The sequence below is a fragment of the Nannobrachium achirus genome, assembly GCF_963921795.1.
Source record: "Nannobrachium achirus genome assembly, chromosome: 13".
Lineage (NCBI taxonomy): Eukaryota > Metazoa > Chordata > Actinopteri > Myctophiformes > Myctophidae > Nannobrachium > Nannobrachium achirus.
The window spans coordinates 52,318,533-52,390,621 of record NC_137833.1 but is presented as its reverse complement, the minus strand read 5'-3'; the positions used below and the strand labels follow the sequence as shown (position 1 = coordinate 52,390,621).

At 42.5% G+C, this 72,089-nt stretch overlaps 2 protein-coding genes across 2 annotated transcripts; both read right to left on the bottom strand.

The window, feature by feature from the left end:
- Window positions 1-20,464: 20,464 nt before the first annotated feature.
- LOC308297422 (cystatin-like) lies at window positions 20,465-25,352 on the bottom strand (the record flags this gene model as incomplete). The annotated part of the gene is made up of 4 exons (XM_080740830.1): window positions 20,465-20,545; window positions 21,312-21,419; window positions 23,135-23,298; window positions 25,349-25,352. The coding sequence occupies 4 exons, from the start codon at window positions 25,350-25,352 to the stop codon at window positions 20,465-20,467; spliced, it is 357 nt and encodes a 118-aa protein (XP_080596956.1).
- Window positions 25,353-28,441: 3,089 nt separating this feature from the next.
- Window positions 28,442-58,047, bottom strand: xpo5 (exportin 5; the record flags this gene model as incomplete). The annotated part of the gene is made up of 33 exons (XM_080740128.1): window positions 57,900-58,047; window positions 55,193-55,314; window positions 53,932-54,004; window positions 53,223-53,360; window positions 52,054-52,236; window positions 51,258-51,284; window positions 50,807-50,992; window positions 49,588-49,664; window positions 48,835-48,879; window positions 47,459-47,543; window positions 46,912-46,995; window positions 46,103-46,228; window positions 45,522-45,612; window positions 44,728-44,856; window positions 44,169-44,284; window positions 43,420-43,575; window positions 42,281-42,322; window positions 42,095-42,184; window positions 40,815-41,014; window positions 39,343-39,442; window positions 37,927-38,108; window positions 37,466-37,566; window positions 36,518-36,614; window positions 36,081-36,234; window positions 35,698-35,778; window positions 35,536-35,582; window positions 34,238-34,344; window positions 32,857-32,919; window positions 32,106-32,197; window positions 31,061-31,168; window positions 30,549-30,686; window positions 29,366-29,530; window positions 28,442-28,582 (listed from the first exon to the last, which is right to left on the bottom strand). The coding sequence occupies exons 1-33, from the start codon at window positions 57,999-58,001 to the stop codon at window positions 28,442-28,444; spliced, it is 3,648 nt and encodes a 1,215-aa protein (XP_080596254.1). The 5' UTR covers window positions 58,002-58,047.
- Between the last annotated feature and the right edge of the window lie 14,042 nt (window positions 58,048-72,089).

Genomic DNA, 72,089 nt, shown 5'->3' with positions numbered 1-72,089 from the left:
GATTTTCATGATTTTTCAAAAATAGCAGATCTACAAGCTCGCAGCTCGGCACTCGGTGCCGCGCTGTGAGCTTGTATATCTGCTATTTTTCAATAGTTAAAGCACAGGGGCCCCGCAGTGAATCCTTGTACCAAGGGCCCAGAATTTGGTGTGACGCCCCTGTTCACACCTCTACTACACCTATGACGTGACAATAGACTGATCCTGTATGCCGTGCCTCCGTGTTTGAAGCACGAAGGCCGAAGATCAGTACATAGAACAAACTCCAGTGTGTACTAATCAGGGATGGGACGATACGCGATATTATCGTTTATCGTGATAAAAAAAACACTCACGATCATCGTATCGTGGAGATTTAATTGATGGTGATGTTGTGCTCCGTCATGCACTGGGATCAATTCACCTTTTATTTGCCGAGCTGCATATCTGGTACCACTTAAACCCTCTGTAATTGGTAAAAGGTACTCATAATATACATACTTCATGGTATTTTTTTCCATCTCTATCAAATGTCTTTGCCCAAAAATAGCCGATCTACAAGCTTGTAGATCTGCTATTGTTTGGCAAATGTTCCACCCCAGGATAATGGATTTGATTATCGCGATAATATCGTAAATCGCAATTTATTTTGTCACAATCATCGTGATATGAAATGTTCATATCGTCCCATCCCTAGTACTAATAGAACGGTTGCAGTTTTCATCATAGGCCTACTGCTATAACGGCTTAGTGGCCCTTGCTAGGTTACAGGTTAGATTGGGGGTCAGCAACCCGCGGCTCTAGAGCCGCATGTGGCCCTTTAGCGCCACCCTAGTGGCTCCCTGGAGCTTTTTCAAAAATGTATGAAAATGGAAAAAGATGGGGGGAAAAAAAGGATTTTTTGTTTTAACGATTTTTTTATCGTCACTGTCGGGCAGAAACCTTGTATCTCCAAGTTTCAAATTTGTATGTTTTTTTTTTTCGCAAAGTAAATCCCTGCTTCATCATACAAGACTGAGGCACAAAAGTAGTGAAAACAGCAGATCTACAAGCACACAACGCCTCGCGGTGCGAGGCGTTGTGTGCTTGTAGATCGGCTGTTTTCACTAGTTTAGTTCATTTTTTAAATGATAAATACAAAATGAAGTTTTGGACATACAAGGTTTCCACCCGACAATGACGATATAAGACTTTTATAGTTTTTTGCGGCTCCAGACACATTTTTTTTTTCTTTTTTGGTCCAATATGGCTCTTTCAACATTTTGGGTTGCCGATCCCTGGGTTAGATGAATGCGTATGTTATTATCAGGAGAGAATTAGATGACACTAATTAGAATGGCTCTCAGCCAATCACGTTGGCCCTTCTTCATCAATCCAATGCAGATCGAAGCACACAACGGTGTTGAATTAGTTGACTAAGACTATGACGAAACATTTTCGTCGACTACCTTTTTTAACTGACGAAAACGAAATAAGAACTAAATGAAAACTAAGATATGATGACTAAAACTAAGACTAAGTATAGTGACAATTTTTGTCAATAAAAACTAGACTAAAATGTTAGGGAGGGACTAATGGAGACGAGATCCAGTAGATCTAAGCCAAGTCATTTTATGTTTGGTTGCGCTCCGGTGTTGCTTTGAAAACAGCAGATCTGCAAGCAAAGTGTTGTGAGCTTGTAGATCAGCTATTTTCAGCATGAAAAATTAGCCATTACAATGCCATCAAGGCCCGCCAACATACATTTTAGTCGACAAAATCAACTGTAGATTTTTTGTACTTTTAGTCGACTAAAACTAAAACATTTCAGATAACTAAAATATGACCAAAACCAAATTAAATTTTATTCAAAAGATTGTCTAAAACTAAATGATAACGCTGCTGTCAAAATCAATACTAGCACACAACTCATGTTACAACTACAGGCCAGGGCTCAAGTAAAATGTATTACACATTTTTGTATCTCGCTGATCACAACGTTAAGAATGCCCATGTGACGGCTGAAAACAATCATCTAAAATTACAATCTGAGGCTTCTTTTGATGAATAAGATGTCATCTTAACCGGTCTGTAAGGTTTTTTTGATTGATTGAAAATGGTACTAGACAAAAACAGAGAACAGTACAGTAGTAAAGTCAATACAATAGAAATGTAGTACAGTACAAGTACAGTTAAACAGGTAGAGTATGTTAATGTTAATATAGTATAACAAGCATGTGTACAATTTTCCATTGAGAAATTTAGACCCTGTTGTTTGGTATTAGGACACCTATGACCATGTCAATAAAGTTATTTGAATCTGCCATCTTTATGTGGTTCGAACATTGTTGTTCCGATAAAAAAAGCGCTTTCCACCGGAAGCGAGAGACTATGGAAATAACGCTGATCTACCATCTCCAAATTCTAACTCCCCCCCATAAATGAATGCCATATACTTTGATCATACTACAGAGTCACACAAAATCATTCAAAGTAGTAGATCCACAAGCTCAAAAATGTGTCAGCACAGCATGGTTTGAGCTTGGAGATCTGCTTCTTTTGACTTTTTATTTTATTTGAAAAAGTAATAGTTTTGGACATGAAGTATGACGTGTCCACCCGATAGAGACGATTTAAAGCTTGGCTTTAAATATAATCCCCCTAGATATTGTGTTTGGAGAGTTTACAATATGGAGATGTGGGATACATCAACAAGATAAACTTCTCCTCTAAATACTAACGCTAATGTCACATGTCCAAAATTAGCCAATTAGTACTAATTAGCTGGTTCTCAACCTGGGGTCCGGGGACCACCAGCGGTCCAAACTGACCCTTATACGGGTCTATGTTTTCTCAAACTTTGTAAGGCTCTTCCTACTAAGTTCATTGAAAGGTTGCGGCTAATTGAGAACTTGTTTCTTTGCTAGGATGCTAAATAGGATGCTAACAGAGACAGAATGGATCACTACTAGGCTACCTGCTCTCTGTCAGTCGACAGTAGATCTTTTTTAAGATATTCTACTTGTTCACACAACAGTCGGGTTCTATCTTAACCCATTAAGACCATTATGTTATGCTTTAACTATTACAAATAGCAGATATACCGTACAAGCTCACAGTGCAAGCTGCGAGCTTGTAGATCTGCTGTACATCTTTTTTTAAAGCAACTCAAAATATTTGCTTCCAGGTGGTGTGGTCGGCAATAAATAATAGTTCTAGGGGTCCTTGACATGAAAAGGTTTGAGAACCCCTGACTTGTTAACACCTCTAAAATGATAAATTAAACATTGGCCAAATTGTCAAATATTAGAGGCAAAAATTGTGAAAATAGCAGATCTACATGCTCACAACGCCTCACACCGCGAGGCGTTGTGAGCATGTAGATCTGCTATTTTCACAATAGAACCGTGTTATACAAAATGTAATGCCTCACCTCTTAGTGCTCGTCAGGGTGGGGGGTCCCCAGTTAAAATACGATTATTTTGGGGGTTGCTGCCTGAAAAATGAACAATTACATCCCCCAGCCATGATGTACAAGTACACCCCCTGGACTTGACGCTAGTACAGCATGTCGCTGGGACTTCACCCCCCATTTCCAACCCTTGATGCAGAGTGCCAAGCAGGGAGGCATTGGTATGACACGGGCCAGGGGATTCAACCTCTGGCCTTGGCCACTAAGCTGGTATCCGGTTATATAGTTCATACGTGGTAATAGAATGCCAAAGTATAAAATATGGTTAAAGTGGTTAAGAGGATTGTGATGCTATATTAACTAATATTGCTGGGGAACCCCCTGGATTTAGAAGATGTCTTCTAAATCCTTCTTCTAAATCAGTGGTTCGCAAGCTTTCATGTCAAGGACCCCCAAAATTACATATATTTGGCCGCGGACCCCCCCCCCCCCCCATCTCAAAACATGCTGTTCCAGGGACCCCCAGAAGCAGAGATTCAAGCTACAAAAGACACCACTCGTGATCGCCGTGGGCGTTGTCGTAGCAAGTCATGCAAATGAGGCTGGCCTGGCGGAAAGGGAGTCGCGTGTCATCAATATGCACGGCAATAACCAGGAGTGCCACTGATTGATGATGCAAACCTTTTTCCCCCGGTAGGCCTCTCGCGTGACCTCTGACTCGTCACCCCTCGAGGGGGTTAAACTTATTACCCTTTGACCCCCGTGACCTCTGGCGTGAAAGGAGAGAGATTGAAGGATGACCACGGCTTTGGAGTCACATCGGCCCCCCACCCCCGGTCACTGACCAAACCAAACCGTGGCCGGAGGGAGGGAGGGGGCCGGGCTCTGACCATCCCAATCCCAGAGGGAGATGACCCTGGCCCCGCCACACGCTCGGTGGATAATACTATTAACGGGTCAATACAGACCCAGCGTAGGGGGGAAGAGAGATGCTGCTTTAACCTGGAGCAGTTTGAGGGGGTTGAGGGGGCCAGAGATTGTTGGACCAACAGCTTTGCGGGATGGATTTTTTGGTGGTTTATTAGTCAGGTGACCGTTTGAACGAATGGGCCTACCATATCGTCATTGTCGGGTGAAAACCTTGAATGTCCAACACCATTCGTTTAGCATTTTTGAAAATGATTTAAACTAGTGAAAACAGCCGATCTACAAGCACACAACGCCTCGCGGTGCGAGGCGTTGTGTACTTGTAGATCGGCTGTTTTCACTACTTTTGTGCGACGGCCTTGTGTGGTGAAGCAGGGCGTTACTTTGCAAAAAAAATTACAAATTTGAAACTTGGAGATGCAAGGTTTCTGCCCGACAGTGACGATATTGTGGTTTCCCCAAAGCAAGGCAGGAAATAAACCGATGAATGAACGCCGCAGACGCAAAAGGGAGAGTGCCTTGAAAAGAGGAAATATTACATGAACGTTATTTTTTTAACTGCTGTTGTTATTATATACTGTATAGACACTGCATCATGTGTGTGGTCAGCGGTTTTGTGTGACTACCACACTAACAAACGCTGAGAAACGTCAAAATTCATCATGGTTATAAATGCCGCGTTGGCCTGGGCCATTGATAGCCCCAAATCGCACCGAAGTAATACCGTTTTAGCTTAGTCATCCTAGCAAAAACTTCAGAGAGAGAAAGCACCCCAACAAACTAAATACACTGATATAAACAATGTTGTGCTTAGTTAGAGAGCTTTTTTACTATCCATGGTGAATACGTTTAGCAGTCTGTTTAAAGGCAATGGTCCAAAAACAGGGGTGTAGCATGTTATTCGCTAGGGCAGTGCACTACATGTGTATGTGCCCACATGCACATTGACACACACACACACACACACACACACACACACACACACACACACACACACACACACACACACACACACACACACACACACACACACACACACACACACACACACACACACACACACACACACACACACACACACACACACACTCTTTGATCTAACTGTACTCTGCGCTGAATTACAGCTCTCCAATACATAAAATACACTTGTAATGCAGCCTTGTGCTCTAGCATCAATCACCAGCCTTTTCTGAAACGTATGATGAATACACAGTATTATTTCCACAATACAACTGACAACATTCACTCATTCCTCTAGATTATCAGCTCTCAACTTTTGGTGAAAATAGCAGATCTACAAGCTCACAACGTGTCGCAATGCGACGCACTGTGAGGTTATAGATCAGCTATTTCAGCAAAAAGGATTTGGTGTAGAGACCCAAAAAAAAGGAGTGGGCCTAGTACAGAGCCCTGGGAAACCCCAGGGGTTAACTAAGTATGTATAGGGTTTAAGTGGTTAACTTGCTATTCAGTAGATTATGTTGTGACCCGCAATTAAAATAAAACCACACAACACTGTTATAGTATCTTCTAATACATATACGTAGATATATCGTCGTTGTCAGGTGGAAACCTTGTATGTCCAAAACCGTTTGTTTTGTATTGATCATTTTAAAAATGATTTAAACAAGTGAAAACAGCCGATCTACAAGCACACAACGCCTTGCGCCGCGAGGCGTTGTGTGCTTGTAGATCTGCTGTTTTCACTACTTTTGTGCCTTGTATGATGAAGCAGGGCTTTGCTTTGCGAAAAAATGTACAATTTGAAACTTGGAGATACGAGGTTTCTGCCCGACAGTGACGATATACTGTATATGGTTTGTCACGGCTGCTATCCTACTGCAACCAGACCACAAGATTTGATATGAACACACGTGTCAGGCCAGTTATTACAGATACAGTATGCATTACAAAGAATAATGTGCCTTGTCTCTCTCCAACGCAGTGTGACTCCATCACTTCAATAAAACAATTTATTTGATAAAGGCAACAAAATAAAACCACACAACACTGTTATAGTATCTTCTAATACATATATATTGTCGTTGTCGGGTGGAAACCTTGTATGTCCAAAACCGTTTGTTTTGTACTGATCATTTTAAAAATGATTTAAACAAGTGAAAACAGCCGATCTACAAGCACACAACTTTGATTAATAATAAAATAAAAAGTCAGACTGAGCCACATGCAGCTATAGTATCCTCCACTCAGCTGAAGTTGAAAGTAACTGTGGTTGCAGGGGATTCTCATCCTCTTGAATTTGAATGAGCCCCAGTTAAAAAATGTATATTGAATCCCTGATCCATACTGTAAACTCCTGTGTTAATTTAACTCTTGAGATTTTACGGGTTTACATTTGGTTCCGTTCGTACAAGCTCAATAGTTACAGTCCAGTTATAAGGGGTCCCATTTGGTCCCCTCAAGGACCCCCTGGCGATCCCCGGACCCCCACGTTGAGAACCAAGCGGCGTAAACAATAATAAACAGCACACAACATAATCTCTCACACACACACGCATGCATCCTCAGCAACAGCGGACTGACACAGGGGCTATAGTGGACACAGCATCCACGCACACACACACACACTCATGTGGAAATATAAGGAAGCTTTCTTACAAACACACTCTAGGAAGAGAGAGAGAGAGAGGAGTAGAAGGAAAACAAACAGTGAATAGAAAGAGACCAAAAAATGAACTAAAAAGACCAAAAACAGGAGTGAAATGAAAGGAACGAGTGAAGGAGGAGAAACGTGTCGTACCTTTCAAGGCGTTCATGTGAGAGCGCGTGGGACGGACGGACGGATGGACAGACAGACAGAGAGACAGACAGACAGAGGGAGGGACACCTGCAAGAACCTTGTGTGCTTCTCCACGGCTCTTCAGCGACTGCGCTGCTCTCTCAATCCCTCTCTCTCTCTCTCTCTGTCTCTCTCCCTCCCTCCCGGAGGTGTGTGTATGTGTGTGAGAGAGTGTGTGTGGGTGGGTGTGTGTGGTGGAGACTGAGGCAAGGGGGATCCACCCCGCGTCCCTCCCTCCCTTCTCCTGAGGACTGAGTGTGTGTGTGTGTGTGTGTGTGCTTCCCCAACAGGACCGAGGGGAAGGTGGGGCCAACCGCAGTAAAGCGTGCACGCACGCACGCACGCACGCACACTTTCTGTGGTTGTTGTTATATATGCCCACTTCTCTCTCTCTCGCTCTTTCCCTCTTCCACACTTCATCTTCTGTCTCTTTCGGAAGACTTGCTGCTCTGCCCCTCCTTCTCCCCCCCTCCCCTCGTCCACTTCTCTCTCCCCCCCCCCCCCCCCCCCACAGTCTGTCCCTCTGCCCCCCCTCCACCCCGCACCCCTCTGACTGTACTGTAATATTAACATGGTCTCGTTAACCGGGCAGAGGAGACTAGACATATGCTGCTGCTTCTGGCCGGGTTGCGTGGTGCGTCCACAACCTGCTAGACTGTCCTGTCGTGTGTGTATCTTCGGTATTAAGTCTCATAATTCCACAGCTGGGATTAAAGTGGGACGGTCAGAGAGCATGGTGGGGTCTCAGCAACGAAAAGAAAAGACATGGAGAGAGAGAGAGACGGCGAGAGAGAAAAGTATTGCCATTGTCATCGTTGGCATGTGACACTTTTTTTTACATGGTTTCCTTCTCTACACACACACACACACACACACACACAGTCTTTCACAGCCACCAAGCACAAATCCGATGTGATTCGGGGAGCAGCAGCCTGTCCCGTCCCTACATAAATCATCCCCTTATTCCATTGGCCACACGTTACATTGAAACTATTGATTTTTCTCCCCGCGCTAACCCTCCACCCCACCCCACCCCACACACACACACACACACACACCCCCGCTCTCCCTCGCCTCTCTGATTGCTAAGGAACCGCTCTCAATGGTCAAAAACAGGAAGTAGGCAAACAAAACCGCGAGCTGACCGCAATGGCGGACGGACGGTGACTCCACCTTGGGAGGGAACGGGACAGGAGGGCAAGATGTACAGCATGAATGACAGCCATGTGCAGACATGTTCAGGAGGATATGGGTCTAATGCAGGGGTCTTCAACAGGGGGTCCGGGACCCCTATAGGGGGTCCTCAGAGTTACTACAGGGGGTCCGCCAAATCTTTGTGTGATAGGATCATTCTTTTAAATGAACGACTTGAACCCTCGCATCCCTATTCTGAGGAGAACTTTAGCCAAAAGAGCTTGTAGATCTGCTATTTTTGGCAAATAGGTTTGGTGTAGAGGTAAAAAAAGAGCAGACCAAGTACATAGTGAAAGGTCAAGTTTACAAAATATCGAAGATTTAAGTAAATGTCACACAATAACATGAATCCAACATAGACTGATGACAGTGCTGTCAAACAAGTCTATGATCTATTTATGAAATTGAGGGATGGGATGATAAGGGTTATTATCGTTTATCGTGATAAAAAAACACTCACAATAATCGCATCGCAGAGGTTTTAATATATTGTGAAATTGTCCTACGCCATGCGCTGGGATCAGTTCACCTTTGATCCACTTAAACCATCTACAATTGGTAAAACACACCTGTAAACATACTCTCATAGTCCTTTTTTCGCTCTACCAAATCTCTTTGCCAAAAAATAGCCAATCTACAAGCTCACAACGCGTCACAGCTTGTAGATCTGCTATTTTTTGGCAAATGTTCCGCCACCAGAATATGGATGCAAGGGTTCAAGTGGTTAACAAAAGTGGCATTTTAAGAGTATTAGGCATGTTGATTATCGTGATAATATCGTAAATCGCAATTAAGGGCATAATGGCATCCATAACTACAACAACAAGCAATATCAGTGTGTATATTGTATACAGTAATACTGTACACACACACACACACACACACACACACACACACACACACACACACACACACACACACACACACACACACACACACACACACACACACACACACACACACACACACACACACACACACACACACACACACACACACACACACACACACACACACACACACACACACACACACACACACACACACACACACAAAGTTAGGATTAAAAAGTTAGGATTGTTGGTTGATTATGCCTCTGTTGCTCTAACAATGCTTCTTGGCAATAGCTTTCATACCGTAGGAAATCCTTGTTTTCCCTTTTAAATGGGTGCCCCATTTGTAAGGAACAAACCCAAAGAAGACCTGGCAAGTCTTTCATGGGCACAAAACACACATGAATGAATAGTTAATCTCTGTGTTTTATTAGGCGAAGTCACGCATCCAACAAGCTTTAAATGGCCAAAACATATTGAAAGCAGCCATTGAAATTGACGATTTTCGCCAATTTTGTCTTTAACAGTGGCTCTGCCCGACTATAGAATACCCAAAACAACATTGTAGGCAAATGAAAGAGAGATGTACTGTAGCTCTACTCAACAACCGCATCATTAGCCATTTGGTGGATAAAATGGGTAATCTATTTTAAGTAGATTGTTTGATTTTATTTTATTTTCCTTAGCCATTACTATCTATTTTTACAAATGTATTTTCCGTAACAAGACATTTGTGTTGAATGTGGGCCAAGTCATAACATTGTGAAGCAATTGAAAGAGAGATCTGCTCAGCCATCTTTAATGATATCCCACTTGATAGCAAGCAACAACCCAGAAATAGCAGACACATTTGTTTGTTTTATTGTTTGTGTGGAATATGCTACTTGCACAGAATTATTAAAAAGAGAGAAACTTTCTCTCAAAAACAGAAAACAGAATAAAAATGGAATGCCAAGCCAATATGTACCTACCCACTACATGAGCTGAGCTTCACATCCAACAAATGCATGTTCCTGACAAATGGGCACCGTTTAAAAAAAGGGAAATACAGTTTATATTTTAATATCGTTTTCAAACAACATAAGGTATTGCCAAGAAGCATTGTTACTCCGAAATAACAGAGCAAATATTTTACGGGATAACAGTAACTAAAACCCTTCCTTATCGTCGAATTAAAGCAGTGGTTCCTTTCAGGTTGAGACCCGAAAGAGAGATAAGACATATGTTTCCCCGGGATAGCAGATCTACAAGCTTCGCACCGCCTTGCGAGCTTTTAGACCGGCTATATTAACTACTTCTTAAACATTTGTTTTGTAATTTATGGAATTTCTTTGATTTCTTGATGAAATTACTGAAAAAAATAATAATAATCATTCTTCTTCTTTCGTGCATCATCGTCCTTGATGATTGGTTGGCGACGTTTTATTTCACAAGATTTCTTGTTACTTAGATTTCTTGTTGCTCTTGTTACTTAGAATAAAAAACTAAATTAAAAAATGATTGAATTTAGTTTTTTATTCATGAAAATCTTGAAAATAAAAAGGGACACATAAAAATGTGTCCACGACCCACAAATGGGTCCCGACCAACTGTTTGGTAACCAATGTATTAAAGCAGAGGTCTTCAACAGGGGGTCCGGGACCCCTAGGGGGTCCTCAATGTTACTACAGGGGGGCCACCAAATCTTTGTGTGATAGGATCATGTTTTTACATGGGAACCCTAGCATCCCTATACTAGTGGAACATTAGCCAAAAAAAAATAGAAGATCTACAAGCTCACTTGTGATCTTGTAGATCGGCTATGTTTTGGCACAGAGGATTGGTGTAGAGGGAAAAGAAGAGCAGACTAGTACTGTAGGTATTGACAGTTCAAGTGGTTAAATGTATGAAAATACACACTAATCCAACCTACACAGATGATACTGTGCTGTCAAACAAGTCTAAGAAATCGATGAACATTGAACAACACAACGATACCATATGTAGTGGGGGTCCCTGCTTCATCTCTCTCTCAGCTAAGGTGTCCTTGGCCTGAAAACATTGAAGACCCCTGTATTAAAAGGACACCGTGCGGCGTCTTTGCACAAAACGCAGCCTCCGTTTCCACGGCAACCCAGCTGATCATGCCCTTTGACCTGTGACCTTGGGACCCCCGGCCTGGGCTCCGAAGCGGTGACCAAGCCCAGGGTCAATCAAACACAAGGTCGCCAGGGGTCAAATGGTAATGACCCCTCGCTCCCTGGTTACGCAACAGCAGCGCATCACTCCTCCACATCCATCCTAATCACTCTAATGCACTGCTTCTCAACGTGGGGTCCTGGGGGGGTCCCCCCAGAAAAAATAGTATAAAGTTCACTACACACTTAATGTCTCATTTTATTCATTTATATATTACATCGTCACTGTCTGGCCAAAACCTCTTAACTTCAAATTTTTGAGGTTTTCGATTTTTTGGCATAAATCAGGGCTATTGAACACCCTTTACGTCTGTGTGTTGGTTAAAATAATATTAAACCAATGGAAAGTAATAAAAAGTGCTTGGGACAAAACCTCCTAACTCCACACTTTCTGCCAAACCAGCTAACTCCACCCAATTGGCCCTCTCTTTCTTTCATAAATATGTGCTATTGAACACCCTTTACGTCTGTGTGTTGGTTAAAATCATATTGAACCAATGAAAAGTAGTAAAAAGCCCTTCGGTCAAAACCTCCTAACTCCACTTGATCTCATTTTCCTGAAAATTAACATTTTGTTGTTAGTAGGTTAAGGTTTCGGGCCGACAGCAGCAGAGATATTTATTTATATTATCAGCCATCTTCCAATTTTGATAAATGTTGACAAATCTTCTCTTATGGCCGGGTCCCAGGAACAAACTCTTTTCAAATGGGTGTCCGCTCCCAAATACAAATCAATTTGTGAGTCCTTGCCATGAAAATGTTTTCAGAAGCTCTAATTCAGGTGTTCTCAAACTTTTTTCACGTCAAGGACCCCCAATTTCATATGGTCGTGGACCCCCAAGATGATTTGTGTTGTTAAAAAGTAAAAAATATTTGTTCAACATGGCAGCTCCTCATTGTGAGCTTGTAGCTGTTGTCAAACATCCGATGTAAACAGTGTTAAAGTGCTTAAAATGATTTTGGTGCTATATTAAGCTATTTTGCTGGGGACCCCATGGAACCCCCTAAAGCATGTTGCAGCGTGTTTCTCAACCTTTTCATCCTTGACCCCCAAAATTCATGGGTTGCATTTGTAGTCCTAAACCGGCCATATTGAGGACCAACACAGGTGTTCAATTTGTCTGATTGGCAAAGAACCATCATGTTCTACGTTAATCAAAACACCTGTGTTGGTCCTTAAAATGGCTGGTGTAGGACTACAAATGCAACCCATGAATAATCATATTTTAACTGGGGACCCCCCACCCTGACGAGCACCAAGAGTTGAGGCATTACATTTTGTATAACACTGATCTATTGCGAGGCGTTGTGAGCATGTACTGTGATCGTCTATTTTCACAATTTCTACCTCTAATATTTCACAATTTAAAAAAAAAACATTTTAGAGGTATTAAAAAGTCCTTAAATTGTCACTTTAGAAATGTGCATATACGCTCTATAGGCTACACTCAAACTTTGTTGATCTGTTTACTGTTGAGAGAGAGTTGCACATTAAAGCCTCCATCATAGACCAAGGTGAAGAGCTATCACCTCACCGCGGTGTAGTTTTCTAGTTATCACCTAGGCTTTGTTATACATGTTTAGGTGATAGCTAGAAAACTACACTGTAATGAGGTGATGGCTCTTCACCTTGGACTATGATAGAGGCTTTAGTTAATCATCTGGGGACCCCCCAAAATAATTTGGTGACCCCCCAGGGGGTCCCGACCCACAGGTTGAGAACCGCTGCCCTAAAGGACCCCACTTTGACAACCAGTTCTCGAATCCAGTTCACACATAGAAATGCTCGTTGTTTGTGAAAATATAACTTGTGCGATGACACAAAAGAATGCATATTGTCACTTCTGGATGGAAACCGTATATGTCCTAAACAGTCAAGATACTGTAAATGCATGATCTACAAGCTCACAAATTAGTTGCATTCCCGATGCGTTTGAGGGCTTGTAGATCAGATTTCTTCCCCGATTTGTACCGCCACTGTCATATAACATATTAGAAAATAGGGCATTAATTTATAAAGAAACGAAAAAAGCGTAAAACACTTTGATAGAAAGTAGTAATACATTAAAACAGATTAAAGTGCTAGTGTATTTACAGGATGTCTCCAATTTTTTCCATGTTTGATTCATCACGTTATTGTTATCTTTTTTGAAGATGGCTGAAGGATACCTGGAATCCTGAATTGTCCCCAAAATGGGGCTTTGTGTTTTTGACCATTTCCATCTGACTTTGTTATTCTAAACAATGGGGGACAATTGGACAAACCACCTAACTCCACAGGTCGGAGGTAGGTGGTTTTCCCAAAAGTTTGAGGATCCAACAAAGGCTTAAGGCCTGTCCATTCTCTCCGAAACAGAACTTTTCGCCTGAAAGGTCCAGTTCAACTACAGTTCAACTAACTCTGATGAAAAGTTCTGTTTTGGAGAGAGTATGGACAGGCCTTTGGTCAACAGTGCTTTCGTTCAATATTTGTAAAAACCCACACACACAATCGTAAAGGATGTTCAATAGCACCGATTAATTAAAAAACAAACAAAACTAAATACTGTACTGTATGCCTTGGCTCACGCACCGGGTCTTAGCCAATCCTTATTCCTATTTTTTACATATTTAATTTAATAACATGTTCTTACAGGTCTCTCTTACAAGTTTTCTCTCTTATGCTGCATGTTCCTTTCTCTGTCTGAAAGCAAAGCATGCAATTCAGATTCCTTGCATGCACTCCAACAACCTTGGCTAACAAACAGATTTTTCTTTTAAGATATTCTTTTTGGAGACTCTGGGTGCCTGTGGCATTGATGATGAGTCAGCAAACGGCTAATAGCTCTATAATGGAATTGCAGATACGCCATCAACAGTATTAAACAATCTAGGACACAGTGTTTTTTTGTCTTTTTTTTTTAACTTTCAAACAGAGAGGCAGAGAGGGTCGCAAGTAAATATCCAATTTACATTAATTCCTAACGTTTACTAAAGTTACAAAAAAAAGACAGAATTTCACGAATACCCCCAACCAAAAAGAATCAACCAAAAATAAATGATAAATAAAAAATAAATAAAGATCTACAAGCAGCTCTACAAGCTCACACAATTGTACTTTTACAATTTTGAGGTATTTGTACTTTACTTGAGTATTTCCAGTTTCCAATACTTTAACTTCCAACTCCACTACATCTCGGATCCAAATATTGTACTTTTACTCCACTTCAGTTACTAGTTACTTTGCAGAAATAAATGATTATATTATAAAACATACATTAATCCACTTTAGCCCTATTTTATGCCTAGGCTATTGAAAATAGCCGATCTACAAGCTCACGTGAGCTTGTAGATCTGCTATTTTCAAACATTTTGTACTTTTACTTTAGGTACTTTAGGTATATTTTGATGCCAATACTTTCGTACTTTTACTCAAGTACATTTTGAATTCCAGACTTTTACTTGCAATGGAGTATTTCTATATTGCAGTATTGATACTTTTACTTCAGTAAAACTACTGAGTACTTTTTCCAGCACTGCACACACAACACACCATGATGTTGATGCATGATGAGTGTGTGTGCAGTGCATTTGTGTTAACGTTCAGAGGGGACAAGAAAAGGAAGAAGTGGGGAAGGGAGTGTGTGTGTGTGTGTGTGTGTGGGGGGGGGGGGGGGGGGGGGGTGCCAGACACAAAGAGAACCAGGGCTGGTCAGTGGCACGCGATGTGGGCAGATTAACCCCGCGCTTCCTCCTCCTACCAACCGAAAAAAAATGGGGGACACCTGCTGGGGTGTCACACCAAATACTGGGCCCTGGGCACAAGGATTCACTCTCACATTTTGTGCTTTAACTGTTGAAAAATAGCAGATCTACGAGCTTGTAGATCTGCTATTTTTGAAAAATCATGAGAATTTGAATATTTAAAATCCATCTATGTTTCTATGTCAGTGGTGCTCAAACTTTTTCATGTGAAGGACACACAAAATGTATTTGGCCACGGACCCCCATCTCACAATATTTAGTTCCAGCGACCCCCCAGAAGCAAAATTTGAGTTTTGTTTTTAGATTTGCACACATTTTCACGACTTATAGCAGATCTACAAGCTCGCAGCGCGGCACTGCTATTTTTCAATAGCTACAGTATAAAATAATTAAGCCCCCTCCACCTTGGGCCCTGGTAACTCAGTCGCACCCCCCCCCCCCCCTGTGACGCCCCTGAACATGGGGGGACACCTGACTGAGCCCCGCCAATGGCAGCCAGCCAAGGAGAGAGAGGAGAAGGAGGGCAAGCCGGGGGGGCTCGCCTTTCAACAAGGAGGGGGGCTTCTCTCTCTCCCTCTCTCCCAACGGCACAAAGAGGGCTGGGGTGGAGTCGTAGAGGAAGGGGGGTGGGTGGGGGGGCTACAAGCCTCACCCCTCACCATCTGCTGCCCGGGCTAAGTGAGGACAGGGGTATGGCCAGAAATTGGGGTGGCGTGTTGCGTGTGTGAGTGTGTCTGCACACTTGTACTACACTACTTGTATTACTGTACTTGTGAGGGCCAAAATGTCCCCGCAAGTACAGTCAGAATTTGAGAAAGACGACACGAGGACTTTTTGTACTTCTGGTCATCATGACAGCCATTTAGGCCTAAGTCCGATTTGAATAAAGCCTTAAAGACCTACAGTAAGTCCTATTTAAAAATTACCCACAGTTTTTCTGGAAAATGTATTACTCAAGTGTCTGTAGCAGTTAGAAACACAATTCCCAAACTATTTGATAGCTTACACCTTTGACTTTCATAGAGAAAAAAAAATCTGAAAAACTTAAAATATTTTTTTTTCAAAAACGACTGTACTACATAGGCCTACTGTACATACTGTAATACACAAAAATGTGTTCCTGGCCTGAGGGGGTAATAGACTTTAATGTACCCGTCCAGAATGGGTTAAAAAGTAATGAATTACAATTAGGCTTACAATTATAGGGGGAAAAAATAAGAAGAAAAAAGAAATTCTAGGTTCTAGGATTAGGCATTTAGAGGTTTAGGCATATATGGGTTGGGGTATAAGAGTTACGCCTCATTTGTACTTATTTGTGTGTCGCTCACCGATTATTATTTTTTAATCGTGTTTGAAAATGAAAATTAAAAAGAAAAAAAAGGCATTCATAAACTTGCCATCCTATAATGTTGGGAGTCCCCACTACTATATAGTAACACAAATACATGCGTGTGTGCGTGCGTGCGTGTGTGTGCTAGAGAGACAGACACACGTATGAGTGCACGCGCCCGTTGTGTGTCCTGGGTGGGTGAGCAGGGTGGCAGATGGAAAGGGCAGAGTCCATCCTGGCACTCCCCGGTCAGAGGAGAACCGTCCCCTCCTTCTCCTTCTCTCTCTCTCTCTAATCCACTGTGTCAGACACTTCTTTACGGTCAGCTTCGGTTTGATTAAGACGTCCGTAATTAGAGACATTAGGCCGCTGGATAAGAGGGGTGTGGCCGTGAGCTGCTTACAATGTGCACCGTTTTTTACTGTAAAACTGAAGCCAAGCCCCACCACGTCGCGTGTTAACCTCTGGTTCAACCCACGCCTAGGCCTGTCACGATTAGGACTATGATTTTACATGACGATTAATTGACACTCAAATAATTGCGATTAACGATTTAATTGTGTTTTTGTCGTTGACAATTACATTCCTGTTTGGCTTGTAGGCTTTGAAGTTGCACATGGTAGATATGACACAGAACCTAACGAAATTACTGACATATTTGACAACTTTATACTTAAAGAACATTGATAGTGGAAATAGCAGATATCTGCTATTTTCACTATTTTTGACTTGTTCGACATGGAAACGATTATGGCGATCATGAAAAATAATCGCGATTATGTCAAATACCGGTAACTGTGTTTAGACAATTATGTAATAATTGTGACAGCCCTACGTGTTAACCTCTGGTTCAACCCACGCCAACCACTTAGATCCACTGTATTATCCCCCAATTGATATTTATATGCCGCTTGTATCATTGTGTTGTCACTGACAATATAACAAAGGATGATTATTATGATTATTTGAAGGGCGATGACAAATTTGACTCTTATAGGTATAGAAACATGTTAACCTCTTCATATGTATACCTACATGCAAATTATTTTCAAGGTATTATGTTTTATTATTATTATTACTACTATTAAGTGATCCTTAACAATCAATTGACTTTTTTGTTTCTTCAGTGTCTGCAAGTGATAATATGTCCCGATTTCAAACTGTCAGTATATTTTCTACTTTTAGAAAAAGCCTAAAAGCCTAACAAACAAATAAGAAGAAGAAAAAAAATACTCAAATTAATTATAAATTTGGTTAGTGCTTCGCCTCACAGCTAGAAGGTCCTGGGTTCGATTCCCGCCGAGGGACGCTGTGGGTGCTGGGGGCGTGTTTCTCCCTCCGCGTCATCAGCACCCACACCCTAGGTGGGGTCGGCGATAGGGCCTTTCTGTGTGGAGTTTGCATGTTCTCCCCGTGTCTCCTAGGATTGATACCCTCACAAAAACATGCAGTAATCCTGGTCTCAATAATGCCTCCCCCTGGCCAGCCGGGGCGCTTCATGTAGGGGAAAGGAACTGGTTGGAATAACGTGTTCCTTCCACGCGCTACGTCCATCCCGGGGAAATCCCCCCAGTCAGGTGAAAAGAAACAACTTGGACTACTCATGCATTGAAGGAAGCATGAGGTCAGTCCGTTGTCTCCCCAGGCGAGGCAGAGGGAGAGCAGAGCCCAGGATTACATAGGCAATTGGCACTGGGTGAAAAATGGGTTGCAAAATCGTGGGATAAAAATTATAGAAAAAAAATAATTATAAATTATTTAGCACTTTTAACACATAATATCAGTCATTGGTGGACTAGGAGTCTAATCTATCTATAAATGCGAGAAGTCTCTGTCTGTCTGTGTGTCTGTAATCCGCGTATCTCGAGAACCGTTCGTCCCACCGGCTTCAGATTCGGCACGCGCGTTCCCCGCCGCGGCACGGAGTGCAGTGCCGGGTCTCGACCCGACCCGACGCGCGGTTTTCCCGAACCGGCGCGAAACGTTCGGAATCTCCTTATGCGGAAATCGGCGCAAAATCGGCGTAAGCGCTGACTCATTGTGACATCACTGCAGTGCCGGGCGCAAGCGCTGAGTCATTGTGACATCACTGCAGGCAGATACAGGGGCCTAGCCTCGACCCGACAGATATCTCCGTATATAGGCATAAAAGGGACACAGACAGATATATGGGCATAAAAGGGACACAGACTGAGATCTCCATATATGGGCATATGGGCAGATACAGAGATCTCCATATATGGGCAATACAGGGGCCTTGCCTCGACCCGACAGATATCTCCGTATATGGGCATAAAAGGGACACAGACAGATATCTCCATATATGGACATAAATGGACAGAGGCAAACAGATGGTCAAAGATCTCCATATATGGGCATAAAATGGACGCAGACAGACAGATACAGATATCTCCATATATGGGCATAAATGGACACAGGCAAACAGATGTTCAAAACATTAAAGGGGGAACCGGCACTGTGTCTGCAACACAGTTGGAGGCACAGACAGATACTCCATATATGGGCATAAAATGGACGCAGATAGACAGATATCTCCATATATGGGCATAAAATGGACCCAGAACTATAACTGCAGTGATCTCCACATATGGACATAAAATGGACGCCGACAGACAGACAGACAGATACAGATATCTCCATATATGGGCATAAATGGACACAGGCAGACAGATGGTCAAAACGGATCCTATGAAAACAGGTATAATGGGGTTTGCATTAAAGGGCGGGGCATTCATTCCCTATTTACATTGTTCCGAGTTGGCCAGGTCGCCGACTAGACCCAGCTTCTAGTACTCTAAAATTGGGATCGGGCTCTATTGCCTCCCAGTGTTAAATTTGTCGACGAAACTTTACTGTCATTTTGTAATCCAGCATTCAGAAGCTGGGGTGCGGCCGAGCTGAGCAGCCATGTGTCCGTTTTAACACAAGCACACAGTGTTGCCAAGTCTGCTTATTATAAGCGACTTTGGGCTTGTCTTTCTGTGAAAATCGCTTTTCTAAACGTGACCTCAGTCTCAGTGGTAAACCTGCCATTTCCAAGGGGCGGGACCATCGGGACGGGCACCCACTTCCTGACTTGCTTACGTATTTGGTGACGTTTGGAAATCCAGCACAAAAAGGATGATAGTAGAAGCAAGTAAGAAGTAGGATTTTTTCTCCCCTCTTTACACACCGAATATTTTTCTTTTTGGGGCTTGTATTCCTTTATTGATAGGATAGTAGACTAGACGGGATGGGGAGTGACACGCAACAAAGGTCGTCGGGATCGGGACTCAAACTCGCAACACGCTGTCAGGCATCAGAGCCTATGTGGTATGCGCCTGGACCACTAGGCCAGTGGGCACCCCTACACAACAAATCTTTTAGCCAAAAATAGATATAAATCTACAAGTTTATTGGTGAATGTTCCCCCCCCAGAATGGGGGCCCCCCGTAGTAGCTCTGAAGACCAGACCCCCTAGGGGTCCCCGAACCCCCTGTTGAAGACCTATGGTTTAAACACTTAAAGGACTAGTTCACACCCAAAATGACTTTTTTTCTATTGATTAGTCACGCAATAGACACTAGAGTTCAAAAATATTTTTAGTTTTTTGTCGCATTCCTAAGACAAAAATGGGATAACAATAAATTTACCCCATTCGTTCCAGATGGGGACCCGTTTCGAAACGGGTCCCCATCCGGAATCAATGGGGGTAAATTTACTCGAATCAAATTTTTGTCTTAGGAATGTGACAAAAACCAAAAAATATTATTGAACTCTACTCACCATGGCATGAGTAAGCCCCATTATATTTTCTGGCTATTCAAAATGGTGCACTGTGAGCTAGTAGATCTTTCATCTTGGGAAAAATAAACAAATAAGATGGAAAAAATGTTTACAAGTCCACCACTTGACATAGTTAATGTTTGAGAACCTGTTAGCCTACTCATTTGAAAAGAATAACTGTGCCACTGCAGTAGGATTGTAAGCCATTGGAATTTATTCATGCATTGCTTATACCAGCTGGCATAAATACATGATTTATCCATGTCAAGACAGACAGACAGACAAGCCTACATGACACTTCAATCAACCGCTGGACACAATGCAGTGTATACCGTAGTTCACTCTAAGTCCATCATAAAGCCTCCAAGGCACGAATGAACACATCTATAAACAGAACAAAAAAGGAGTTTGATCACATGGCGTCTGCATGTAATTTGGATTTCCAGCGATTTTCCTCTTAACACATTTGTTCTCTGCGAGCACAGTGGCGCCTTTCCAGGGGATTCGAGTAACGGTGAAATGGCATCGTAGTTTCTGAAATAAACAGAACATTGGTGGACGATATTCGGCTGTACTCTTCCACCACCAATATACTGTAAATCAGGGGTCTTCAACAGGGGGTCCGGGACCCCTAGGGCGTCAACAGAGTGACTACAGGGGGGTCCTCCAAATTTTTGTGTGATAGGAACTTGTTTTTCCCCCCCTTTCTTATATTAACCACTTGAACCCTAGCGTCCATATTCGGAGAACTTTAGCCAAAAATAGCAGACTACAAGCTCGCTGCGAGGTGTTGTGAGCTTGTAGATCGTCTATTTTCAGCAAAGAGCTGCTGCGAGGCGTTGTGAGCTTGTAGATCTGCTATTTTCTGCAAAGAGCTTTGGAGGGGGAAAAGAGCACACCAAGTACAGTGAAAGGTCAAGTTTATAAAGTATTGACCATTCAAGTGGTTAAATATCTGAAAACACACATTAACATGAATCCAAAATACACTGTTGATCGTGCTGTCAAACAATGAAACTATATCTATGAACAGGTTGTGGGGGGTCCCTGCTTCATTTCTCTCTCAACTAAGGGGTCCTTGGCCTGAACACGTTGAAGACCCCTGCTGCAAATGACTCCTCCTGGGGGGGGGGGGGTTGTTATCTCTTACCTTGGCATCAGGTTCCAAAGCACAGGGTTCCAGATCAACGGCGCTGCTTCTGTCACACAGAGTGCGTCCCAGCTGGACTTTGAGGATGTAATTAATACCCGCAACTACCTACAAGGAGAAATGGTTGGGTTAAGCATTTATCAGCTTTTTGTCGCTCGTAGCAGCGGTTCCCAAACGTTTTATCTCGAGACCCAAAAGAGAAATTAGACGTTTATGGAATTTCTTAAATTTGTTTGTTTTGTTTTTAAAATGTACACAAAATAATTTTAATGTAGGAAAAGAAAATGGGATTTTTACTCGAGCCGTGACTCGTGACCCATAAAAAGAAAATCGGTCCACGACCCACAAATGGGTCCCACTGTTTGGGAAACAGTGGTTTAAGATGCCGTGGTTCTCAGAGTGTGGTCCAGGGACCCTAAGTGCATACCTGCCATTGCCAACACTCCTGAATTCCTCCCCCCCCCCCCCCCCCCCCACTACTTTGCTAGTGTTCCGTGTTGATACTAGGTTTTCCACGACGAGTTGTGACTGTGTGATGTGAGCTTGTGGATTAAGTGTTTTCGATTTCGAAAGAGCTCAAGCGTTTGTGAGAGTGAGTGAGAGAGAGAAGAGACCCCGTCACTGGTGCTGCTGTCTGCTGGAGCTGCTACTCACTGGACCTCCAGTCATTCAGCGTGCAGCGCGAGGGCCAGTCAGATATGTATCCGCCCTGCAACGCTCATTTATCGGCCACAAACGTTGTCATGCCATGGACCTTCAATATTTACAAGCGACTTCGGCACTAGCCGTTAAGAAAGTATGAATGGACTCCCCCCGAACTTAAATAATTTCAGGTCGGGGAGCCCTCCCGAACCGAAATGAGTTACGCTCCTTATTTGAGTGTGAATCGACCCTTAGGTCTGTAACTCTGAAAGCATACTGTAACGACCCTGCAAGAGATCTGGGCGCAACTCGCTCCTCCAAGGGAGCTAACTCTCTTGGCGTTGTGGGTTGCTTGCCTTGTCTGCTGAGTGGGGGGCTATGGTTGGTTGGAGTGGGACTGCCCCACTCAGTCTGCTAAACGTTACTATAGGGTGTGCCAAATGTAGTTCTAAGAGCGGCCATTTCTTGGGTAAACACAGCCTTACACAGGTGTTCTGATTGGAGTAAAGCATTAGTTCTATGCAATCAAACAATTGAAACACCTGTGTTTTTACCCAAGAGATGGCCGCTAAGGACTACAATGACCGCTGGCACACACTATACAAACAGAACCAAATGGACAGTACATTTACTCAAGTAATGTACTTAGTACAATGTTGAGGTACTTTACAGGAGTATTTCCAATTTTCAGTATTTTTACTTCTACTCAACTAGCCTACATGATCTCAGAAGCAAATAGTGTACTTTTACTCCACTACAATTATTGGAAAACATGTTACTTTACTTGTGTAAATTATAATAACAATAATGCATTTTATTAATAACACACTTTACATTCATGAGAATCTCAGTGCTAATTGGTTATTAATAGCCTACAAAACATACATTAACCACTTCAGCCATATAGGCCTACATTTTGGCCATTTGAAAATAGTCTCCGAGCTCACAATGTGTCATGATGCGATGCATTGTGAGCTTATAGATCTAATAATTAGTCTGCATAATGATACTTTAATGGTAGGCTACTTTGTACATATTGATACTCACTTTTGAATAACGGACTTTTACTTGCAACAGAGTATTTCTACTGCACATTGCAGTAGGCTTATTTATACTTCTACTTAAAGTATTAAAGTAAGTAAAACATTCGAGTAATATTTCTATTTCCCACCACTGTTTACCTGAGTTTTGGCCGACGATATGTTGAGGATTTTGTAGGCCAGCAGGTCCTGGTCATTGCCGCGGTTGAACTCGCCCACCGCGAAGCGCGCAGCCCGGAGAACATCACCGCGGTTCGGCGACACGCGGCGCGGCGCGCCGGTCATGATCTGGTGGTGACCCGCACCTTGACGCACAGACACCACCACCACGGAACACCATGACACAACACACAGTGAACACAACAACAGGCTCATTTTGGATATATTGAAAGGTTATTCCCAGCTAGGCCAAGAAGAGAAGTTGGGTCTCTTCTCACTTCCTTCACAGGTGTTGCTAATGATACTAATGAAGGCTCTGTTCCATTCTGGTCAAACAGAGTCAGGGTGCTGATGTTGAGGATGTTGGCTCACTGGAAACACTCTGCTACACCGGTGGGTCCCAAAGTGGGTAACTTGGGGGTTCCAAATTACCCCTTAAAAAGATGTGTAACTCTGAGAGCATACAAGGAACCAAATCCATTTGTTATGGGAGTCCTTGAAGGTTTGAGAACCTCTGTGCAGCTACATGAAATGGAACAGCGCCTTCATTAGTATCATTGGTAACAGCTTTGAACTGGCCCACCAGCCACTTCTTCTTTGACTCATTTTAATAGCGTGCTCGACTTTATGCACGCGCAACAATGGACTGACTTATGAAATGTGGTGGAAAAAGTAGTACTACAAATCTTTACTGAAGTAAAAGTATCAATTCTGTAATGTAGAAATACTTACAAGTAAAAGTCTGGAATTCAAAATGTACTTGAGTAAATGTACAAAAGTATTGGTACCCAAATGGGGGTCCGCTCAATATGCCTTAAAGTACCAAAAGTAAAAGTAGGCTACTTATGCAGAATGTCCCATTTCAAATTTCCAAATGTAGCCTAGGCTATAATAATCTTTTGAAATATCAGATTTACAAGCTCACAATTTATTTTCAAATGTCCTAAATGTATACAGGGCTGAACTTGTGGTTTTGTAGCCTATAATCGAAGTAAACTTAGTGAAGTAAAAGTAGGCCTACAATATTTGGATCAGAGATGTAGTGGAGTAGAAGTAAAAGTACTGAAAATTGAAAATACCTAAAAAATGTACTTTTTACACCACTGCTTATGAACCACAACATAGAGAGAGAGAGAAGAATGTATAATCAATACACACCATTGTCAATACAGGTTTTATTTTAGAAACAGCAAAATATAAACGGCACTACGTTGTCATATTATTTTCTTATCTGTACACTTTTATTTTTTGTGTTTAACAAAATGAACACAGGTGAACAATCAACTACAGTAGAGGGAGGGAGCTAGGTCATTTTATTACATATATATATATAAAAAAAAGGAATTGAATCATTCACAAAATGTCATAGTAGGCTACTAATGGCCCCGGTTCTAGACCAATTACATTTTGGGGAAGTTTGGGGCTTAATAAAAAAAGACGAAAATACAAAACAAAAACCATATATGAAACTAAAACATTGTACCCCTCTTATTTGACATTGTAACACTACTTTAGAAATGCTTATCGATATACTATAGTCTGTTTCCTTAATTGCAACCGTAGGTCGCTACTTAGAATGAAAACCTCCAGCTCATGTCTGTCACACCTCATGCTCTTCTGACATCACAATGATGTGATGTCACATTTGACTTCGGACAGTCAAACAACCAAACCACTTCCACCACCCTTCTGTGTGTGTGTGTGTGTGTGTGTGTCTCCATACACGGAGCTGACTATCATCACCGGGATCTCCATATACAGTATGAAGATCACGACACTGACCTCATCAAACCCTTGATAGCCATACATACAAACTCCAGATATAGCTATATGGATACGGATATATATATATCGAACTATAAATTAGGTAAAATCGATGTCCATCTGTCTGTCTGTGTTTACGTCATCCAATGGGAAAGCCCTTGAAAAACAGAGTGACGTCATCAACGGGGTGATGACGTCACCATCATTACATAACATTTTGGACAACCAGACTATAAATAGTTTCACATCATATCTTACTGTAAAACGATGTCAGTCATCTCCATATTTGGGAAAGTATGGCCACATTTTGTCCAACTTAAACCAACCAACCAGGTCTGTGATTTCTTTTTTTTTGGTCAAAGTTGATCCCATGCCAAAGTGCCAGCGCTCACCCAGCAGTCTGCCGCCACCCAGGCGAATGCGCACACACACCCATGTACGAGTCGCTTACTGGTATTGTATTACTGTTGACATTGATTGCAGTACTATGGCACCCTTTCAAGTCTTATTTTCCAAATTCCAACATTGCAGATAATTAAAAATGTAAGTATTTTAATGTCTATGGTTAGGATTATCATAAAATATGGTGTGGGATTATAGAAAGTAAATGATATCCTATTCACACCTGCCACACATTCTCTCGAAGTCTTCAAATGACATCTTTAAGACTATCTTTATGCATTTTGCATTCTGATAGTTCGGCCTATGCAATGTACCGTAAGTGTTAAAAAGGGGGGCTATTGCTAGTCTACACCAAATCTTTGTCAAAAATAGCAAGCAACCGACAAACCCACGTTGTGACATGCTGTGAGCTTGTAGATCAGCTATTTTCGCCCTATTATATGGCCAGAATAGGGATAGGGTTCACGTTGGCTTGCCACGGGAGAGGCTTTAAAAATGGTCAATAACAGATTTGCTACAATCTGGATTTGTAATATGTAAATAAATAAAAACTGTAGACATCAATGGTCATCTGGCAGGAAAAAATAAAAATCACGACTGGATAATTGTGTCCGGTGGGGGAAGGGAGGTGATGTGAAATGTAGAGCAGTACTTCTTAAAGTGGGACCCCCAGGGGTCCTTGAGGGAGTTCCAGGGGGGTCCCCAGCTAAATCATAGTTAGGAACAAAATGGACCCCTATGGGTCTGCAACTCAAAGAGCATACAAATGGAACGTTGATTTTAAAATATAAATTGGGGTCCCAGAGATATAAATGCAATTAAATGGGGGTCCGTAGCCTAACGCAAGTCAAGCTGGGGGTCCTTGAAATTAAAATGGTTGGGAATCATGCTTGAGCCGTAAAACTCTTCTCTTATGGGGGTCCCTGGCATTTCTTTTCAAATGGGGCTCCGTGGGCTAATAAGTGTCTACAGGTCTGCATTTAACTTTAAAGGATTAATTCACCCCAAAATGACTTATTTTCTATCCATTACTCAGACTTCATGGATATTTTTTTGTTTTTGTCGCATTCCTAAGCCAATAATTTGATGCCAGCGGTTCCAGCAATGGGAGACATAAAGGAGACTCTTTGTGTCTCCATACAGAACCACTGTCATCAAGTCTGCATGGGGTGTGTAATCAATAGAAAAATAGTCCCTTTATGCCCTTCATGGCATAGGTGTAGGTTGGGTGTGAATTCACGAGGAACACATCAAATCCAAGCCACAATATAAAAGGAAATGCCTCCCATTTGTTTGTTAATTGTGACTAAACGCTGATTCATACTTTCGTCTTACGACACAGCATAAATTAAGTATGAGCCTGCACATAAAAAAAAGAAAAGAAAAAAAATGACAATGAAAAAAAAAAACTTGACTAAAACATAACGATCCCTTTAACAATGAAGGAATGTAGGGCTGGTGTGTCCTTTTTTTTTTCTTTTTCACTGGAAGCAGGAGTGTCCAAAACAAAAACGATACATTGTATATAAAAGAAAAAATAATAATCTATGACTAACTGAAACAATTTAAGTACAACATACAGTAGTGAACTCCTTTCCTTTTTCTTTTGTTTTACATTAGCTATTAAGTTCACCACTAGTTTGTTTGTTTTTCCACTAAGTCATACGAAATTCATCTTTTTCCTTAGATCAGTCAACTCCCATTAACAGACCGCGCTGACCAAGTTAAGTGATATGTTCTTTTGGCACTGAACTGCAGTTTGTAGTCAGTGTTTGTGTGACCGGTGAAGCATGACCATGAACAACACATGAACAAAGAGAAAAAGAAAAGGAAAATGCAATTCCTGTCTTCACCAACTGAACTGTATAAGACAGGGGGACAAATGCAGTATTATCTGGAGGTAGGGGTGGGCGATATGGAAAAATACAATATCACAATATTTTCCCAAGCTGTATCACGATACACGATTTTATCACGATTCTTTTTCACGTTGGTTTTTATGTTATTTTTCAAGTTACTTAACAAAAACTAGACTCTGGGTTCCTTTTGGGAGGTCTAAATTGAACAATTTACAAGTATGTAACTCTGACAGTATACAAATGAAACCAAATCCATTTGGTTTCATTTGTATACTGTCAGAGTTAAGTGGAGACTTTGACATTTTAAAGTTTGAGAACTACTGATTTAGACCAAAATGAAGGTTTAAATTGAATTCTGCAATGAATCTCTGTATTAACGATTAAACAGGATTAAACAGGAAGGCTCCCTCAATTCTATCACGATATACGATACCTCTGAAAAGGCATATCGTGGAGACATTGTATCGTTGCAACGATAATTATCACCATATCGCCCACCCCTATCTGGAGGCATATTACAACAGTCACACCAAAAAGAGACAGACGCTCATTTTTAAAACCATACTAGAATAATATCAATCGAAAGGAGCGATTTGTACTGCTTCTTCCAATTCCAGTTGTACTAAATGGTGATGTTAACGTGTAGGGTTTCTTCGGCTTGTCCTTTGTATGGGGATTTCATATACCTGAGGTATGCTTTGTATATCCTTCAGGAGTAGATAACCCAGCTTTAGTTTGTGCACTCACAGTCAAGTCATGTACGTGAGGTGTGTTTCTGGTGGTAACAGGATAGGTGTGTACCTCAGTGTTAAATAGGCAGTTTTTCCCAAAATGTTAAAAAATAAAATATTTGGAAAATGTTATTTCTTTTTTTCTTTTTCTTTTTAAAGTAAAGTATGCATGATTAGACCATGCTTAAGCATTCAGCAATTAAGGTCTAATATTTCTAAAATTGCTACAAGACCTGTACATTCAGTCATTTTGGGGCATAAACAAGAAATTGAAGGATAAAATCAAGATGTACAGTGCATATTCTCATCGTGTATACTTTAATTACATTACTTAAATATATATATTTTTTCTTTTTACATTTTGGGACAAAATAGACAATTTGACATCGAGGCGCCCAGATGTCCTGAGTGCCCACTTATCCTGTATCCTGCCTGCTGCCCAATTTGTGTGTGCGCGCGTGAGTGTGTGTGTGTGTGTGTGTGAGCTTCTGCAGTCCAGTGTGAGGTCTTTCATTCAGATGGTCCGTGTGCTCCTAAAGGGCGTCCTGGTCGGGGGAGAAGAGAGCTGCCAAGCCGAATTCAGTCAAAATCTCTTTCTCTGGCTTGGACTTTTTAAAGAGGGACGGCAGATTCCGGATATGAACCTCCTTTCTGAACTGCTGGCACAGGGCTTTCTACAGGAGATCAGAGTTTTACAAAAAAAAAAGAAAAGAAAGAGAAAGAGGGGAAAAAAGAAGTTAACAGAGTAAACACAGTCGTCCAAGATGGTAAAGTACAAGCCTACCAGGAGGAAGAAGAAACTTTGTTAGGTTGTACAGCCCCTTTGAGTTACTGTACAATTTTCTCTGCCTAGAACATTCAATTTATGACACAGCCCCGAAATTGCAACGCTGAGCAGTGAATTACAGCATTATATCCAAGACTGTTTGTTGAGCAGTCGACAGCAACAGTTCTCAAAGGGGCCTTTTCCACCAAAAGAACCTTGGTTCCAGAACCAATGCCGGTTCAACTTTCTTGGAACCTTGGTTCGTTCTTGTAAACCGGCTTGCGTTTCCACCAGATTGAACCAGAGCCATTGTACCACAGTTTAGATGGTGGTTCACTGGAAAAACAAAGGCTTTTGTGGTTCTGGTTCTGAACCAACTTTTACGGTTCAGAACCAACTCCGGTTCTTGGTGGAAAAGCTCACCTCTGGTTCATCCCATTTGCCGGTGGAAAAGGCCCCAAAGAGGATTCCAGGAACCCTCTGGGTTCCTTTAGGAGGGGGTTCTAAATGGACCCTTACAATTCTGTAACTCTGACAGTGTTCAAATGGAACCAAATGTACCTATTCCATTTGTACACAGAGTTTAGGGGAGACCTTGAAATATAAAAGTTGGAGAACTATTGGTCTATGCTGCAGGGTGATGGCCATATTAGAGAAACACTGCCCTCTAGTGTGTGGATCATGACCGTACCCCCACAGTGCCAGCTATGAGTTTCCTGAACTGGTCTTTCCTCTTCTTCTCGCCAACAGTCTGCCCGTTGGGGTCCAGCAGCCTGTTGTCGTACTGGTCCAGGGCCTCCACCGTGATGTTTGGGATTTGCACCATCACCGCCCTCAGCTCCATGTAGCGCGGTCGCTGCACAGGGACACACATGGACAGGGGAGGAAAGGAAAGTTTATTGTAGACAAATGTAGTATGTTTGTTAACTCATTTACTACCAATGATGAGATATGACGAGCTATTTTAAAAAGCCTTCTGTGCCAATGTCTTGACAGATGAATTTTTTTGTTGCATTTAATCCAACATTACGCTGCTGTTTATCTGCTCAAAAAGTAGCGAAGCAGTTAAAAACTGTATGTAAAAAAAAGGATCTGCATTGGCTCTCCAGTAACATTTTCCTGATCCTGCCATGTGTCCTGATAAGGTTTTATATTAAAAAAACGTAGCTTGCAGGCTGCGGCAGCAGCGACTGAAGAGAAAAACTAAAATTCCCGCAATCGCATCGTCATCATCATCTCATAGATAAGCAACATGCCAGTCTCACCAGGTTCTCATAGATAATAAACAACAACATGCCAGTCTCACCATGTTCTCATAGATAACCAGTAAGACTCCCGGCTCTCCCGGTCGCTCCTAGCCGGAGTTACGGCATTTTATGTGAGCTGCAGTGTAGGGGGTCCTCCACTGGGGGCACCACCACTTTTGCATCCGTTCTGGAGCACCAGGAGTCGGTGGTCCCCGGGAATTCCCCGTGAGCAGCCCCGTTGGGGTGGTCATTTGGTCATTTTTGCACATTTGGGTTTTTTTTTACATCTGGGGGTCCCCCAGGGAGCTGGGGGTCCCTGTAGCTCCGGGGGTCCTTGGAGGTTGTAGTTTGGCAGGTAAGGAGTGTGTGTGCAAAATGTGGCATGGATGGGGGCAACGGTTGTGGAGATATGAGCAGGGGAAAAGTGTGACTCACTGACTCACTCACTGACAGACAGACAGACAGACAGCCTGTGGAGGTTTTGGTAGTAAATGTGACCTACGGTCGCAATAAACAACAACATGCCAGTCTCACCAGGTTCTCATAGATAATAAAGCAGTCTCACCAGGTTCTCATAGATAATAAAGCAGTCTCACCAGGTTCTCATAGATAATAAAGCAGTCTCACCAGGTTCTCATAGATGACCATGGCCAGCTGGGACAGGGCAGAGTTGCAGACCTCGTGCTGCCCGTGCATCTGCAGGCCCCTCAGCACGCTGGTGAAGAACCATGTGACCGCCTCAGGAAGCAGGTTGTTGAACGCCACCTGGTGAGCACAAGGTGAAAAGAAACAGGAGAATGTACTGTATTAGAAAACGAACTATACGGACTAAGTAAGACATACCTGACGGCTCCTAATATTGTACTTTTACTCCACTATAATTATTTGAATACGTTAGTTAATAGTTTGTTTGCCGATCACTTTAGCCCTATTTTATACCTAGGCTGTTTGAAAATAGCCGATCAACAAGCTCACAACGAGTCTCATCGCGACTCGTTTGCTTGTAGATCTGCTATTTTCAAACAGACCTACAGCAGCAGGCCTACAGTACAGTAATTGACCAACCTGACGTAGCAGACCTACAGTACAGTAATTGACCAACCTGACGTAGCAGACCTACAGTACAGTAATTGACCTACCTGACGTAGCAGGCCCCAGCACAGCATGGAGGCAGAGCGGTGACAGTTGCTGGTGTCTTTCCATGACAGAGAGGTGAAGGCCAGGGTCAGCAGATCCATATAAATGTCCTGGGCAGAGGAACGCGGTCAGGAGAAACATTTTTAAGCGAATACATGAATATGTTTTTCCAAGAACCCCCAAATTGACATGTATTTGGCCGCAAACCCCCATCTGAAGAGGTTTTGTGCCAGGGACCGCCAAAAGAAGATTTATGTTGCAAAATCGAAAGAATTACAAAATGTGACTAGGCAGGGAATGTGTAATTGCGTATTATAGTTGTGTTCTATGTGTAACATGATGGTATTGTATAGTTAACGATGTGTTCTATGTGTCTAAGGCAGGGGTCTTCAACATTTTCAGACCAAGGACCTCTTAGTTGAGAGAGAGATGGAGCAGGGACCCCCACAACCTGTCCATAGATTCCATATAGTTTCATTGTTTGACAGCACAATCATCAGTGTATTTTGGATTCATGTCAATATGTGTTTCAGATATTTAACCACTTGTGAACCATCAATACTAAATACACTTTACCTTTCGTTTTCCCCTCTACACCAAAGCTTTTTTGCCAAAAATAGCCGATCTACAGTACAAGCTCACAACGCCTCGCAGCTATTTTTGTCTAAAGTTCTCAGAATATGGACGCGAATATGGAAGTGGTTAATATAGAAAAGGAGAAAAAAAAAGTTTCTATCACTCAAAGATTTGGAGGACCCCCTGTAGTAACTCTGGGGACTCACTAGGGGTCCCGGACCCCCTGTTGAAGACCCCTGGTCTAAGGTAATGGTATTACTGCTTCCTCTGGCTGATAATGGCTTTGCAGCAGAAGAGGCTGAATAATACATGACACTGCTGCTACGTCTGGCAAGTTCGCTTGACTGAAGAAAACGTTGAAGGCAAAGACAATGCCAGACAAACCGAGGGATATGCTGAGTGGAAGCCTCTAGGTAACTGTAATCTACAGTACGCCAAACATGTGTCGTCATCGTGGTACTGTAATCTGACCTCATGTTTCAGCAGACACTTCCCCAGCTCGGTCAGTTCATCTGTGGCGTGTGCAGGAGCGGGATGGGACGATTCCATCATCATCTCTTCATCTACAAGCGTGTGCACGCGCACACGCACACACCATATTACCACAAGTTAGAAACTGAATCTAGAAGTGCACACTAGGGATGGGACGATATGAACATTTCATATCACGATTATTGTGACCAAAGAAATCGCGATTTATAATATTATTGTGATAATCAAAATATCCCCAATATCCATTATCCTGGGGCAGAACATAAATAGCAGATCTACAAGCTCACAACGCGTCACGTTGTGAGCTTGTAGATCAGCTATTTTTTGGCAAAGAGATTGTATCAAGTACGTATGTTATAAGTACATTTTACCAATAGAGGGTTTACCGGATATGGAGCTCGGCAAATAAAAGGTGAATTGATCCCAGTGCATGACAGAGGACGATTTCACGATAAAGTAAATCTCCACGATACGATTTATCGTGAGTGTTTTTTATCACGATAAACGATAATATCGCTTGTCGTCCCATCCCTTGTGCACACACATTCACCACATAGCACAAAACACACAATAAGAAACTTCATGTAGAAGGACACACACACACACACACACACGCGCACGCACACACACACACACACACACACACACACACACACACACACACACACACACACACACACACACACACACACACACACACACACACACACACACAGTATTCGATCCTTACCGTCTCCTTCTTCCTTGTTCCCTCCTGCATGTTCAGGCACTTTTCTGGCGATACAGCTCACAGCTAGAGGGAATGGGACAATGTTAGGACATGATAATAGCAACACCATGGCTCCCGTAGCGAACAATGTTAGGTCTGTGAGGTCTGATGTATCCACGAGTTTCCAACGCCCCATAGTGCATTGCGCAGACGTCTGCACCGAGCTTCCACCGCCGATTTACAAGCTCACAACGGGTTGCATCTGCGACGCGACGTGAGCTTGTATGTCTGCTGTTAAACCCGGAAGTTTGGTCCCGATAGTCTCCAGTAAACTCCCGCGGAAACTTGTGGATAGGTATTGGCCAGCTCCAGATATGGAGACGTCTTGGCCATATATGGAGCTTGTTAAGAGGCGTCCGTGAGGTTAGATGTAGAGATATTTGCCAGCTCCGTATATGAGATGTCTTGGCCATATATGCAGCGTGACATGAGGTGTGACGCACGGACGGACAGACATGAACTGCAGGTTTTCATACTAAATGCGACCCACCGTCGCAATAATAACAACACCATGGCTCCCGTATTGTAATTGTAGAGCTGACGTGAAGTCCACAAACCAGCTCTGACAGTGTGATAAAACCGGTAGCGGAAAACGGTTTCAAATGTGATAGAACAGATTCCGGTTCCTGGATGTTGGATCCGGTTCCTTCGGTTTCGGTTCCGCTTCCCAACCCTACTCGCAATGCATTGTGGGTATATGGGGTTTTAAGTTGTTCATTTGTTAACTCTTTTACTGCTTCGGACGTTCCCGTTCGCCCCAATTTTGACGGCGGTGCGTTGCCAATACGGCTCGTTCTTTTTACCTCTTCTGATGACTGTAAGCTGATGGGGGGTCGCGCCGCCGTGTACTGTAAAAACATCGCCCGTAATGCTGCTCTCAAAAATCCACCGCACGTTAGCAATAATGGAGTCCCAAATCACTTCCTGGTTGTTTTCTGTGGATCTGTTCTAGAAAATGCATTTCTGTGCTCTGAATGGATGGCAAGTGAAACAGCCCAATTCACATGAATTCTTTGTATAAGGCTGCCCTCTGCCGCCAGCTAGGCCAAAGTACACATATGAGCGTTGTATTGTAAAAAGAATTAGTTCGAAAATATCAATAGGTAATTTTCTATAACATCGCAAAGGTAAGCTGCTTTTTGCTGGCACCAGCCCCAATAGATACATTATAACATCTGGCAGTAGGACAGTTAAGATCGAGAGGTATTATCCTCCTGTATTGAGCATTGATTAGTGAGCATTGATCATTTTGCAGGTCAAAGTAACTTGCCAGATCTACCCGGTCTAACAGGTCCTCAGGCGTGAATGAGGGTCAACAATGGTTGAAACAAGGTGGACTTACTGAGGAGATCCAGCACCTCCCTGGTGAGCAGGCGGACCAGGTGCTCCTCCAGCATCTCCTGGGTCACCTGGCTGTCTTCATACACCACCTCGTCCTCGTCCTCCTCACTGCACACACACAGGAGGAGCAGAGTATCAGCACAACCTCCTCACTATACTCCCCCAGCCATAACCCATTATAACCGCCATCATCCATGCTATGGTTATGGTCAGTAGAAAAGAGCTTGTTTTGACCAAGAACGTGACCTGGAGATCGATTCCGAGAAACATCAATTTTACTGAAATTCATTACATTGCTGTGAACGGCAAGTAGCATTTCCTGATGACGTCATCTCCTGATGGATTATGGGAATTTGAGTCTTTGCATTAGTGGTGCCAACAATAATCGATTCAGCGATGCATTGCGATTCGGGCGTGCGCGATTCTGAATCGATTCAGCAACGTGACATTTAATTTAACTCTCCTACAGGCGCTGGGCGGGCGTATGTGTGAGATGAGCACTGCTGCAAGCATTACACCCCCACCTGCGTCCTGCGATACATGTACGGTAAAACAAAACGTTTTGTCGCATGTGCTGTAGTTTCCTAGTACCGACGAGTGAAACAAGAACAGCAAGCCCTTCATAAGTCTTCCATACAGCCATGACAGCGGCAGTGTTTTGTCAATGACGAACGGTAAAAGCTAAAATGAGCGACAGCATAATGCGTGTCAGTCAGACCATCGTAAACCCTTGAAGTCCGGTCGGTGGACTTCAAGACAAAAGTGCTTTGTCGAGTTGTGGGAAAGTAAGAGTCTTCTGCTCTGTGGAATGTAAAATTACAGCACTATTGGCCTATAATGTGCTGGTTTGACTGTTGGTACTGTAGAAATAAGAAATAACAAGTGTGAACCCATAAATTCATAGCAATTAAGAAATTGTGCGTAAATAGGGTATCCGACTGCTTATATTGACTGATGAAAAATGTGCCATGTTTTGCAATAATATAGAAAAATGTGATGCATCACAATGCATCGTATAATCGAATCGAATCGTTACCAGATGAATCGTAATCGAATCGAATCGTGAGGCCAGTGCCAATGCACAACTCTACTTTGTATCAGTCCCGGGTGCCGCAGACCGCAGGCTAGGTTTTACAATAGGAACCGCTATAACCCGACTTAAGTCGAGTTACAGTGTAACCATTCAGCGCATGGATTTGAAAGACCGACTTTAGTCGGGTTCTGCAGTAAATGTGTTAAAAAAAGTACAAAGTTATATGTGATCGGTTTCAATGGAAGCACGCACGCACACTTACTTACCTAACAGATGTCCTCTGGTTAATTTGCTGCCACTTGGTGTTAAGCCTCTGCAATACGCAAGCAGAAGAAAAACAAATGCTATAACTAATGATGGCATCATAACAACAGAATGATAGCTGCAATGCTGATATTGGGGGCAACGGTGCGTGATGAAATCCTGACCGGCAGCATGTAGGCAAACAGAGGGCCCAGCAGGGGGCAGAGTAGAGCGTCATAGTACTCCTCCGGACAGGACAGCACCAGCTGCTTCATGAACACCCGTACACAAAGGGTTAAGGAAGCATGGGGGTAAAAAAAAAAGTAAGCTATTCTATCTTACCTGGCTTAATACAAGGCCCTAACCCAGGGTTTCTCAAAGTGGGTGCAGTGGCTTAAGTCCAGGGGTGCCTCTGAATACTTTGATAATATTTGAGTTGCACTATACTTGGTGCATTCTTTTTCAGTCTACAGCAGGGGTGGGCAATTAGTCTACAGCAGGGGGGGGGGGGGTTACATATTTACGTAGCACAATATGACATAGATATTTACAGGGGTGACACCAGAGGATGATTATTAAGGATATGAATCAAAGGGCGGAATCTGCGCTCAGGCACGTAGTCGAGAGAGATGAAGGCGGAGCCAACTATCTGTCCAGCCAATCCCTCGATGGTGTAGAAGTCCTGCTGTAGCGACAGGCCTGCGTTCCCCAGGATATGGAAGCTACAGAGAAGAGGAGACAACACATAGTCATAATAAGTATAGAGAGGGCACTTCCGTGTTATGAATGTGATGGGCGGAGCCTATTTTGGGGCCTAAGTGACGCGTTTTGCGTCACAGAGTTTCTTCATGGACGCGCTGAGGCTCCAAGTCATGAACGAGCACTTCCGCTATGAATGCGCAGTCAATACAAAGAAGCCTACTGTAGATGCGCGTTCATGTTTCTGGCCCCAGCTGCAGTACCTGGAAAGGAAAGGAAGGAAAGGAAATAACACAGTCTCCTCACCAGTTGTCATATAAGGTGCAGAAGAATCCTTGCATGCGCTCCAGGTGCGTTTTATACACAGGTGAGTCTGCGCTCTCCAGCAGAGGTTGAGGAAGCCCTAAAAAACACAACATCACAACGGTTTTTATTTCTACTGAAATAATCTGGAGACTCAATCAATAAGGCAAAACAAGACTTGCATGGAAACATGCATTTGAGATATGCATAAGGGTGTGCATTTTATGCCTGTAGGTCATTTGCTATGTTTGCATATTTATAAATTACATGTCGTTGTCGGGTGAAAACCTTGTATGTCCAATACGGTTCGTTTTGCATTTATCATTTTAAAAATGATTTAAACTAGTGAAAACAGCCGATCTACAAGCACACAACGCCTCGCACCGCGAGGCGTTGTCTGCCGTTTTCACTACTTTTGTGCGACGGCCTTGTACAATGAAGCAGGCCTTTAGCTGCCGACTTTGAAACTTGGAGATTCGAGGTTTCCACCCGACAACGATGATATGTATTGTATTTTTGGAATGGGACATTAAAAAAAAATACTACGTTGAACCACATGAATGAACCCTAGCATCCCTATTCTGCGGTGAAAATAGTATCGGATATTAGTCTGGACTCGCGAGCAGAATTTTCATTTCCAAGGGGTGGGGTAAAAAAATGGCTCTGGACACGATTGGTTAGACCAGACCAATGCCAGGGCCCTGATTGGTTCCCCCAAATTTTGGGGGAGAGGAAATGGATTCACAATTGAGCAGGGCCAGACCCATATTCACCAAGGGCACGTTTTTTATTTGCCCAGGCGGATTGGTCTGGTTCCAGGCTACTACATGCTTACACAGTAGATTGACTATTTTAGGCAAAGAGATTTAGCACAGAGGGGAAACAGGAGGGAGCCTAGTACAGAACCTTGGGGGAGGTACAGTATGTACGTAGAGTTGAAGTGAGTCTCACCTAGAACCATGTTCTTCTCCACATCCATCACATCGTACGCCCTTTTGAAGGTCTCACTCAGACGAGCCATGTTCTCTGGAGCGAACAGATTGTTGTGAGTTCTGTTGTGAGACAGGCAGAGAGACAGACTGTTGTGTTCTGACAGTGAGACAGACAGACAGACAGTTGGGTGTTCTTAACAGTGAGACAGATATAAATTTGTGTAAAAAATGTTATCTAAAGCCACCAGTTCGAGGGGGTTTAAAGCGGGTCCCCAGCTTTAAATGAGTGATAGTTAAGAACCAAATGGACCGTTATGGGTTCATAGATTAGAGTAATACTAATAATATGCATCAAACTGTGGGGTTCTTGCAATTAAAAGGTTTAAGATTCACTGTCCTAAGCTGTATCTGCAGCCTCGTTGCAACATCCCTGGGTGCTAGGCTAGCACATGGCTCTGCAGCTGCCGTAGAGTGCAGTACCTTATGAGAGCCAGCAGGTTGGGCAGCAGGGCCAGGATCTGGGGGGTGCAGGGGTTTCTGTAGATGGGCGCTCCGCTGGAGGTGTGGCCCGCCACAAAGCCCCCGGCCTTGGCCTCCTCCAGGTCGGCGGGCCAGCGCGCCCGCTTCACCACGCCCAGCATGGTGTACAGACAGAAGCTCAACTGGACACACACACACACACACACACACACACACACACACACACACACACACACACACACACACACACACACACACACACACACACACACACACACACACACACACACACAAAGACAAAAGATTTGTAGTCAATGTTCCATCACCACCATCAGTGTTGCCTGCAAGAGCCAAGCAGCCAAATATACTGTAGACCGAAATCATCCTGACGTCACCTAGTCCTGTCACAATTATCTAACTATTCATTTAGTGAATGTCTGTCCATCCGGCTTCCACCGTCTGACCGCCTGTCTGCATGCTGACATCACTGATACTAAACAGCATGGTAACAGCCGCTTGCTGAAACAATTCCCAACTGTGAAATCACTCACTGGCATCACTGACTGACATCACTACAGTTCCCAAATTTGGAGATGACATCACAGACTGGCCTGGACACGGAACACCATGGGCATAAAAGAGAGCCAGACAACCAGACAACGGATATTGAAAACGGGACATCAATGGTGACTATTTTGCCCAGCGGGCACCGGTCTGGATTCTCCAACATTACTTCTGAGACTCCTACAGTCTATCCCTCATATACGGTGCACACCCCCAGGCACAGGACTGGTTAAATAATAATCGCATATTCGCAATTATTTGAGATAATTGCAATTATTTTTGCATAATAGTCACAATCGTTTCCATGATGAAAACATTTTCAAACGTCTTCCGAATAAATTGCAGAAATAGCAGATCTACAAGCTTAAAACACGTCACAATGTGTATTATTAAGTAAAGCAAGGGTCTTCAACAGGGGGTCCGGGACCCCTTAGGGGGTCCTCAGAGTTACTACAGGGGGTCCTCCAAATCTGTCATAGAAACCCTTTTCTCCTTTTTTATATTAACCACTTAGTGTCCATATTCTGAGAACTTTAGACAAAAATAGCACAACGCCTCGCGCTGCGAGCCGTTGTGAGCTTGTAGATCTGATATTTTTTGGAAAAGAGGTTTGGTGTAGAGGGGAAAAAGAATGTCAGGTTTATTAAGTATTGACGGTTCAAGTGGTTAAATACGTATCTGAAAACACAAATTGACATGAATTCAAAATACACTGATGATTGTGCTGTCAAACAATGAAACTATATGGAATCTATGAACAGGTTGTGGGGGTCCCTGCTTCATTTCTCTCTCAACTAAGGGGTCCTTGGCCTGAAAACGTTGAAGACCCCTGAAGTAAAGAACATGTCCTACCCTGGTCCTGTTAATGGCTGCAGTGTCATCGGTGTCGTGCTCACTGAGCAGCTGATCAGCACCGATGAAGGTGAGGAACTGGGCGGGGTCCCACAGCACCCTGGAACACATCCATCCACAACAATAGAAAGGTGTGTGAACACAAAAAACTAAAAGAAATACAGAAATATTTGGGAGACACTGTTGTACGAATCGATTTCGAATTATTGGATTAATCAGAAGATAGCGATCAAGAAAATAAACGGATAGAAAAGAAAAAAGAAAGAAACGCATCTGTTTGGCAGCAACTGTCAGCACCGCTGCCTTAAGCCATTAACACTTTGACTGGCATCATTTTTAATCCAATTAATGTAGATTACTGCCCAGGCTTTTTCCTATTGTTTTTACCTGATTTTCGAGGGCACCGTGTACATCATGTCTCCATGGGCTGAGTAAGCGATAGAAAAAAGGTCATTTTGGGGGTGAACTACTCCTTTAAGGTTCCCACGGCACTCCAGGAGTGGAAACGTTAAAACGTTCCTGGACGTCTTAGGTAGGGATGAAGCTTGTTAATTATTATTGATAATGAGCACCTTATCGATCCTTATTGAGCCAGGCTTTTATCAAGACCACTATTGAGCGTTTTCTAATAATTAGTGGAAAGACATGATTCTGAACAGAACTTGTATATTTTATTATTGGCCAGTTGTTGTGACTGAGAGAGATCATTAAAACAACCATTCATTAATGTGCAATAAGTGTTAAATGGCTTTATATTAGGAATAGTAGTACAGTAATAATCGCCTCGTCTTGATTGTTTAAACATGATGTCATGGGACGCTATATGCTCGATAACAGGCTTGATAAGCCCAAAGCTTATTGATACCGGGTACTCAACAAATATTTTATTGAGTATGTAACAGGCTCGTGTTTTGAGCTCCATCCCTAGTCTTAGGCACTCAGGGCTCTATTATGATCCAGGTTTTATGCCTTATGCCTTAACTTCTTTGCCTTTTTTTAATATATATACATTTTTTTTTTAATATTTCAAATAGCTGATCTGCAAGCTCACAACGTGCAGATGTAGATCAGCATTTGAAGTATTTAAAAATGTGTTTCAAAATAGTAAAAAAAAGGCAAAGAAGTTAAGGCATAAGGCATAAGACCTGGATCATAATAGAGCCCTCAATGTGTTAAAACCGGGAAAGCACCTGTGTCATTTTAGATTTTTGCATCATATCGTGCTGCGCTGCCAGCTAGTACATCTACTGATTTAGAGGGCATTTGTAGAATCTGCCTCAGGTCTTAATGGGATAAACTTGCAGTGTTGTTGTTAGCAGGAATAAACACAGAAGCACCCGTCCGAGAGATAGTCGAATAAGAGTTCCTGTTTCTACACCAAAAAGTAGATTTACCGAATGGGTTCCCAGATCGGGGTGACTAGAAACAGTCGCAGCCCCCTAAATCAAGAGGCAGAGAGTGAACCCACTGACCGCGTCATCTCCTCCGACGTCCACTGGCTCACCACGGACGCCATCAGCTCCTCCATGAAGGCCTTCTGCTTGTTGAAGTCTTTGAACTGGTTGCTGATGAGCACCAGGGCCTCGATCAGCGCACACTTCTCCATCTGCGTCAGCAGGCTCTCGTTGGAGAACAGCTCCTTCACGTGGTTGTAGAGCATGTCGAAACAAGGCTGCGGCGTGATAACAAATATAAATAAATAAACGTTCATAAGAGATTCAAATGTATGATCGCTAGGACGGGGGTCTTCAACAGGTGGTCTACGGTAGAGCCCTGCGCACGACTGTTTTCTTAATCCCGCTTGATTTCTGACCATACCCACCCACACCCGCAAATATTTCATTTATCACTGCCACTCCAGGCCGCAACAGCAATATTCTTCTCTGCATGTAGATATAATATTCATATCTTGCTAAATTAAAGCATGACCACACATGCCTGTTTCTGACCACAGAAGGGCTCTAGTCCAGGGGCCCTTAGGAGGTCCTCAGAGTTACTACAGGGGAGCTGCCAAATCTGAAGAACTTTATTTTTATAAATACACTGTAGATAACATTAAAAACGTTCATACCGTTCCCTTTTGTATGGTGCCCCATTTGTAAGGAACATGCATTTGTGGGATGAGCAGCGTAACCGAGTATGTGGGCTGTGTCTGTGAAAGATTTCTGCCAACAGCTTATTCTGCTATGGCCATTGCTTCAAGCTTAACACGAAGGCATGTCAGAATGAAGCATCCAGTCTTCAGTCTGATGTCAGGCTAATGTGTCCATAAAGTCCTTGCTTTAAACCAATGGTTCTCAACCTGTGGGTCGGTACCCCCAGGGGGCTCCCCAAATTATTTAGGGTGGTCCCCAGATGATTAACTTAATGTGAAACATTGTTTTCTCACTCAAACAGACCAACATACTGCATAGTTTAAGTGTATAGAGGGTATATGCAGTATGCATTACTGACAATTTAAGGACTTTTTAGTACCTCTAAAATGACAAAATAAACTTTGGCCAAATTGTCAAATATTAGAGGAAGAAATTGTGAAAATAGCAGATCTACGTTGTGAGGCGTGGTGAGCATGTAGATCTGCTATTTTCACAATAGAACTGTGTTATACAAAATGTAATGCCTCAACTCTTAGTGCTCGTCAAGGTGTGGGGGGTCCCCAGTTAAAATACGATTATTTTGGGGGCCTGAAAAGGTTGAGAACCACTGCTTTAAACTGCCTGTCCTTCCATGACCCAAGGTGAAGAGAGCTCACCAGAATGAACTGAGGGTAGTCTCTGCACATCTTGATGATAGAAGAGCAGGCGTGTCTCCTCACGTTCTTCACAGCCCGGGTCCGAGGCGCCTGCACATCACACACATCGGAAAATTGGATATTTTCGCTCTTGAAAACAGCGAAAATCGTATTATTATTATTCTTGTGTGTTTAACAGCTGCTCACCTTGCTTTCCTGGACAACCTCAAATGTAATGGCAGCAAAGAGCTGGAGGCAAAAAGAACAAGCAGGTAAATATCCCACACACAACCGAGCTGAGCTGAGGTAAGCAATTTCTGTAAGCAAAGTGCAGTGTTTCCCCCTAGGATGGAGTGTAACTGGTGATTGGGACAGAGATGGTACAGCGTGGAATTCACTGTGCACTTAGCTCTACGTTTGGAAAGCTCCAGCTAAAACCAGCGTTTGTCTGCTGCTTCGACAAGTGGGCTATTTAACGAGTTGAGAAACCTGCACGTTTAACCACATAGAAAAGCAGCGAATGAACGACAAATGTTTATGCTGAAGTCTGTTTCAAGTGTCCTCGTTTTCTCTAGCTCAAGAACTTGAAATCATTGTGAAAACGCTAAAACAAACACATTCTAGCGAGACTGTGGTGGCCTACATTGCTGAAAAGCAGCCACACAAGCTCACGAAGCGCCTCATATCAAGAAAGAAAATAGAATTTTAATAAAAGTCAAGCTGTGACGGTCAAAGACAAGGCGTGGCAGGCCGCTACTGTTAAATGCATATACTGTAGGGGAAACACTGAAGTTTTAACTGAATGGGCCAGTGTAATTACTACGAATAAAGCGTTGCTGTCGGGCAGAAACCTCTCATCTCCACGTTCTAACTTTTTGAAAATGTATGCCCTACTTGATCATCCTACAGCGTCAAACAAAAGCATCAAAAGTAGCAGATACACAAGCTCGAAATGTGGCACAAAGCAACGCATTTTGAGCTTTTAGATCTGCTACTTTGGAATTTGAATCCTGAAAATGGTAAGAGTTTTGGGGCATAATGAGGTTTCCACCCAACAGAGACAAAATACAGTATATACGAGCCCAATAATGGCATGGCCTCCTTGCCCAATCTTTGGCCTGGATGAGAAATTGCTTCCTCAAAAATATATATTATGAACACACAATGGCTTCTCAGCTCGCTCAGTAGAGCTAGGAAACAAGCAGTTCAACTAGCACTGCTGATGGTGTTTATACTAGTGTTTAAATTGTTTATATTTTTTCTCTTGCAAACTGTTGCTTTGACAGCGATGTCTTTCCACCAAAATGTTATTATCTTATGTTAACAAGTAACCAGAAGTAACTGACCTTGACGAGGACTTGGGGCAGGAAGTTTGGCCGGTGCGTGACGAAGGGGAACAGCGTGGAGACGATGGTGAGCACACTGGACAGGAGGAGGGGGTCCCGGGTGTCGTAGTTCAACACCGCCTGCAGCAGCTCCATGCCCTGGTCTACAGGCAACCTCTACAACACAACACAACAGCATAGTTCTCAAATTATGCCCGAACACGACCCTACGCGGGCCGGGCCGAGCTAAGCCTTGGGCTCCGTCACTCAGACAACAGAGGACAGGCGCATATCCCTGTCTGTCTGCACCTCGGCGGGAATCGAACCCAGGACCTTCTGGCTGTGAGGCAAAAAAAACGATTATTCGAATATTTGATTATTCTAACCATCGATTACAATTAATTGTAGCTATTTCATGAAGGGTTTTACTTGATTATTAAAACTAAATCATTTTTTGCTTAATAACTGGTCAGGGCTTCCAACGTAAAAAAGTAAAAAGTCTTATTTGGGATGTTCCTTTTGGGCAGGGTGTTTAACTGTACTTGTACTGCACTACATTTCACTTGTATTGACTATACTCCATTTTTGTCTAATAAAATAATCAATCAATCAATCACTTTTAGGTTGGTTTTTAATGTCCGCTGAATCAAGAATTGTTCTCCACAGAATTCAGCAGAATCATGATTGTTCTCCACGGAATCAAGACTTTTTCTCTGCGGATTCCTGGGGGGACTAATTTTAGTGATGTTTGATAACAGTGGTTCTGGTACCTCCGCATCCAGAATTTTGAAGATCTGGCCCATCACGCTCTCCATGAAGACGGTCAGGGCGTCCCACTGGACCACAGAGGGGGACAGCACCGAGCACAGACCCTCTGCAACCTTAGCTATAGGGAGGGAGGAACGCATGCGCACACACACACACACACACACACACACACACACACACACACACACACACACACACACACACACACACACACACACACACACACACACACACACACACACACACACACACACACACACACACACACACACACACACACATTTATCAACAACTGCAGAGGAGCCTAGAGTCAAAGCCAATGCTTTTGGCTTAGTCAACAGCTTCACCTAGTGGTCAAAATGATAAATGTCAAGGAAGGTACATCCATGGCATTGACTGAGGGCTTACTGTACATAAGAAATCTGTCAATGTACGTCCATGGCATGGAATGAGTAGCATGCATCACAAGCAACACACACACACACACACACACACACACACACACACACACACACACACACACACACACACACACACACACACACACACACACACACTTACATGTGGTGTTGCCAGTGTCGATGGGGCTGTTGATCTGGTACTGGAGCCACTCTGCAGCGATCTGGAAGGCCTCCTGGGGAACGATGCGACACGAGCTCCTCACCACCTCGCTCTGCTGGCCTCGGAACGCTGTGGGCACAGACAGTGTGAAAAGGAGCCCTACAGTACCCACACTAGCGTTGATATCCTAAACCAGTGGTTCTCAACCTGTTGAGGCCGCGACCCCCAAAATAATCATATTTTAACTGGGGACCCCCACAGCCCTGACGGGCACTAAGAGTTGAGGCATTACATTTTCTATAACACGGTTCTATTGTGAAAATAGCTGATCTACATGCCCACAACGCCTCGCGTTGTGAGGCGTTGTGAGCATGTAGATCGGATATTTTCACAATGTCAGCCTCTAATATTTGACGATTTGACCAATGTTTCATTTGTCATTTTAGAGGTATTAAAAAGTCCTTAAATTGTAACTCTAGAAATCAAATGTGCAGATACCCTCTATACACTTAAACGTTATGTTGGTTTGTTCACTGTTGAGTGAGAAAACAATGTTTCACATTCACTTAATCATCTGGGGACCCCCCAAAATAAAATTGGGGACCCCCCCTGGGGTTAGGGTCCCGACCCACAGGTTGAGAAACCACTGTCCTAAACCAGTGGTTTTCAACCCTTTTCATATCAAGATCCATTATTTATTCTGCATTTGAGCCACGGACCACCATTTGACGGGATTAAGCCTCTCAGGCCCAAAACTGGGTGAGTGTACTGTAGATTGTGTCCGCAGTTCTTACAATTAAAGAAGGCGTTGAAGTCTTCATCACTGTCAAAGTCCAACCTGGAGAAATCACAGCTTGGACTGTCATTCCTAGAGGGGAAGCCAGTCTAGAGAGGAACAGAAACACTCCGTTTACACATGTACTGGATGGAGTAGTAGTGTGGTGGAATTCAGATCAATCAATAATCAATGAGAAAATGAGGAGACAAGACAATGTATTAGGTGGTGGTGGTCAAGTTTGTAACATGATATCATGGACAGAAGTACAGTTTAACACTCTGGACCGTGGTAAAGTAGTTCTGCCAAGAAGAATGGTCAGACACTAAGTTATACTGTGTGGCTTCAAGGCCTCTGGGACGAGCTGTACCATAACAAGATAGGCTTTACCAAAACAATAGCTACTCAGTCCTAGTGCGACATCTAGACTACTACAAGCTATCCAGTATCAATGATGTATCATAAGCGCTAGATATTAATATAATCAATGAACACATGATCTACTCTATAACGTCACACAATCAATCATGATAATCTCTAATCTACGACATTATTCTCGATAGAACTGTTTACGGTGCTGTTAAGACAAACATGTGGCACCTTGACTAGGTTGGTCATGGTCGCTCTGAGGTATTTGACGGCCATCTCCTTCAAAACCGCCGTCTTTGATAGGACCTCGTGTCTGAACACGGTTCCCCAGGTAATCTGGGTGGAGGATTTTAAAAACTGGAGAGAGAGAGAGAGAGAGAGAGAGAGAGAACAAATTTGCAGGAGCGTGTTAAACAGAAAAGAGCTTAATAAGTGATGTTTTATGGCCATAAAATGCAAAGTTTCATATCTAACATGCTTGCCCACTGCTCGATCATTTTGGCTGTCTTATTTCAAACCCATTTAGTCCTGGACCACCTATACGTTATATTATAGCTTTCAAGCCCGGGAATAGCTCTGTGTGTAAGTAAGTAAATAAGTAAGTAAGCCTTGCCGAGCCATGAGGCCCATATGGCAGAAGCCTATCTCCTGTTTTTGTAGTGAGGCAGCTTGATGTACAAGTAACACCCATGGACATGACGATAGTATGTCGCAGGGATTTACCTCCAATCCAACCCTTGATGCTGAGTGCCTAGCTGGGAGGCACTGGGTCCCATTTCTTTTCCCAGAGTCTTTGGTATGAGTATGACCCGGCCGGGAATCGAACCCCCAACCACATAATGAGTAATTTCTACTTTGGTACTTTAAGTACATTTTGATACCAATGCTTTTTGTACTTTTAATTACATTTTTAAGTCTAGACTTTTCAGACAGAGTATTTCTGCACTAAAGTATTGACACTTTTACTTAAGTAACTAAAGTGAGTAGTTTTTCCAACACTAATGACCATCATTAAACATCTTTCCATTGCTGTGTCCCACCTGACTGGGATGTGTGGTGAAGGCCAGGAAAGCTTCTGTGTACTTGATGAGGTTGACAGGCACTTCCACCTCCACGTCGCCACCCTGTGGACAGAACGCAGTACAACCTCTTCATTCATGAACAGCACAACTTTGTTTGTAAAATGTTTATCATCGATAGAAATCAGGTTGGCTCTCACAACCAGTATTGATTCTAAAGCTATGACGAAAAATGTCTGTCGACTACCTTTGTTCACTGAGGAAAATTAAATAAAAACTAAGCTATCATGACCAAAACTATGACTAAATATACTGACAATTTCGTCAACAAATACAAAAATAGGGACTACAAGGGGACTACAAGCTTGTAGATCATCTATTTTTGGGATGCAGCTAAGTGGAAATCAGCCATTTCGATGCCATCACAGCCCGCCAAAAATACATTTTAGTCGACAAAATCAACAGTAGATTTAGTCGACTAAAACTAGACTAAAAGTAAAACATTTCGGGTGACTAAAATATGACTAAAACTGAATCAAAATTTGGTGTCAAAATCAACAGTGCTCACCACCAAGGAGCACAGCTGGCTTCCCAGTGCACAGAGGACTTGACAGAGTCTCTTCAGGAAGGCGTAGCGCCTCTCCACCACCGCTCTCGTCTCAGCTGGTCTACAGTGGAAAGAAGGACACAAACAGGTAGAGACTGCACCTTTCCACACCCATTTGTTCATACCCATCTCTATAAACCCATTTAGACCGGGTATGCGCTGCGAGCTTGTAGATCTGCTATTTTTGAAAAATTGTGAACATTTGAATCTTAACCCGATTTTGACCCGATTTTATGTGTCTTCTAAATCTTTCTAAGGTTTTTTTGAAAAACACATGTTTCTATGTCAGTGGTTCTCAAACTCTTTCACGCCAAGGACCCCTAGAATTATATGTATTTGGCCGCCGACCCCGTCTCAAAATATTTTGTATCAGGGACCCCCCAGAAGCAAATATTTGAGTTACAAATGTTCACTTTAAAAATGAGATATTCAAAGATTTGCACACATTTTCATGATTTAAAAAAAATAGCAGATCTACAAGCTCGCAGTGCGGCACTCGGAGCTACGCTGTGAGCTTGTAGATCTGCTATTTTTCAATAGTTAAAGCATTCAATAATTCTAGGGCTAAAATAGATTAAAGACTCTCTTCACACGGTGAGCGGTAATACATCTGCGTACTCGCTTGGATCTGCGTGGTTTCTACTTGGCGAAACACATTTCAACTCTGTACGGCAACGGCTCAGGAGGTGGTTTGATTCCCCCCCAGCAAGACACTGTACCACTAACTGCTCCCTATGAGCAGGCTGGTGCCTTGCATTGGCGCCTATCGTAAGGCTAAGAATAGATTTTAATGAATGTATTTATTATTAATATATGTATTATTAGTATTTATTAGTGACGTCTATAATATAGAGTCTATATTATAGACCATGAAAAGTTTAATCATACACTTCAATGCATTGTTTAGTATTGTTTTAAATGTTCTAGTATAAAAAAAGCAAATTAACTTGGGGAGAAGAATTGCAATAAATCATAGTATCGAATCACAACAATCGATGAATCGCAAAATAATTAAGAATTGCAATATAAATCAAACCTGCACCCTAGGTATCGAGATCGTATCGAATCGGGAGGGGTAAGTGAATCGTGTTTGTGATGCACATTGTAAAGCGCTTTGGACAAAGATGCTTTTTAAATGCACCAGTAACCTTCTCGACTGACAACTTTTAACGCGCCTCCGTACCTGGACGCTCGCCACCGCCCCTCCCTCGTTGACAATGAAATACTAGGCGTGTCAGTTGCTTCCCGCGTGAGAATAAAGTGCCTTTAGAGCGTGACACTACACAATGCACACACAATGCATAATGCACAATGCATAACCTGGTGGCATCACTTACTGTGTGGGAGAGGAGTTATTACATAACGCTGCTCCGTCTGCAGACCTGCAACCAGACACACACAGACACACACAAACCAATCAACAACGTTGGGACCACAGTGGGCTTGATAAGCCTGATGTATGCTTAGTTGCATGTAGGGGTGGGCGATATGGTGATAAATATCGTTGAGACGATACAATGTCTCCACGATACGCCTTTTCAGAGATATCGTATATATCGTGATACAATGAGGGAGGGAGCCTTATAAAAAAATCCTGTTGAATTGTTAATATAGGGATTCATTGTAGAATTCATTTAAATCTGCATTTTGGTCTAAATCATTAGTACTCAAACTTTACAATGTCAAGGTCTCCCCTTAAATCTAACAGTATACAAATGTCCCTGGACCCCACTTTGAGGACCACTGGTCTAAATGGTCTGTTAATCCTTTTTCTTTTAGTTTGTTACCTTGTAGGTGGTTGTACTTTTAAGTAACTTGAAAAATAACCATAAAAACCAACATGAAAAAGAATCGTGATAAGATTGTGTATCGTGACACCGCTTGGAAAAATATTGTGATATTGCATTTTTCCATATAGCCCACTCCTAGTTGCACACCGGCATTGCACAAGGTTAATAGCAGATCTGCAAGCTGCACAACGCGTTGCGAGCTTGTAGATCTGCTATTTACTGAGCACAGCAACCGGCCCGCACCCCGAGTGTAAGTCTTTAGGAGGGATGGTTCCGTGTGGTCTCTGTGCAGGTACTCACTGTGCAGCAGACAGGATGCAGTCGATGGCTACGTCGTCAAAGAGCAGCATGAAGGGCTTCCTGTCCTCCAGCCTGCCCTGTGTGAGGAGAACCACAACACGGTGTATTTATTAGTTCTAACCGTCCACCATCAAGGGTTATTCACAGATCAGGGCTGTGTCACGATTATGACATTTTTACTCAACGATTACATTTTGATTTTGTTGATTTAGTCATAGTCTTTTGAATAAAATGTAATTTAGTTTGTGTCATATTTTAGTTTTAGTCTAGTTAAATTAGTCAACTAAATATCATAAGATTATAGTCGACTAAAGCCCTTTGCACACAGGACAGTTGTGTTTCTTCCGTTTGCTGTATGAATAAAACGCATTGGATTTGGTGTGCAATGCTGTGCGGAATCTGCACTGCGGATCCCAAAAGGAGTCATAAAAGGAGTGATGAGTTTTTTACCGCATGCGACAAGACGCACGAATCGAACTGCGTTCGATCAAGAAAAAAACGCACGGCCGCAGCCACTCGTCGCACGGCTAATTCGGATCGGGTGCGCATGAGGTCGTAGAGAATCATTGTTTTCTTTTAAAAAAATGAAATTGTCCGTTTTATCCGTGCGGATAAACGCGCCTGTGTGCAAAGGGCTTAAATCTACAGTTAATTTTGTCGACATAATTGTATTTTGGCCTTAATGGCCACTAATGGCTGATGTTACATCATGTTACATTTGTCTACAAGCTCAAGCACGACACGTTGTGTGCTTGTAGACCTGTTCTTTTCAGAACACCCGAGTGCAACCAACCAAACGTATTATTGAACTCAAGTCTCCATGATGTGAGTAATCAATAGAAAGTGTCATTTTGGGGGTAAACTACTCCTTTAAGTTTTAGTCATCATAGTTTAGTTTTCATCAGTGATAAGAGGTAGTCGACAAGATTTTTTTTTTCTGTCCAGGTTATGAACACTGCGCTGGGGTCACTGTGTGAGACTAGCCTTGCGTAGCCAGACTATATCACGGCGTGGATATGAGTTGAGCGGGGCCAGACCCAAATCAGCCAAGGGCAAAATTCTTTGCACCGGCGGATTCGTCCGATTCCAGGCTAGTTTGTAAATACATTTTCCAACATGGAAACCATTATGACGATTATGACAACATCATTGCGGTTATGTCAAATAATTGCGATTAGACGATGATGTAATAATTGTGACAGGCCTGTATGATACAGACCTTACGGCTGATGGCGATCAGCAGGCACTCTGCGGCCTCCAGCTGCAGCTCCGTGTCGCTCAGCAGCAGACACAGCATCTCCAGCAGGCGGCAGTTCTCGTTGGTCACGTAGGACAGAGACACCCAGTCGATGTACCCCGCCAGCGTGTTCAGCGTCACCACGGCCACACGACAGTGAGCTCTGGCCTGTTATGTGGAGAGAGAGGGGGAGAGAGAGAGACAGTGGTGGACAAAGTACTCCCATTTTCGTATTTATTTTTATCAGCCCATTTAGGTGTATCACATGTTTTTGAAATTGTTGAGGATTTAGAAGTCGTTTTTAAAATCGGCCTGAGGTCTAAATGGGTTAGGTAAAAGTATCAGGCATGTGTAAAAGTGACCACAATGAAATTTGACCAAAATTAAATGACTATATTTCAACCACGCATCCACAATTGCCCTGTTTTCTCACCTGAAGTTCTTGACCAGGAACGTTTTTCTGGACAAGGAAAGAAAAAAAGACACATTGAGAAGAAACCCAAAAAACAGATTTGAATTAAATTTGTATTACTGCTTCACAATGTGAGAAACAAGTCAACATTTTCAAAATAAATAGACAAAAGTATGTATATCCAAAAAAATTCCAGAACATTTGATTATTTCCAAACCTCTTCCAGGCCTGGAGAACAGTTTTTCTTTCTTTCTCATTTAAAGATGGGGTGCCATGATTTACCCCTCAATAAAACATGATTATCTACTATTATGATTATACTAGGAGGAATAATCTTTCCAAAAAAGTGTACAGAAAGAGTTAAAATTATGTTTTTATGTGGCCAAACCCACCAGTTCATTGGTATGCGTGGTTGTCATGGTGGGTGGTGGTGACCCAGCTGAAGTTAGCCACACCCACATGTGTTGGGTGAATGGTAATTAGGGGAGGGGTTGATTCTATGATGTAATAAGTATGGGTGTTTTTGGAACCTAGCAGGTGGCATCCTCCAGCTAAAAACCCAAATAAAAAGAGAATGCATAATTGCTCATAACAACCACACCAGGGGGTCTAATGAATTACTGTCAACCTCCTAGACACATGAAAACCAGAAAAAGTACAAAACTATGGCACCACCTCTTTAAAGATATTTCCAGGAATTTCCTGTCTGTGGGAACCCTGGGTATAGCAGAGGGGCGTGAAGGTCCCCCCCCCCCCCCCCCCCCCCCACACACACACACACACACACACACACACACACACACACACACACACTGACCATCTTGCGGTAGTCGTCCACGTTGATCTGCAGGATGCCCAGCATGAAGCTGAAGATGCTGTCCATGTTCTGGGTGAGGGTCTGCTGGATGTCCCTGCGCCGCTGGGTGGGCAGCGTCTGGAAGGTGATGACGTCCTCCGCCAGGCGCAGCAGGATCAACATCACCAGCTCCGTCTGGGCCTCCTGCATGACACACACACACTAGGTCATTCACGAATAGTGATTTTCAGTATTCGAATTATTCAACCTCAAAGTATTCAAAAGGTCGAATATTCGACAGGACTGTCCAAACTGTCAAATATTAAGTAAGCAAGAGGCGAACATTGAGAAAATAGCCGATCTACATGCTCACAACGCCTCGCAACAATGTAGATCTGCTATTTTCACAATATTTATCTGTGGAACCGAGTCACATTAAATGTAATACCTACAATTCCAAGTGCTTGTCAGGGTGGGGGTCCCCAGTTCAAATATGTTTATTTTGGGGGTCACAACCTAAAAAGGTTTGAGTTAAGAAATTCATCCACCAGGGGCATTGACCAAAAATAAAATTGACCAAAATATTTGGTGAATGCCCTAACACACACACACACACACACACACACACACACACACACACACACACACACACACACACACACACACACACACACACACACACACACACACACACACACACACACACACACACACACACACAGGGTTGTCACCATTATGACGTGTTACGTAAGGGATAACGTCTGGCTCAGAGGTCATTATCGAGAAATAAAAATCTGCGATAGCGGAGGTGGCTATCAGCCTGAAGGAATTTGTATTCCTCGAAAATCTTAGAGAAGGTTGGGAACCAATGTAATAAACATTCATGATACAGCATCATTTCCAATAGCAATATTTCTTCAGGATTTGTTCATCCTCCAATTTTATTGCATTTCTTTTTTTACTGGCTTAGATAAAAATGTCTCTAACCAGAAGAAATACAATACAATTTTAGGATGAATGTGAACCTATGAAGATATCCATTCAAGTTTAATCTGCAACACAGTTTTATACAATATGTAGAAGTGGGGGGCTTCATCTCTCTCTCTCTCAGCTAAGGGGTCCTTGACCTGAAAGATGTTTAAGACGGTGGACACATAAGAACACGATAAGAACACACGAGTCACACTCACCCCTACACTGGTCAGAGACTCCATCTCTTTCAACATGTCTGGCCACTGCTGAGGCCATTCCCTCTTGATCATTTCAACCACGATGCGTGACAGGGCGTCTTTGATGTGACTCTCCTCCTCCATTATGGAATGTGTTCCCTGGCCAATCAAACATCAAAAACATGCATCAGAAAAAAACTCTTTACTTACTGGTCAACGTTCGAGGAGCTCTAGTCCAGGGGTCTTCAACAGGGGGTCCGGGACCCCTAGGGGGTCCTCAGAGTTACTAGAGGGGGGGCAGCCAAATCTTTGTGTGATAGGATCATCTTTTTTACATTAACCATTTGATCCCTAGCATGATCCCTATTCTGAGTGGAGCATTAGCCAAAAATAGCATATCTACAAGCTTACAACGCCTCACAGCAACTATCTTTTAAAGAGGTTTGTAGAGGGAAAAGAGCAGTATTTGACAGTTCAAGTGGTTAATGTCTGAAAATACACATTACTCCATTATGATGACAGTGCTGTCAAACAAGTCTAAGCTGTCTAAGAAATCTATGAACTTAACACAATTTTATGCAATATGTAGTGGGGGTCCCTGCTTCATCTCTCTCTCTCTCAGCTCATGGAGCCTCAGAAAAAACAATGAAAACCCTGGCACTGGCTACAGAAGTAATGAATTAATCGCTAGCCCTGAGTGAGTTAATGGGCTAAAGATAATCAGGCTTACCTCTGCTAGCAGCTGCATGGCACAGTTCTTCAGCTGCACCTTCTCTGTCTGGGGCATGTCATTCCATCTGAACCTGCTCCCCGGGAAGGACGTTAAACACATTTAGGGCCTAGGATTATTGACTGCTTTAACTATTGAAAAATAGCAGATATACAAGCTCGCAGCGCGGCACCGAGTGCCGCGCTGCGAGCTTGTAGATCTGCTATTTTTGAAAAAAGTCGTGAAAATGTGTGCAAATCTTTGAATATATGTATTTTCAGAGCAAACGTTTGTAACTCAAATTTTGCTTCTGGGGGGTCCCCGGAACTAGATATTTTGAGATGGGGGTCCGTGGCCAAATACATGTCATTTTGGGGGACCTTGACATGAAAAAGTTTGAGAACCACTGACATAGTAGTCTCTCAAGAACAGACTAATTGAGCTCCAGTTAAGTGAAAAGGACCTTTTCTTTGACGATGGCTGGCCAGATTGCTGACATAGAAACATGGGTTTTTCAAAAAATCTTAGAAGGATTCAAAAGACACTTATAGAATCGGGTCAACATCCTAATTTTCACGATTTTTCAAAAATAGCAGATCTACAAGCTCGCAGCGCGGCACTCGGTGCCGCGCTGTGAGCTTGTATATCTGCTATTTTTCAATAGTTAAAGCATAAAATAATGATACACAATATAGAGTACCCGTTCTGAATGGGTTAAACCCACATGATAGAACACTTCAGAACAGTGTTGCTCTTGTCATGCAAACACAAACATTATACTTTCGTTCACTCCATTTGGCACAACGTGTCGATTTCCTCTGCCATCAGTGTATGAATGTGTGTGTGTGAATGGGTGAATGTAATGCACATTGCACAATCTATGTAAAGTGCTTTGGATAAAAAGCGCTACTATATCTAAAAACGCATCATTTACTTAGTACTATTTACTTTTTGTATGCCATGTTGATGAATTGAATAAATAGGACCACATGAAACAAGTCCCCAGGACTTTTTCGTGTTATCCTTGTAGCTTTAATGTCTTACTGCAAGGGCTCACAATTTTCTACCCCCCCAAATAATCATAATTTGAATTGAGGACCCCCCCCCCACCCCCACCCTGACAAGCACAAGTTTCCTCCACCATCGGTGTATGAATGTGTGTGTGTGTGAGAATGGGAGAATGGTAGGGCTGCACGATACATCGTTATCGTATTGTTATCTCGGTATGAACATGCACAATAGTAAATTAATCAACCAGAAACACGTCTGTTCGGCCACTCACTTGATGACGTGTTCGAGGATCTGCAGGCCAAAGTGTCTCACCACGGCGTTTTGGCTTTTATCGGCCAGCTGCAAGCCGCACGGCACACAGAACGCACACTTCTCTTTGAACTCTTCACAGAACTGTTGACATAATAAAAGAAGAAAAGATTGAACATATTTATCTGCAGAGGGAAATTAGCCCTGATTTGTGAAGCAAGCACGAAAAAAGCACCCACACCAACACTAGTGCTCTGTTTCATGAACAATTATAGCGCAAATAATAATAAATAAATAAAATAAATAGTGATGATGTTGGTAGCCACACAGCCGACCAGTAGAATAAATCACAGAGGATCTAAGCTTTTGCTTTTATGAAATATCCAGAGTTTGTTAGTGTTTTCTGGTATATTGAACATGTATTCTGCTACTTTGACCTCTTCAACAACTCTTTAATCTTAAAATAATTAATATTTGCAAGATAGCCTATTTTTGGTGCATGACATGCTTCCATTAAAGACAGAAAATCAGTTGTGGCGACTGAGAACTTTAATCCATGCAGATCAGGCTCAGCAAGCTACAACAAATGTTACGTGTTACAACTTTGGCTCCCTGTAAATATTGTTTTCATCCACTGCACCCCTGAATTACATTGTTACTCTACCTCACATTTATGTCAAATATGTAAAGATACAGTATGTCACAAGGAAAACTTGAGAGAATATTTGTTTCCATTAGGACAGATCGAAAATAACTTTTATACATGACCACTTAAACCCCAGCATCCCTATTCTTGGAGGAAAATTCACCAAAAAAGCTCACGTGTCACAACGTGACGCAATGGGAGCTTGTACTTTTTTCAGAGATATTTGGCTGTCAGAGATGTATGTGTGTGCCACATTTTTTGTGAAGACACTTGGTGTACTCTGTACTGTAATCTAGAAAATATCGCACCAAGTACACTGCAACTCAGGTCCGTTTTTTACTAAGTTTAAGCAGTTAAACTGAAGCGATATTGATAAATTCAAAATATTATCAAAGTATAATACCGGTATATACTGTAAAACAGCAGTAGGGTAGGGATTAAACCAAAAAAGAAATCTCAAGACTGAACTTTTTCTTTAGGACGCCCCAATCATTGATTTGTGAAACCTGCACGTGAAAGGAATCCTCCACACCAGTGCCACGTTTCCTAAACAATTATCACAATATGTACGGTAGACTTATGTGTATTATATTTCTAAACCTACTGTATGTTCTTGCTGTTCTACATAGCCAAGAAATCGAGGCATTGGGATTTAAACATGGCTTGTCTTAATGAAATATCTGAAACATTGGGGTTCTATGGTATTTAAAAATTACGCCATAGAACATGTTCACAACAGTATGAGTATGAGTTGTAAAAAGGGACCCCAATTCAAAGCCCAAAAGCTTTATCGTTTAACATTTTAGCTGACCATTTAGTGTTTCTCAAACTTTCAAAACTTCATGTCAAGGACCCCCCCAAATGATGAGCGTTTTCCCACGGAACCCCATCTGAAAATATGTGTCAGGGACCACCGGAAATTTAAAAATGTACAAACATTTGAGATTTTTCTAAAAAACAATAGCAGATGTACAAGATCACAGTGTGGCATGAAGTGACACGCTGTGAGCTTGTAGATCTGCTATTTTTGAATAGCCAACGTATAAATGGATAAAGGGGTTTAAATGATTGTGATGGTATTTTAACACGTTTTGCGGGGGACCCCCTATGAGTGAGAACTTCAGATCTATGAGTAGGCCTCATGTTATGCTTTCAAAATTAGCAGATCTACAAGCTCACAATGTGTCGCATCGTGAGCTTGTAGATCTGCTGTTTCTGGTGAATATTCCCTCCAGAAAAGGGATGCTGGGGTTTAATTGTTTATAAGCTCCCAAGATGAACAAGTGCAAGTCATGTTTAGAGCATGTTGCAACTTTTCCAACTTTTCATGTTGTGTTGTGGAAGTCCTTCTCCAGTTGTATATGACTCAAGGAATGCAATCATAAATGGCTTTGATTGATCCTACACAGATAAGAGTGAGCAGTTATTCCTTATGTCTTTGGAACATTGGAATAATGTCCTGTTTTAGTGGTCTCATGCGTCTATAAAGTGTGTATAACGTTGAGTTGCATCATGTCAACATCAGCAGGCAGCAGCCTATATGCATGCATGCCTTCATGCATGGATGGTGGCTATAATTAACTTATCAATGAGAACATTTGGTAAGAAAACAAGAGCAACGTTGCATTGCAATTTGGCACAGCTACCCTTTCCATGCCACGTTTGTCTCCTAAACTTTACATCCCTGAACTTTTATGTATTCATATCTATTCTAAAGCTTGCACAAGTGGTCACAACGAATGAATGAAGTGACAGTGTGTGCTGCTACTACATGCACCATTTCCAAAGCTAACTTGCTAAGTGCCACACTGAGCCAGCTGTCATGATGCTGGCTACAAAACCATGCCCCAAAACAGTTACTTAATGCAAAAGAAGTGAGTACACTTCTTCTAAACGCGCCTAAACCTTTACAATGCATTTGTTTTATTTGGTTTCTATTTTTGGGTTTATTTTTTTTAGCTTGAGCAACACGTCGCCTTTTCCCTTTTCAGAATAGAACCACCACGACCCGTGTGGAGCACAGAAACAGCTAGCTAACCGTTAGCTAGCTAGCGTGCTTCCAGCCCCGTGCAGGACATGCTACCTTCAGGGCCTCCAGCCGGTATATCTGGCTCGATGATGGGTCCATCGTGACCGTCACAGCTTTGATGAGCTGCTCGCACATCGACGCCACCTGTTCCGACATGACTGAAGTCCAGGCGGCCTCTGTGTGTGTCTGTATGTGTGTCTATCTGTCTGGGACTGTGTGCCTCTGACTTGTGTTGTGTGCGTGTGTGTGTGTGTGCAAAACACCAGGCAGGCAGGCAGGCAGCTGCACTACACAACCACTGGACTTCACTGACTGAGCTGAATGCAACGCTTCTCCGCACTGTCAGTCGCGCACTCACACACCACACGACACGCGTGTGCCCACTGCCCAGCCCCAGTGGTGTAAAGTTACTAAGTACATTTACTCAAGTACTTCACTTTTACTGGAGTATTTCCAATTTTTGGTACTTTTGCATCCACTCCACTAGAGGCGAATATTACTGCAACCGTCAGGTCGCAAGTACTATGCAAACCTACATCGGCTGTCTGTCTGTCCCTGTCTGTCTGTCCGTCACGTCACGTCACACTTTTGGCCCTACTCTTATCTCCGGTGTACCGCTGCCCCTATCCATGCCAAACTTTGCACACGCACTCCTTGGATGGAAATCAACCTCCGCCCCTGATTTCTCACATGGCCCTCTTCTAGCGCCACCATGAGGCTGATTTTTGAAACACACATTTTGGACACAGCTCCCACAATGATGTTGCAAATGAATGGCCAAGACAGAATGAATTTGCACAGACCTGTTCTGACATCACAATGATGCAAATGAAATGAATGGCAAAGACAGAATCCATTGCACTGACCTGTTCTGACATCACAATGATGACTTGACCAGCTCAGCAGAAGGAGCTGACCTGTTCTGACATCAAGATGATGACTCAACCAGCTCGAGCTCGGCATTCTCACCTGGGCCGAGGCCGAGGCCCTTCTGGCCTTACTAATTAGCATACATTTTAGCCCATATGGAGATCCCTGATGTGATCAATATTAAGCCCATCTGGGAATGCCCCTATAGTCATATTGTGTCAGTTTCATGTGGTTAGACGCCCCATTTCCACAACGAGGCGGAACCAGAACTTTCCAGAACCTGAAACAATTTTTTTGGGGCATTGCCCGGTTTCAGACAAGGTTCTGGGAACCTTTTTTAGGTCCTGCTCTTGATGTAGTAGGCCTATACTAAACTTGAGTTCTGGAAACCTTTTTTGAGACCCTCCTGGTTAGGTCTGGTTATATGGAAACGTAAGCAGAACTTGGACTTCACGGGTTCTTGAAAGTTCCTGGTTCTGGAAGGATCTGGTTCTAGTTCTGGTTCGGCTCTGTAGTGGAGAAGGGGATTTAAACAACCTACCTGTGCATTTTTTTGGTCAAAGTTGATCCCAGCATGGACCCATGCCAAAGCGCCAGTGCTCTCCCAGCAGTCTGCTATCACCCAGGTGGATGCGTGCACGTGTCCATGTGCATGCGCCCATGTGCCTTTAGGGCGTCTTACTGCTATATGAAAACTTAATCACTGGCTACTTTGTAGATTTAGATTTTTTTTATTACAAAACATTGCCTACATTAACCACTTCAGCCAAACATTTCGGCCATTTGCAAAATAGCAGATCTACAAGCTCACAATGCATTGTAGATCTGCTATTTTCAAAAGATTTTCATACATTTGTAAACTTGAAATGGGACATTCTGCATAAGGAGTAGAATACTTTTACTTAGCAAAGTTGAGAACTTCACAGTTAAAGTAGGTGACTGTGATAGCAAGAAAAAAACACATCTGCTACCTGGGTTGCATCCTGGAGGCTAACCTATCCAGTGAAAAAATGACTACCAAGGTAATCAATAAAGTCAACCAACAAATTTGTTTCTTGCAAAGGGTTGTCCCGCTGATCAATATTAAATCTCGAAAGACCCTAGGAGGTGCTCTTATTGCGCCCCTCATTGATTACAGAGTCCTTGTCTGGTATCGCGATGCCCCAGCTGCCTCACAGTTAAAGCTCCAAACAGCACAGAACAAACTAATTAGGGTTGTGCTTGGTTTTCCTCCTCGGGCCCACCTTACCGATCACCACGAAAGCGTGGGTGGCTCAAAGTAGCTGACAGAGTACAACATCAGCAATGGGCCTGGTGTACAAGATACACTACACCTCCAAGATACCCATGTACCTGACAAACTACATCCTAAAGGTCAAAGATATTCACTATCACAACACCAGAGACAGCTCCACTAATCATCATCAACGTAGATTTAACACTAAACAAGGCTCTAATTCGTTCTCCTGCTATAACACCAACATGTGGAACGCCCTTCCGCAAGCCTTAAAGGAGAGCAAATCCCTAGCCTGCTTCAAAATTGGTATGAAAAGTCACCTTCAGGTGGCTGCTACCCGTGACTTGTAAATAGACTAAGCCCCCGTGCTCCCACCCCCCCCCCCCCCTTTTTTCTGCCTTTGTATTTGATGTTTTGCTTTTTCTGCTTTTGAAATTGATGTTATCCTAGATAAAGTACTATGTTCTTTCAATGTTATATGAGATACTTAAAGTGTGGTTCCTGTGGAAATAAGCTGTAGAGCTTTCTAGGATCTCCTTTAAGTTGACCTTGTACCAGTGATTTGTACTGTCATGAAACTGTACCTTTTTTCCTATTGCAAACTTCTAATAAATTCTTCAATCAATCAATCACTTTGATTTCCGGATACACCGCCGGAAAACGGTAAGTTGACTGTGCATATTTCAATGGTCTCCACCATTCAACCGTTACCACTTGCTTAAATATGCATATAGGCTATATATCAAGACGAGTTCTTTCCTCTAGCTAATAAAAATAATGCTTTCATTCAGTCTCGTGTTGGTGCGCCAATTTGTAGTATATTGGATTAAGGAGGAGTCTCTGAGGTTTGGCGCAAGCGGTTGAACCGATGAGACAAAAGACCGGACTTTGTACAAAAGGAAAAAGGTTTAATACACTTGCATCAGTCAGCTTGGCGATCCTGTCCTCGAAGTGCAGTCGAAGACAGGGGCCCCTTCTCTGGGGTCTGCAGGGTTTTTATAGCACTAACATCAGTAGCAATTACATATATCTGTACATTCCCATATATGTGTGTGGGCCTCAGTGATCATGCACATGTCCTACGCGTGTGCATGAGAGTACATGAGACTAATGGTCAAGATAAATGTATACGTGGCACTGGTCACCACGTGTTTGTCCCCGCACCTGTACTGTAGGCCTATGCAATGATGGCTCACTGACCAATGACCATTACGTTGGAACTAGCCTCGGAAACCCAGGCTTCTTTTGGCGATTGCGGTGGAACAGGTCTGAAAGAGAACAGTCGAGTGATCATATCAATGTATTGCCTTATGGCTGTGTGTGACATTTATGCAGTATGTGTGTATGTGGGTTAAGGGTCAATCATGTGTTAAGCAAGCCCATATGTGCATGTGAGGTGCGTGTGTGGGGGATAGCCTACTTCAATTCCTTGGGAATTATTCTTTGTTTTGTTGAAAATACTGTTTCCTGTTTATGACCTGAACCAGTATTTATGGCAGCGGTTCCCAAGCGTTTTAGCCCGTGACCCAAAAGAGAAATTAGACATTTGCCCTGGGACCCAAACTAGTGAAAATTGCAGATCTACAAGCTCACACTGCGTTGCTTCGCTCTGCATTATGAGCTTGTAGATCGGCTATTTTCAAAACTTCTTAAACATTTGTTTTCTAATTTATGGAATTTCTAATCATCTTTTATTTTATGTATTTATTAAATGTAAAAAACATTATAGGCCTATAGTTTTTTATTCATGAAAATCTTAGATTTGGGGGAATGTTTTTTGAAAATGCTTTGACAAAATGTAGGAAAAAAAAGAAAAAAAAAATAGAAGCAGTGCTCTTCCGAGCACAGGTCTCCACCAGGCCAGGCGTCCTGGTGGTGCTATAATAGGCCAATGTACAAAGGGTGGCATGTGTTCTTCACCAATCTTGGACCTTGCATGGCGCCACCATGAGGCTGATTTGAACATTTTGTTGTGTAGTTTCTTTGTTGGCCTTTTGCAAATGTGCGTGCACAATTTCATTACAATTGCACGCTGTGTTCATGATTTGAGGCATTTTGTTTGAAACGGATCAATCCTGCAAAGTTTGGAGGCCAATCTTAGCCAATCAGAATGCCGAAATATTTAATATGGACATCCGTCTTGATCATATGAATGTAGAGATACCGTGTACTGATTTGTGTTAATTTTATTTTGGGGTAAAATCTGAAGGAGTAATATCCAAAAATGTGTCTTACATAAGTCGGCCTCCTGGTGGTGCTATAAAAGGCTGATGTTTGGCCGCTAGGGAGTGCGCTTACAAAGTTTGAAACTAATCGGTTGAGTTATAGGTAAAACCACGAATTGGCCTGTCATAGCGCCACCATGAGGCTGATTTCAAAAAATTCTTCCTTGGCCTAGTGGGAAAGTGTGTGCGCGATTTCATGTGAATTGCACTCTGCGTTTGTGATTTGAGGGCATTTTGTTCAAAACGGACCAATCTTACCAGTAAGACTCCCTAATAGGGAGATACGCGACTGTCAGGTCGCAGCGTTATTTTAGGGCAAAATGTGTAGGAGTAGTGTCCAATAATGTGTTTGAAGAAATTGGCCTGTTGGTGGCGCTATATGGGACAGATCCATATTGATGAGATGAGTGTAGACATACTGTGTACCGATTTGCGTGATTTTAGGGGAAAATCTGTAGGAGCAGTGTCCAAAAATATGTTTTAAAAAATCGGCCTGAAGGTGGCGCTATATGGGACAGATACATGTTGATGACATGAGTGTAGACATACTGTGTACCGATTTGCGTGATTTTAGGGCAAAAATGGTAGGAGCTGTGTCCAAAAATGTGTTTTGCAAGAATCAGCCTCAGGGTGGCGCTAGAAGAGGGTCTTGTGTGAATTGATGGGAGATTGTGATTTGGCAGGCAAGGAGTATGTGTGCAAAATTTGGCATGGATCGGGGCAACGGTTGCGGAGATATGAGCAGGGCAAAAGTGTGACGTGTGACAGACAGACGGACTGACGGACAGGGCCTGGTGGAGGTTTTTATAGTAAGTGCGACCGGTCGCAACAAACTTTGAAAGCCAATCTCAGACAATCAGGATGGAATATACCAGTAAGACTCCCTAATCGGGAGATAAGCGACCGTTGGTCGCTTATCTCCACAAATAGGGCAACATTTTTTTTTTCAAAATCTTCCTGATGGTGGCGTTAGATGGGACAGATGCGTTTTAATTACATGACTGTAGAGATACTGTGCGATTTGCGTGATTTTAGGGCAAAACCTGCTGGAGCAATGTCCAAAAATGTGTTTTAAAAATCGGCCTGAAGGTGGCGCAGATCCAAGTTGATGAAATGAGTGTAGACATACTGTGTACCGATTTGCGTGATTTTAGGGCAAAAATTGTAGGAGCAGTGTCCAAAAATGTGTTTTGCAAGAATCAGCCTCATGGTGGCGCTAGAAGAGGGCCATGTGAGAAATGAGGGGTGGGGTCTCCGCGCCGCCTTGGCGGACGAATAGGTACCGGCCCCGGCTCTCCCGGACGCTCCTAGCCCGAGTTACGGCATTTTATGTGAGCTGCAGTGGAGGGGGTCCTCCACTGGGGGCGTCACCACTTTTGCATCCGTTCTGGAGCACCAGGAGTTGGTGGTCCCCGGGAATTCCCCGTGAGCAGCCCTGTTGGGGTGGTCATTTGGTCATTTTTGCACATTTGGTAATTTTTTTTACACCTGGGGGTCCCCCAGGTCCCTGGAGCTCCGGGGGTCCTTGGAGGTTGTATTTTGGCAGGTAAGAAGTGTGTGTGCAAAATTTGGCATGGATCGGGGCAACGGTTGCAGAGATATGAGCAGGGCAAAAGTGTGACGTGTGACGTGTGACAGACTGAGGGAAGGACGGACGGACTGACAGCCGGTGGAGGTTTGGATAGTATAGGAGTGCAAGTAACTGCGACCTCGCAACAATGATTTTTGGACAAAATCTGTAGGAGTAGTGGCCACGCCTTCGGCTGGTGGAGACAAAAATTAAGGGATCTAATTGGTACTTTGGTGTTTGGGAGATGTATGGTAGGCCTACTTCTACAGGGAACTTATAGTAGGCTAGTGTGTGTTTCAAGCCGGACAAGATAGGCGGCCGAAGACCGTTTCCGTCTCACTCTCTCGTCCGAGTTGAAACCTTGAAACACAGTAACATAAATAACACGCGCAGTCAGAGCATCTGTGTATGTTCGCAGTGCACAAACCTTCTTGTAATTTCTGTCGGAGAGCGTCGTTGCACTACAGATTGTGGAAAGAGTGACAGGCTGTCTCGTTGTGAAACCGGGAGGACTTTTCACACCAAGTTCAAAGAAGACGTTCTATTTTTTGTGTGGGCTAATGCTAAGCTAAGCAGTCCAGACTAGAATCCCATTCCTTACCCACTTTAATAGAGGCGTTGTTAAAAGTGTGTTTTCTACCAGGATAAATGATTGGGGAAGGTATGTTTTTGTCTTCTTCTCTTCTCTTCTCTCTTTTTTTTTTTTTTTTTTTTATAAGAATGTAACTTGAGTTTGAAGGAAGGGGCATTTCACTATTATGTTAGTGAACCCGAACAGTGTTTACTAGGGGAAAATAATATAAACAATAATAGTATTTGCACAAATCATGACTCTTTCTAAAAAGAAAATAATCATTCTACTTACGGTACCTTAATGAGGGAACAGTCAGAGAGAGAATTATTCTCCAAATAATATTACAATTGTGCAAACTTTTATGTCCTTTTTCACTTGAAAAAGTGAAAAGGGGAGTTATTAATTATAATTGCGTATTCAGGAAGTGCTCTGTGAAAAAGTAACTTTTCCAAGATGTGATAGCTGTGTGTACTGTGAAACATTATGGTCATATAATGACAGTTATGTTTCAGGGCTACCCAAGTGATTATGTGAATATGTTACTGGTCTGTTGGCACAGCCATTTCTAGCCTAAAGGTCTGGATAGATCAGATGAGGAATGAAACACACACACACACACACACACACACACACACACACACACACACACACACACACACACACAGCCTGAAAATGAGTATCAGTATGCACTTGACCGCATAGCGCATACCTATAGATGGAAGACTTGAATGAGCACTGTGTTCTGCATCTGACCAGCCGGCTTATTTGGGAGACCAGCGAGTGTGTTTCCTTTTCAGCCAAAGCTGCCCACTGGCTACTCTGCACTGTGAGTTGGACCACACAGGACTATAGGTCAGACCTCTGGTTGGTGATGGCTATGTCTGTTGCAACCACGTCCATCAGCATCTGCCAGTCTCTGGCTGCCTCCAGTTCCAGCTCCAATTATAATATACTAAATATATAATTATAATATATACTAAATAAATATACTAATTTGTAACGATATTGTTACTGTAATTACTCCTTCCTGTCTGTTATTGTTGAAGTTTGTATAAGAAGTGTTTCTCTTCTCAACACTTCCTGGTTAAACCCTGGGGTTTTAATTGTTTCATTCCAGACTGTATGGAGTCCAGACTGCAGGTGCAGATGAACTCTCCAGACTCAGCCAGACCCGTTTCAGTGAAACAGGAGGAACTTGAAGACCAGCCAGACCTCAGTAAGTTTCACTGTCTCTTTCTTCATTTTTTTCCCTTTTTCAATGCAATACAATACAGCTGCTAGCTGTGCTTTAAACAGTATAAACAAAGGTGCAGTAAGTTATGTTTTCGTTAAAACCAAAATTGTTAAAAAACTGCAGTGTTTTTTCTCTTTTTGTAGCAATGTGTTTATGGAGGAATACGTGACAGGGGTAGACATTAAGGGAAATTTACTACTGGCCCTCAGGGCCAGTGGATTTTGATGATCACTGGCCCTGACATGCTTGTGCGCGCCAAACTTGCGTCCTCGTTCAGCGTCTTTTTTATTTTATTTTATTTTTTTAATGAATTGAGTACATAGGACCCCAATGCCAAACAAGCCATTGAGCTTTCTGTGGTTTAAATCCTTTCAGTAGAAGTTGTATCAGTGAACTGTACTGTCCTGTCCCTTTTGCCATTCAAAATATCACACACACACACACACACACACACACACACACACACAGGACCGCCCCTCCCCTCTCTCTCGTTCACTAGACACACAGCGACAGCGTCATCTCTCCTTTCTCTCAGTATAGTAATGGACCTTTTTAGCTGGTCAGCAGGACCAGCTCTTTAAACAGATTACATTGTCCTGAGACATTCAGGGGACCTAGGGGACCTATTTGCCGATTGGCTGTCCATGTCACATGGTCACCGAGCTCATGATCCATTGGCCAGGCCCTCCAGATCTGTACTGCTGTAATGACATATTTTGTCCAGCAGGGAGCACCATTCCTTCACACTGAGGCGGTGCCTGTGGCCAGCCTGCTTGTGATAAATGAAACAGAAGAAAAGAGAGGTCTATACTTGAGTAAAAGTACAAAAGTATTGGCATCAAAGTACAAAATGTTTGTATGATTGCTTGTAGATCGGCTATCATTCTTTGATTTTCACAAGTCATTGTTGACATCATCATCCATTTAAGCTTTATAATTAGCTTCATACTAACATTAACATTATTTTTCTTCTTTCAATTCTAAACGTAGAGATTAGGTTATGAAAGGAAGGTGATTAGGTGATGAAAACTAGCAAAACTATAGCAGCCATTCACTTTAATCAACGCGATGCATCCAATGTAATTGTGATGAGGATGTCAAACAAACGTTAATCACGTCGTATTTAATTATACTTCATCTGTTACAGATGATTGTCCAAATAAACCGTACGTTATTTAAACTGTGAGCCATTTATAGACAATATGCAGTGTTGCCCTGGGCATCGTTGTAGGCTGTAGTAGGTGATGTGTCACACCATCTGCATACCATCTGCATTAACATATGAACTGAACGAGTATGCAAGTTGTCAATGATTTAACTCTATGACCATGATATGGGCTTTGGTGTGAAGTCATGAAAATATCGTACCCTACACAATTTACAAAAGCAACACAAAGTACATTCATTGATGAGCTGCTTCTTCCTGTCATCTGATCAGTGTCCACACAGTAGATTAATTCGAGTTGCATTTTAATATCAAATGAAACAGAGCAAAAACGATGTGCTGAATGAACCAATGCGAATCTTTGAGAATTACAGTTAGTATCTTCACAAATAATGAGCACATTTCTAGAGACACGGTAACACATTCATTGTACTAAATGACAAGAAAGCATATATTTAGAACGATATGTAGCAGTGAAATACCACAAGATTTTGGAAAATGCCTACAATCAATACACTTATTTGAACACCTTGGTTACATTAAGTTCTGCATAATGCGTACTTTCTGCTTTTGGTACATTTCAATACAAATACTTTTTATACTTGTACTCAAGTAAATTTTGAATACAAGTCTTCCACTTGTATGATACTTAAGTAAAGAATGCGAGTACTTTTCCCACTACTGCCTAATAAGCATGCTAGTTTTAGTAAAATCAGACATCACAGATAGATTTATAGAGTAATAGGCTATATGGCAACTGTAAACTTAGCAGGAGTCCTCCAGGCTATGGGGGAAAGTAGCTGTTGGAAAAAGTACTCAAATGTTTTACACTTGTTTTTTTAAAAGTATCTTAAAAGTATCAATACTGCACTGTAGATGTACTCAGTTATAAGTAAAAGTCACACACACACACACACACACACACACACACACACACACACACACACACACACACACACACACACATACACGGGGGGGGGGGGAGTGACAAAATTCATAGATCTAGAACACAGACTTCATAGATATAGAACACAGAATATGTACAGTACAGTACAGTGAGGTACAGTATACAGTACAGTAAAGTACAGTAAGGTAATACGCAGTTATTACTGTTGTTTGAGCACGCCCGAGTTTTTTCAAAACTTTTTTTTTCCAAAAAACATTTTTTTCCAAAACTTTTTTTTTTTCAAAAAACATTTTTTTTTTTTTTTTCAAAAAACATTTTTTTTTTCATCTGACCAGCTTATATATTGACTGTGTCAATTCTTGTTGAATAATGACAGCATAATGTAGTTATTTTCCAATTTTCCATCACCAAACCAACTCCTTAAACTTAATATTTTGAGGGCAAAAATAATAATTGATAATAGGCTTTGATTTGTTTGATGTTATAAGTAACTTCTCTTTCTCTTATTTAACTTTTAATATTTTGAGGGCAAAAAGAACGAATAATAAACATTAAGCGAATGAATTAATTCATTAAGTCAATTAATTAATGAATTGACTACCACCTGCAGGAAACCCTGAATATTACTTTAATGCTGCAGAGATTAATCCTACTAATTAAATGGCCTCTCTTCTGGTGCCATCTTGTGGCCAAACACTCCATGTGTGTCTTCAAAGTTCAAACAATCACCTGGGCACTTTGGTGGAGGATTCCCTTCTTGTCTCAGCTGTTTGCCTATTCCTTCAATTCCGAAAGAAACTACTGAAGTCCTTTTATACCGGCTTGAGCCTTAAAGTAACTAACCAAGTTTATATAGGGAGTTAAAGGGATATTACACTTTCAAAAAACTTTTGGTCATTGTATGGTCTAATCAGGCTTGTATGAACACCCTGAACAGTTTTTAATTTGCTTCATTCAGTATTTAGATATTTGATGTAAATGTTACCAGCTCCAACACGCCCAGGCCCTCTCCACATACACACCCATTGTAACTTCAAACTCCATTTTAACCATGATAGATTCATTAAAAACACACATTATTTTCTGGTGACTCATACTACCCTCCTAATACTTGAGCAGACCGTGTTTTTTCAATAACCTTTTTCTTTTATTTTTAATAATTCTTTGGGAAAATGGAAAAAATTAAATACAATAATATTTTATTGAAAATAAATGAAAAAAGTTATTGAAAAAAAACGGTCTGCTCACGTATTAGGAGGGTATTATGAGTCACCAGAAAAAATAATGTGTGTTTTTAATGAATCTATCATCGTTAAAATGGAGTTTGAAGTTACAATGGGTGTGTATGTGGAGAGGGCCTGGGCGTGTTGGAGCTGGTAACATTTACATCAAATATCTAAATACTGAATGAAGCAAATTAAAAACTGTTCAGGGTGTTAATACAAGCCTGATTAGACCATACAATGACCAAAAGTTTTTTGAAAGTGTAATGTCCCTTTAAAATGAAATAGCTCAAGTAGGCGACAATATAACAATACAATCTGCACATCAAAACATTCACACATAAAAAGGTGGTCTAAAACAGACAATATCACACACAAATGGTCCATTTGCTTCCATTTGTACACTTTCAGAGTTAAATTAACATTGATTGAACAATATAAATGCGGCGAGCAAGGACAGCCTGCCGATCTGCTCGGGGCCGCGTACCACATGTTTGAAGCACAAACAGACAGCTCATGCAGAAGAAGAAGTGCGCAACGTGAAAAGTTGACCATATAAATAACTATCAATGATTGTTGTCTATCATTGTTTAGTGTATGTGATTATTTGTGCCCATTGGGTCTGTATCATGCATGTCTGACTGTGATGCATGGATTGCGAGGCTTTTACAAAGCTCTTTAGACTCGAGCGTGAAATGAAAATGAACATACTTTTACTCTACTGGAGTATTTCCAATTGTCAATACTTTTAATCCATGGCAGATCTACAAGCTCACAACAATGTTTCGCATCGTGAGCTTGTGTATTTCCAAACATTTTAGTAGCCTACTTTTACTTTTGGTACTTTTACTCAAGTAAAATATTTGAGTACTTTTTCCGATGGGTGGAGCTGACAAATAGCTCTGCCCACAAATAGCTCCACAATCACATCCGCCCCGTTTTGCACATTGCAATGAGGGGCTACTCAAATGTAATGGGCAGATTGTCATGAAACGTGATCAGCGCATTCATGCTACCTGGAAGATCTACCTTAATCAAGTGTTCCAAATGTTCTAGCGCCACCTCCAGGTCAATATAATCAAGTTTCACACAAGGTTCTGGACTGTTTGATCATAGCAGAAATTAACACAATCATTTTTGGTCAAAATGATTGTTTACTCCTTGGAACCAAAGTGTTTTGCATGGTTTTACATGTTGACCAAAAGTCTCTCTTTCCATCATCTTGGCTACAGTAGATCAGAACTAAACATCTCACAGTCTGAGATTGAGTTGGGGTTTTTACGTTTTTAGTGAGTCAAAGTGCACAGATTGAAAATAATGATCTTTCAGCCCTACTTTGGTCACTCCCCTAACCCAGGTCAAAAAGGTATTTACTATTTTTACAATATGTGATCAAATACGATCTCTCAGTCTAAGTCCTTGTTCAATTGCTTCATTTCAGACCAGTGTTTGGAGTCCAGACTGCAGGTGAAAATGAACTCTCCAGACTCATCCAGGGCCATTTCTATTAAACAAGAGGAACCTGAAGAACACCCACACTTCAGTAAGTTTAACTTGAACCCTAGCATCCCTATGCAGGGGTGAACATTTGCTGAATAGTAACCTACAAGCTCACAATGTGTAAAGTATTTTTTCTTTTTTTAATATTATTTCATAATGTCATGATTGAAATTAAATATTTGCTTTAACAACATTATTGGGACAGCAGGTCGCAATTAGTATGAAAACCTGCAGATCGTGTGCGTGCGTCTGTCAGTCAAGCCTCATGTCACGCTCCATATATGGCCAAGAAATAATGAATTTGCCCATATACGGAGATCCCCAATGTCATCAATATTAAACTCATTGAGTGCCTATCCCGAACTAGTTCGGGATATTCGGGATCAAAAACAATTTTTTATTTGCTATTTTACTTACCCCGAGCTGCTTGGAGCAACGTGGGTGGTCCCGGCTCGCTAGCCAGCTAGCCATTCTACTCTGTCCGACGATATATTCCATTGAAAATGGTTTAAAATAAAGTTTAGACCCCCCCAATGTTCACCCAATGTTCATTGTAGGCGGCGCGACGTATTCCAGGGTGCCTATCCCGAACTAGTCCGGGATATTTAATGAAATGAATAAAATGATAAGAGGCCTTCTGGAAGCCTGGCCTGATTTTTCTAGCTACTAGCCGAAAGCTAGCAACCTCCCGGCCGGCCGTTATTTGCGAACGAAATCGCCAATCTCTGCTTAATCCAATGAAAGACCAAGTCTTTGAAGGCTTATATCTCTGGATTGTGTCTTTAGGGAAGCGGCGCGAGGTTTATTTACGGCGAAATCGCCCAAAAATGATCTTTTAGATGACAAAATGGGAATAGCCATTCTGTTAGCATTATCATCCGGGACCTTTCCATGACGTGCATGAATGTGAGCATGTGAGGTCCTGGAAGGTGAGGTCCTGGAAGCTAAAGCGCTCGCCTATGAGAGATACCCTGGCATTCTATGGCCCCTAGAGGGCGCTGGCACTAAATGAGTTAAGCTGATATCTGGGAATGCACATATATGGACATATTGTGTCAGTTCCAGGATAACCAGTATGGTTGTCACTACACGAGTCTCACTTGCAATTTAATTCTGTCCTTGTCCCCTAATGCACTGTAAGCAGATAATACCTCATTTTGTACATGGCACATAGAGGATGATGGAGACGTTTATTAACACTTAAATAATCCAGTGTTTGACTATCATGTTATGTTATTTTTCTGCTCCCAGCCATCCTGCACATGGTTGTGTGTAAAGAGGAGGTTTCTCCTGAACAGGAGAGGTGCTCCAGTCTGCTCCAGGAGAAACCAGAGCCTTCACACATTAAAGAAGAACAGGAGGAACCAGAGCCTCCACACATTAAAGAAGAACAGGAGGAACCAGAGCCTCCACACATTAAAGAAGAACAGGAGGAACCAGAGCCTTCACACATTAAAGAAGAACAGGAGGAACCAGAGCCTTCACACATTAAAGAAGAACAGGAGGAACCAGAGCCTTCACACATTAAAGAGGAACAGGAGGAACCAGAGCCTCCACACATTAAAGTAGAACTGGAGGAACCAGAGCCTCCACACATTAAAGAAGAACAGGAGGAACCAGAGCCTTCACACATTAAAGAAGAACAGGAGGAACCAGAGCCTCCACACATTAAAGAAGAACAGGAGGAGATACTTAGACCAGTGGAGCCTGATAATGAAGACATCTTTTCACATTGTTCT